Source organism: Pseudophryne corroboree, chromosome 6 (assembly GCF_028390025.1).
Source record: "Pseudophryne corroboree isolate aPseCor3 chromosome 6, aPseCor3.hap2, whole genome shotgun sequence".
Lineage (NCBI taxonomy): Eukaryota > Metazoa > Chordata > Amphibia > Anura > Myobatrachidae > Pseudophryne > Pseudophryne corroboree.
This window is the reverse complement of record NC_086449.1, coordinates 197,833,355-197,894,302: the sequence shown is the minus strand read 5'-3', so window position 1 is coordinate 197,894,302 and position 60,948 is coordinate 197,833,355. Positions and strand designations below refer to the sequence as shown.

The 60,948-nt window shown below is 47.8% G+C and overlaps 1 protein-coding gene and 1 non-coding gene across 2 annotated transcripts; one reads left to right on the top strand and one right to left on the bottom strand.

The window, feature by feature from the left end:
* Positions 1-7,383: 7,383 nt before the first annotated feature.
* On the bottom strand, positions 7,384-7,455 carry TRNAQ-CUG (transfer RNA glutamine (anticodon CUG)). Its single transcript has one exon. It is a non-coding gene; the product is annotated as a tRNA-Gln (tRNA).
* Positions 7,456-7,892: 437 nt separating this feature from the next.
* Positions 7,893-49,873, top strand: RAB11A (RAB11A, member RAS oncogene family). The gene is made up of 5 exons (XM_063925585.1): positions 7,893-8,071; positions 13,175-13,370; positions 13,587-13,780; positions 46,960-47,040; positions 49,081-49,873. The coding sequence occupies exons 1-5, from the start codon at positions 8,032-8,034 to the stop codon at positions 49,218-49,220; spliced, it is 651 nt and encodes a 216-aa protein (XP_063781655.1). The 5' UTR covers positions 7,893-8,031; the 3' UTR covers positions 49,221-49,873.
* Positions 49,874-60,948: the final 11,075 nt, after the last annotated feature.

Below are 60,948 nucleotides of genomic sequence, written 5' to 3'. Positions count from 1 at the left end.
GTGTCGGCGCCGTCGGCGGAGACACCACATTCATTTGCTCCCGCTGTTTCCACATAGCCTTCCTCGTCAAACATGTCGACACAAGCGTACCGACACACCACACACACAGGGAATGCTCTTTTTGAAGACAGTTCCCCCACAAGGCCCTTTGGAGAGACAGAGAGAGAGTATGCCAGCACACACCCCAGCGCTATATAACCCAGGAATAACACAGTAACTTAATGTTAACCGAGTAGCCGCTGTTATAATGATTTTTGCGCCTAATTATGTGCCCCCCCCTCTCTTTTTACCCTCTTCTACCGTGTATCTGCAGGGGAGAGCCTGGGGAGCTTCCTCTCAGCGGAGCTGTGGAGAAAAAATGGCGCTGGTGAGTGCTGAGGAAGAAGCCCCGCCCCCTCAGCGGCGGGCTTCTGTCCCGCTTTAATGTACCATATTTTGGCGGGGGCTCATACATATATACAGTGCCCAACTGTATATATGCAAAACTTTTGCCAAGAGGTCCTAATTGCTGCCCAGGGCGCCCCCCTCTGCGCCCTGCACCCTTACAGTGACCGGAGTATGTGGGTGTGTGTGGGAGCAATGGCGCACAGCTGCAGTGCTGTGCGCTACCTCAGTGAAGACTGGAGTCTTCTGCCGCCGATTTCGAAGTCTTCTTGCTTCTTATGCTCACCCGGCTTCTGTCTTCCGGCTCTGCGAGGGGGACGGCGGTGCGGCTCTGGGATCGGACGACGAGGGTGAGATCCTGTGTACGATCCCTCTGGAGCTAATGGTGTCCAGTAGCCTAAGAAGCAGGACCTATCTGCAGAGAGTAGGGCTGCTTCTCTCCCCTCAGTCCCACGATGCAGGGAGTCTGTTGCCAGCAGAGCTCCCTGAAAATAAAAAACCTAACAAACTACTTTCTTACAGCAAGCTCAGGAGAGCTCACTGAACAGCACCCAGCTCGCCTGGGCACAGATTCAAACTGAGGTCTGGAGGAGGGACATAGAAGGAGGAGCCAGAGCACACCAGAATCTAAATTCTTTCTTAAAGTGCCCATGTCTCCTGCGGAGCCCGTCTATTCTCATGGTCCTTACGGAGTCCCCAGCATCCACTAGGACGTTAGAGAAATACAGTTCAGGAGACCAACGCTGGAATCCTGAACTCCACAGGGTATTCTCACTCGGTTGAGAACCGAATGAGAATATAACCTGTGGCAAGCGAAGTGAGCCACCGGGCTCGAATCGTCGTGAGCGCACTCGAAGCCTTGCTGCGGGGATTCCAACAAACGGTATGCCGCTGTCGGTATACTGACAGCCGTCATCCTGTCTGTTAGTAAAACATACCAATTCCATTGGAAGAAATTTAGAAATCATATGTTGTTTAGCCCTGGCGTCTCGCTTCCCACACCTCTCTTTGGCAATCCTGATTTTTTTCCCCCCGGCCTCTCAACCTCCTCCCTAATTATTTCCTTCCACCCTGATCTGTAACTCTGACTTTATATTTTCTCTTTCCACACCAATAGTACCCGGTGGACCCCAACCAAATTTGAACAGCTGTGCTTGGCAGAGACCCCCACCTAGGCATCTTGTTTCTATTATATACCAATTGTGTATAGAGGCCCTAACTACTGGCTTACCCTCTTCATAAAAGCCTGACAGACGGAGTTAGCGAGTGAATTGTGCGGTGGCCATTGGTCTCAAATATTTCAATATACCTTCCGCTATCCAAGTTTTAGAAACGCAATACAAAATTCTGTCAAGGTGGCATCAGTGCCAAGTGCATATTAACCAGACGTTTCTGAACTTATCTGATCTTTGTTGGCGGTGCAACCAGTCACAGGGTTCTTCACTCCATATCTGTTGGCTCTGCACCGAATTGACTAAATACTGGCAGACAACCAGGAGGTTATCAGTGATAATTACCGGTCTTCCCCTGCCAGATACTCCATAGTTTTGGCTGCTTAATATTATGGATATGAACATTCCAAAATTCAAAAAATCATTGCTTCGACATCTGATGAATGCTGCAAGGGCAACCATACCATGCTTTTGGAGATCCTCGACTTGTCATCCTATCTCTCAGTGGTTGCAGAGAATAGACTGCTACATGCTAATGAAAGTCTTTAAGTCCTCCTTGAAATTATTCTCCTCTGACTTAACTACCACCTGGTACACTTGGCTACACTTTAAGGAGACCTCAGACTAAAGGGCCCTACACATTGACCGATCCGCCACCGAGCTGCCCGACGGCGACCCGGCGGCAGGGGGGGCTGTGACGTCCATATTGGTCTGCATGCACAGCCAATGGGGCACCAGCGATGAACAAGCGCAGGGCCGCGCATCGTTCATTGCTGGTGACTCCACACTCAAAGATGTGAACGTTATCTTGTTCAATAATGAACGAGATCGTTGATATCTTTGAGGAATATCGCCCAGTGTGTAGGGCCTATATGCTTCTTATGCTGCCGTAGCTCCTCCTCCCCCCTGCCACGACCCCTCAGGTGACACAGATGTCTTCTGCCCTCTCTTTCCTCCTCTCATGGATCTTTTGTCTCTTTACTTTTTTTTATCTCTCTCTCTTTCTATTTATTGTTATTGTTCCATGTGTTTCATTTACGCAGCAAAGTGGAATGTACCATCTTGGGACTTCTCATACTTACATAGTTATACTACACTTTGTGACTATTTCTATTTCAGGCTTCTTTTGATATCCATGTTCTCTACTATTATGTCCTGACTGAACCACTTATGGCTGTATGTATTTTTTGCTTCAATAAACACTGATTGCATAACCCCCCCCCCCCAAAAAAAAAAATTTGCTTCCATAGTAACAAAATATAAAATATCTATGATTCCAGATCAATTAAGCAAAATTTTAATTTATCTTCACTTTGCTTATATTCATGCACATTGGGTTAGAGGTCGCACATGCTATGTGAGCACGCCTCCGTTACTATGGGAACAGGACCCGATGAGACAGTGTGAACGCTCTTCTCCAAGAAGTTGCTCCGGCCTTCCTAACTCCTGACTCACCCCACTTCACTTTATTCTTATCTATGCTGAATGCCTTTTTACTTTCTCAGCACTCTACCTCTGCTACCCTACTTTGCCATTCAGTCCACTGGCTTCCTATCCCATGCAGAATCAAATCCAAGCATCTCTCCCTCACCTACAAAGCTCTCAATCACACCATTCCTCCCCATAATATCCAGTCTCATATGCTCATATAGGGCCTAATTCAGATCTGATCGCAGCAGCAAATTTGTTAGCTAATGGAAAAAAACGTGCACTGCAGGGGGGGCAGATATAATATGTGCAGAGAGCGTTAGATTTGGGTGGGTTATTTTGTTTCTGTGCAGGGTAAATACTGGCTGCTTAATTTCTACACTGCAATTTAAATTTCAGTTTGAACACACCCCACCAAAATCTAACTCTCTCTGCACTTGTTATATCTGCCCCCCCTGCAGTGCACATGGTTTTGTCCATTAGCTAACAAATTTACTGCTGCGATCAGATCTGAATTAGGCCCATACTCCCTTATGCTACGTTAATGACTGTCGCCTCCCTCGTCCCTGATAATCACTTCCCACTCTTGCATTCAGGATTTTTAACGGACTTCTCCCATCATCTGGACTGACTTCCCATAATACATTAGACTTTCACCCTGCTGCTCATCCTTCAAATGTGCCCTTAAAACTATTTTTGTCCCACTCTATCTCACCACCTTTTCTTCTAAATAGACTTTTTCCCTCGTGTCCACAAATATCACCTATCATATGAGCAGAGTCTTGTCCCCTTTGTCTTCTGCTAATTGAACTCTGTAATTATGTAGTCATGTGAAATTGTTAACTTGTTTGTAACATGCCATACTTGCCTACTCTCCCGGAAGCTGTGGGAGGCTCCCATTTTTTGGGGTAGCCCCCCGCACCCCCGGAAGAGTAGGCATGTCTCCCGCATCCTGTTCGCATCCTAGTGATGCGGGCAGGATGGAGAGATACTCTCCTGAGTTTGCGGGTCCGTGGAGTGGGGAAAGGGTTAAAATGATGCGAATCGCGTCATTTTAGCCCCGCCCCCTTCCCGCAGACCCGCGAATTGCTGTGTTTTCCGGGTGTGGGTACGGGGCTTGAAGATGTCACAGCCCGGCCCCACCCCCTGAAGTCTTCTGCAGCATCTCCTCTCTGGGCTTTTCCCGGAAAGGAGACATTAAAAGTAGGTAAGTATGTTACATACTAACCCGATGGTGAGGGACCTGTTTCATGCATGTGTAGAACAAATCCTGTGATTGCCCACAGCCCCCCCTTACACACACACAGTTGTGGTGAACAATGATTGGGACACAAGAGGGCTGTGGTTTCTAGTACAGACTCCTCAGCTGCACTGAAGCTATCAGGAAGGGGTGTCTCTGGAGTGTCTGATCACTGCTGGCCACAGTGATCAGGACACTGGGGATAATTCAGACTTAATTGTAGATGTGCTAAATTTAGAACATCTACAATCACTTTCACAATTGCGCGGGGACGCCCAGCACAGGGCTAGTCCGCTCACATGTCAGGCCATACCCCCCCCCCCCCCTCCCGCACAGGTACAAAAGCATTGCACGGCGGCGATGCTTTTGTACCTGAAGAGTAGCTCCCTATCAAAGAAGGCTAATAAGATATTAGCATGCATAAAACGGGGTATTGATGCTAGGGACGAGAGTATTATACTCCCGTTATATAAATCACTAGTGAGGCCACACCTTGAATACTGTGTACAATTCTGGGCACCGTACTACAAAAAGGATATCCTGGAGCTTGAAAAGGCACAGAGGAGGGCGACCAAACTAATTAAGGGCATGGAGACGATGGAATACAAGGAAAGGCTTGAAAGACTAGGCATGTTTACATTGGAAAAGCGGAGACTAAGAGGGGATATGATCAACATCTACAAATATATAAGGGGACAATACACAGAGCTTGCGCGGGACCTGTTTTTGGTTAGATCAACACAGAGGACTCGTGGACACTCGCTCAGGTTAGAGGAGAGGAGATTCCGCACAATACGGCGTAAAGGCTTTTTCACAGTAAGGACAATACGTGTTTGGAATTCCCTGCCCGAGGGAGTTGTAATGGCGGAATCTGTCAACACCTTTAAGAATGGGTTAGATAAATTCCTAATGAATAAGGATATCCAGGGGTATGGTGCATAGTCATGCATTATAGTTACTATAAATAGGGATAAAATGCAACGGCTGACAGCAGCATCAGTCAGAAATTTTAGTCAAATCATCATGCATAGGAGACCACAAATAGGTTGAACTCGATGGACAATTGTCTTTTTTCAACCTCAGATACTATGTTACTATGTTACCAGCGCAGCTCCTGCGCGCTGGCAGGGAGCTACCCGTTGCACTCTGGGTCGCAGCGGCTGCGTGTGACGTCACGCAGCCGCCGCTGCCCGCCCCCTGCATGGTCTGGGCACACCTGTGTTTCCCGGACCGCGCCCCCAAAACGGCAGCCCAACGCCACCTGCCCGCCCAGTGAACGCCTCTGCCTTTCAATCAGGCAGAGGCGATCGCTGGCCTTAGATGCCGATCACATCTCTGGCATGCGCCGGCGCACTGCGGCGCCTGTGCAGTTCAGACCTGATCGCCCGCTGTGCGAAAATGCACAGCAGCGATCAGGTCTGAATTAGCCCCAGAGTAAGAGTAACTGTGGCTACCATGAGCCACGGCTGCCCAGTAACCACTGCATATGGGTGCCACTGAGCTGCCCAGTCACTACAGGCTACAGTGATCGAGACACAGGGGAACAGAAGCAAAGATCTGTTCCTTTGAAGTCATGGCTGCTCTGCAGCCACCGGGCTTCCCGTCATTGTGGGCAGCATGGATCGGGGTACACTGGGGTTGGAGCTATGGATACAGAGGGACCAGGAGGTCCCCCTGATATAGGTGGCTGCTGAAGAATTATCTTCCAGCAGCCACCCAGTGAGTGTTTCTGACTGGTCGCATCACATGGGGCTATGTCAGCAAGAGCCCAGCCTGGCAGATGTGAACTTGCAGATTTACCTTTAATCAAAGGTTACAGGAAACTTAATAAAGTATCACAGAAATGTTTTGAATGTCAACCATAGCCAAGCGCTCTAATATTTAAATAACCCCACCGTGATATGATTTTAAATCCCACCAACTGTGTCACTGCTATAGATCCTGCAGGGTAAAGTACACACAGGGCTGGTTCTAGACCAAGTGGTACTTTTGTCAGCAGAATCCGAGGGAGCACTGGCAAAGAGAAATAATGGATGATTACAGGTGCACAGGTGTATCAGATTAGTATACTGGGAATCCTCACCAGTGAAGAGAGCGGCCTGTTAACGGGATTGGCATCTCCATGCCTCGTGCTGAAGGAAGTGTTCCTGGCTTTCCCTAACCTGAGCCGGCCTCTCCTGCAGGAATGCCTGGCCACATGGCTCAGAAGTGGGGGGCTGCCTGGGGTGGAGCGGTGGTGCAGGAATTGAGCCCGGGACATCTCGGGCAAAAAGGCAAAGATCTGTCCTCTGCATGGGCAGGCTGGGAGCATCTGGAAGGGTATTCCCGAGCAGCGTCTGAGCTAGATGATGAGCCCAGCACACCCATGCAGGAGGTTCAGCCGATGGCTGGGCACTGTGTCCTTCTAGGCTCCAGGTGAGGACCCTCTCAACCCTTGCCTTCAGCAGCTTCTGATCACACACTTTATATAAAGTATTTATATAATTTGACAGTATCTAAGAACGTGCACTTTTACAACATTATTCATCGGGTGCAGCATTTCATAGTTACTCAGTACTATTGTTACGTCTACATTAGCCTTTAAGCTGCCGGTAGATAAGCCATTGTAACACTCATCAGTAAAAATCTGAGTCATTCCATGATCCTTCCTGAGGACAGTAAGCTTAGCCTTGCTAAAATGCTGACCCAGCTGGAACATTTGCTCATGTTTTACTATGTCCTGCAGCCTGACATCCTGTTTTCTTCCCCATATCTCATCCCATGCCCGGGTCACAGCCTTTGGTTACTGCAGTTAGAGGGCGATGTACTAAACCTTGGAGAGTGATAAAGTGGAGAGAGATAAACTAACAACCAATCAGCTCCTTAACTGTGCTCAAACACAGCCTGTGACATGACAGGAGGTGATTAGCTGGTACTTTATCTATCTCCATGACTTTAGTACATCCCCGTTACGAATTCATATTATTCGATAAATCTGTAGTGTATACATAATATGTTAAAGCAGATATTCATATATTAGTATATATTTCAGTTATTTTATGCAGATTGTATAGTACACGAAAATGTTCCACAACTTATTGTTTTTTTTACATTTCCAGAAGCCATAGATACAATGTATGGAAATATATATTAATAACACGTGAAGTATGAAAAAAACACAGGTTCCACCGAGATTTGAACTCGGATCGCTGGATTCAGAGTCCAGAGTGCTAACCATTACACCATGGAACCGCGGATAGACAGCCCCAGCTACCAGCACCTCTATCACCGTCACCCGGCTGCCTGGGACCGGCCCCTGTGCCCCAATCGTGTCCTTATGTAGGAACATGTTCATGTTTGTGGTACTTTCCCTCTGAGCAACCCTAAATGCGCTGAGACAGACCCGGCGCACTCCCCTGCCCGCAGTGTCACACAGGACCGCACTCAGGCCGCCATCTTGCAACACCCTCTGCAGAACAAAGCGCCATCTTGCAGCCACCCCAAATGCCACTCCTACGCGCTCCACACACACCGACACGCACGGCTCGGGCAGAATACGCTGACAGACCGCCCGGCTCCCCGCAGTGTGAATCACCACAAAGGAAATGTTTAGCGTAACTAAGAAATGCCGCGTCTTGAGACCGGTGTAGCAAGATGGCGGCGGCTGACGCCGTTAAACCCGGAAGTGCTACAGCCCAGTTTCCGGGTGTGGCTGGGCGGAAGCGCTGTTCCTGTTTCAGGGAGGGGTTCGGTCACAGCCGGGCTTCCTGGGGATTTGTCGGTTGTTGCCGATAGCTGCACGTCCGGAGCACTACGCGAGCCGCCAGCATGGGAACCAGGGACGACGAGTACGACTATCTGTTCAAAGGTAGCACCGGGAGGGGCTGCGGGGTTCCGGGGCTGCCATGGCGGAGGAGACGAGACGGGGCGGGTACAGGGGGCTCTGGCCGGTGACGGTGTCGTGGGGGACTCGGTGTGGATGTATAAAGGGCTGGGGGCGCTACTGGGACCCAGGTGCGGGTAATGGTTTCCGTATGCATAGGGGCTGCGGGAGGATCGCGTTATAATGGGGGAGGAGGGGCGGTAGTGATGGGACCGGGTGTCGCGGGCTGACAGCAGAAGGGGCGGCTGAACAGTACGGGGTGGTTGAGGGCAGGATCCGCGGCCTCTGCTGAGGGTGTTGTCATAGTACAACGGCTATCCGCAGGGGATAAGCACAGTGTGTATGTATATGTGTGTGTATATATATATATTTATTTATTATACACACACGCCGGTAATGAGTTGTCGGGCCTAGCCCCCAGGGACCGCCGATGCCCCTGTACTTGCCCCCCTTACAGCAGCACTTCCCTGCATTCCCCCAGCCATCCCCTGTGCTGTACAATGCAGCAATGTTAGGCAGATCTGTGCTCGCACAGTGTAGGCCTTAGCTGGATGCGGCACTGTATCTCCTGGTAACCCAGACGCACTGGACCCTCTGCAGCCATTCGTGTTAACCCATTCTTATCTAAATGACGTGTTTTTTTTCTCACCTTGTGCATGTCAGGTATTTACTTGTATAGATTGTCATTAGCCCAACACCTGTTCTGTGAAATGGTAACACCCCCCAGTCCCTTATTCACACTGTTCTGCTTCTTTTAACACTTTTAATCCATGAAAAGCGCTTTACAGTGTAGCATCCTAGGACCCCCTATTGCTCATGTGTTAACGCGCACGGTCACTGCTATAGGCTGTGTTGCTGCAATGCATGTGTTCTAAATGCACATATTAGTTCTCATACAGTTAAATACTCATTTCCCTGCACAAAGCCTCAGAGTATAGAGCAGCCTACCTCTATCTCATACATATTTTCAGTATAAGATATTCAGATGGTGTCAAGAGAGAATATTCTAAACGCTTTGGCAGTGCTTAGATTATATACATGCACGGTTACTTAGTGTCTGCCTTTCAGCTGTTGCTGTGTGGTTGTAGTGGAGTTAAGCAGTCTGGTAAGTATGAGGAGAGCCTTTGAGCTGTGTTTGAGCTTCGGGTCAGTAGCTGGAGCAGGGTTTGGCCTCTCGGGATCGGAATGTCGGGTGGGATGTGTAGGGGGGTTACCGGCCTGTACAAGAAGCTTCATTTTTACCTCCAAATCATTGAAATCCTACAAATGTCCCAGACTGGAATGTATTCCTAGTCTAAAAGGTGTTTGCTTCCACCTGTTGTATGTACTGTCCAGATAACGGGCATTGTATGTTTTATTTATTTTAATAATGCTGATTCTTGTGTTCAATAAGATATCTCCAGTTCAACCTGGTCTGATCGTTTAAATGCTTAGATGTGGGCACGTGACTGCTCTGTGGTGTACTGGGATAGTTAAACATAAACCAAACTTGTAGCTAGCCAGTTAACCTTAGTTACTTGAAAATATAGCTGTTCTTGTTACAGAGGTCTGTACTATGTATTTCATGATCTAACTATAGATTCACTTGTAGACAGGCATGGACCTCTTATGTGATGGAAGTGTATGTTCTATGATAGTCCTATTACAGGTTGAGTATCCCATATCCAAATATTCCGAAATACGTACTTTTTTGAGTGAGACTGAAGGGGGGTACTCACGGGAGAGATGTGTGCTGAGCGATCTTAACACAGACCGCTCAGCACACATCTCTCACCCCGCTCAGCACAGCGCGATGTGCTGAGCGAGGGGGAAAGCCGACGGGGGGGCGCTCACTTCACTCAACGGTGAAGTGAGCGATCCGCTAGATTGAGCCTGCATGCAGCTCAATCTAGCATCGGCGATAGCGATGCGCGGGGCCGCGCATCGCTATCGCTGGAGGGCATACACACGGCAGATCCGTGCTTAAAATCTAAGCAATCTAGCAAGATTGCTTAGATTTTAAGCACGGATCTCTCCGTGTGTACCCCCCTTGAGATAGTGAAACCTTTGTTTTTTGATGGCTCAATGTACACAAACTTTGTTTAATACTCAAAGTTATTAAAAATATTGTATTAAATGACCTTCAGGCTGTGTGTATAAGGTGTATATGAAACATAAATGAATTGTGTGAATGTACACACACTTTGTTTAATGCACAAAGTTGTAAAAAATATTGGCTAAAATTATCTTCAGGCTGTGTGTATAAGGTGTATATGTAACATAAAGCCATTATGTGCTTAGATTTAGGTGCCATCACCATGATATCTCATTATGGTATGCGATTACTCCAAAATACGGAAAAATCCGATATCCAAAATTCCTCTGGTCCCAAGCATTTTGGATAAGGGATACTCAACCTGTACCAGGAAAACTGTACAGCTCACTCTTCTTTTTTCCAGATTACCTGGAAATTCTCACATATTGAGACACATTGCATGTGATATTATTAACCTTTTATTTATATAGCGTAAACATATTCCATTGCTCTGTATTAAATTAGCTATACATTGCTTTTACTGTATCTCTTGCGAGTTGTGCTGTCCTACAAAATGATGGCTTACGGTCAGCACCTTTTCTTCATTTGGTCTGTAGACGATCAAGTGCTGCTAAATGCGGGTGTAGTATGGCTGACCGCCGGTCAGCTTACCGACGCCGGGATCCCGGCAGCATACCGACGCCGGGATCCCGGCGGGGAGCGGCGAGTGCAGCAAGCCCCTTGCGGGCTCGCTGCGCTCGCCACGCTGCGGGCTCGGTGGCGACCTGCGGTCGCCACGGGTTCTATTCCCACTCTATGGGTGTCGTGGACACCCACGAGTGGAAATAGTCCCTGTTGGTCGGCATACCGACCATCGGGATACTGAGCCGGCGGGATGGTGGAGGAGGTCATGTGACTGTCGTCAGCAGACCGCCGGTCACATGAATACCACCTGCTAAATGCATATGTGCAAGAAAATGCCACTTATATTACCTGCAAGACTTTGGGGGAGATTTAACCAAAGTCTGGAGAGGGATAAAGTACCAGTCAGTCTGACCCTGTCATTTTGTAATTACAGTCTATATAATATTAATGTCAGAAGCGGGTTGGTTCTCTCTCTCTCAGCTTTGACAAATCTCCTTTAGTTCACTGGAATACTACCCAACTTTTTATGGGATGAACTGTCATTAGTTATGAAGTGTTGGATAATGGATCAGGTGCACAAGTATCTGATCAGGAGTTTGCCCAGCACATTTCTAAAACCAAAGGTGCTGATATTTAATGACTTGCAATGTTGCAGAGTATAAGGTCAGTGGAGCAAGTTGATTTCTTGTATGTCATCTTTGGGTTTGGGTAGAGCCTCAGGTTCACAGTCACCGCCCTGCACCTGTCTGTGTGTGGGTGTCCTGACGTTCTGACTTCAGTGATTCACACAACACGCCCTCTGAGATCACTAGTGTCCCAGGTGAATGAATAAGTACATTGCGTCACTCATTTTGCCAACAGCTAAGAGACTTGATGGGTTGCACTATGTTCAGGGAGCCCAAGTTCACTTTAAGTCTTACTCTGCACATTTATGTGAAATGGTGCAATGAAAAGGATGGTGTTGCTTGTAGGAGCCAATCAGATTGCTTATTTTTCTAAGCACAGTTTAGAGAATGGAAAGGAGCAAATGTCTGGTTGCTGTGAGCAACATTACTTTTTTTTTTTTATAGACCAGTTTTCAGAATTGTCCCGCAGTATAATTGTTCCAGTGGAGTGAGGGCTACATTCACTACTGCTAGAGATCTTACCACGCCTGACTAATCCATCTACCTGTACAGTGCTCTCCAGACGTCACATCCTCCAATCTGTGGCTGGAATGTTTGGCTCTTGGCAAAATACCTTGTTTTACTCCTCTGTTCAGAGAGTGGGCAATATAAAGCAAAATCCGAGGCCAGATGTCTCCCCTTCAGAATGTCTTCACCTGCTTGTCCCAGCCTGTCTTGAGTTTCTGTTGCTGACTTGTCAGCTTTATCTTTTTTTTTTTTTTTTTTGTCCGCCCTGCACTGTAACTGTAGCTTTGTCTTATGACCTTTAATCACTCCTCTGTACAAGAAAGAAGGATCTTATAGTCCGCAAGACTGTGCCCCTGCTCACCTTTATACTGGGCAGTGTTCCCGATCCCAAGTTGGGGGAGGTGCTGCGGAATGATAATTCCACACAAAATCTGTCCTGATAACCCAAAATATGCTGAGCTGCTAATCTTCTCCATTTGTACGGATTCTGAGCTGTAGTTCCCTGCATAAATGTGTTCCATACGCTGTCTTCTCGGGCACCTGCAGAAACATTTAATATTCATTCCCTGTTTGTTGCTGACTATAGGAGTAGAGTGGATGCAACCAGAGAGCGTGTAGAGAACCTTGTGTGCTTGTTGGCATAATATGTCTCAGTACAGGTGCGGTGACTACATTTTCCAGTGTACTGAGCAGGTGAATGTTTTTAGAGGAGTCTGCAGGTGGCCAGCCTAGGAAAGGTTAAATCTGGTGTGGGAGTGTGCATAATAAGGCAGGCTACAAACCTCTCCCTTTTACTGTGGAGCATTCACCCATTCAGCAAGGCCTCAGTCAGCTGTCACTTTTGTAACTCATTAAGAAATGTCTTTAGGGTAGGGAGACCTGTTGAGTTAGTGCACCTGGGTGTATATGGTAGTGAGCAAGGCTGAATCACGAGCTTTGGATGTTCCCCACTAGCACAAGCATAATCCCATTTCATTCTTTCTTCCAGTAATCTGTATGGCTCACAGTTCAAATATTGTGTAACAATAAAAAGATATATTAATGAGAGAGCCCAGAGGCCTCAATCTATGCCTCTCTGCATAATATACATGGTCCAATAGGTGGTGGTAATGCTGATGCTATTAGTCTATGGAGAACGGTCATGCTTATTGTGGAAGATGACAGCTCTGACTCAGTTACCTCTGTAAAATCCATGTTCAATGCTTTTTCCCGCAATTCGGCAAAGTTTGTGTAGATTCTGAAGTATAAGGTAGGCATTAGTGCAACATTAATACTATTTTTCTTTTCTCCTTGCAGTTGTGCTGATTGGAGATTCCGGAGTTGGGAAAAGTAATCTCTTGTCTCGATTCACTCGCAATGAGTTTAACCTAGAGAGTAAAAGCACCATTGGGGTGGAGTTTGCCACTAGGAGCATCCAGGTGGATGGGAAAACAATCAAAGCTCAGATATGGGACACTGCTGGACAGGAACGATACCGTGCAATCACCTCGGCGTGAGTCATCCTGAGGGGAGAGGGAGGGCGGCAGTGATGCCAAATAGGAACATGGAATTATTTTATTTGTGTATGCATATATTGGGTTTTATTTTTACTGTTAATGATTAACTGGAGAGAGCTCATTTCAGCACAATACGAGTTGCTTTCTGCGGCTCTGCTGCAGTCCTGCTAAAGTATAGATATAAGCTGACACTGGTTGTCTTCTCTGAACAGGTATTACCGAGGAGCTGTGGGTGCGTTGCTGGTGTATGATATTGCCAAGCATCTCACCTACGAGAATGTTGAAAGGTGGCTAAAAGAACTGAGGGACCACGCCGATAACAACATAGTCATTATGCTGGTGGGCAACAAGAGCGACCTGCGTCATCTGAGAGCTGTGCCCACTGATGAGGCCCGGGCATTTGCAGGTCATTATACTTTGTAATATGTCTTCCTAGGAGGTAGTTGTCTGGGTTCACTTATTCTTCCTCCCATCTGCCATAGAGGTGACAGTGTCACCTTTCTATTGTCTGGCCATTGGAATAGTCTTAACCGCAGCCATACCTTGTGGTCAGTATCACATTGGTATGGCTACAGAAAATCTGACTTGCAAGAAAATATTTTCCTTTCGCTATTCAACAATAGCCTGTTTTTATCCAAAATTTTTTTGCTCACTGCATAGTTCCGTATGGTTACCAAAATAATAAAGATAATGCCTGGCATTATGTTGGAACACTAGAACAGCCCTGGCCAACCTGGCTCTCCAGCTGTTGTGAAACAAGTCCCAGCATGCCCTGCCACTTTTTTTCATTCAGGGAATGCTAAAACTGTGTCTGGGTGTGCTGGGATGAGTAGTTTCACAACAGCTGGAGAGCCGGGCCTGCACAAGAACAAAAGTATGAGACTTACAAGAAGATCAATGTACACAGTGTTAGGTCTGGTTTTCTGCTTGGTGTGTGTGTGTGTGGTGGGTTGTTATTTTTTCAATTAATTTATTAGCAGAGACAATGAAATGGCAAACAATGCACATGAGGAAGGAAGTGTGGAGTACAAACGTGGAAGGCAGAGGATAATTTATGCTCATGTCAGACTTTGGATAAAAGTAGTAAGCTGGAATATGGAGAAGGCACAATGGATACATGAACTGTTTGCCTTAGCTGAGTATTTCTGTAGGTTATGCAGTCAGTGTGTCAGCAGTAAAATGTTGACATCATAAATGTAAGGGGTTAGGGTTAAGGATAAACTTACCTAAAAACCACACTGTTGACATGAGCATGTCAGCATGTTCAGTGTCGCTATAATAACCAATGAGTGTCGACCTAGTATACAGAACCCTTCTATAGTACCAGGGATAAAAGTACTATAAAATACTGTTTAATCTCTCACTGGTCAGACTATAGCCTATGTAATGCGTCTTGCCACAATGTTGGCGCTTACTGGCCCGAGAGAAGGGTCACCACTACAGGCTGCTCTTTAAATATGTATTGAAGAGGCTGAGGGATGAAATTTAGTTATGTGAAACTATTGATGGCTAACTTATTATATGTATTACAATGTGTAGAGATTCTGGATATGCTGGCCTACAGGATATATGTAATATCTTGTGAGTTACAGGCAGTCGTAAGATGTTGATGATTTGTGGACTCCGTACATCTGAGATATATTGGGGCAATGCCCTGATCCTCCGATGGCCAGTTCAGGGAATGGAGATTATTAAACGTGTTTATAAATCCAGATTCCCTGTTCCGAGCCGAAATGTCTGCATCATCAAATCAGACTTTTTGAAAATGGTTAATTTCCTTTATTCCCTGACAGATCGCCGATCAGGTGGTCGTCGGGTCAGTGTTTCCGGCAAAGTCTGGGGAATCGCCTCAAGTGTATAGGGGCCATAAATCCATTGATTTAAAGCATCAATAATTTAACAGGCAGAAGCAGGTTTCCTGCAGCCGGTGGCAGGCTGTTACATATACTCAAAGCATGCTCCTGGGGAGATGCTGTAGGGCCACGTTTGCATTGTTGCAAATAACCTGAAAATTTTTTTAGGGAGAGATGTCTGATTCCTGAGACTTAAAATAAGTCTGTTAACTTGTTCCAATGATCATTTATCCTGAAAGCACACCATAAATCTCATTATCCATTGATGGCACGACTATCTCCTCTAGCCCCCAAGTGCGCTGTCTTGGCATAATCCTCGACTCCTCCCTCTCCTTCAAACCACACATTCAGCACCTCTCACAAACCTGCCATTTTCATCTCAAAAACATTTCCAGGATCAGACCATTTCTCACCCAGGATGCCACCAGGATCATTATCCACTCCCTGATTATTTCCAGACTGGATTACTGTAATCTCCTCCTAACTGGCCTCCCTGACAATTACCTCTCTCCACTCCAATCTATCCTCAATGCTGCAGCCCGGCTCATCTTCCTCACCAAATGCACTACATCCACCTCCCCTCTCCTACAAGCCCTTCCTCCCCTTCCCTTTCAGAATCCAATTCAGACTTCTCACACTCACTTACAAAGCAGTCACCAACTCCTCTCCCATTTACATCTCTGATCTTATCTCCCTTTACTCTCCCACCCATCCTCTTCGCTCTGCTAATGCACGCCGACTTTCCTGTCTTCTGATTACTTAATTCCACTCCTATCTCCAAGATTTTTCATGTGCTGCTCCCTTACTCTGGAATTCTCTACCTTTCCCCTTCAGACTTTCCACCTCCCTACAGAACTTCAAACGGGCTCTTAAGACCCACTTCATAAACCCAGCCATCTCTCATCTTAAGCCCTCTGTCCCTCGCTCGGTGTACCCCATCTGTGCCACTCCTGTCTGCCCCTCCTCTTTAGAATGTAAGTTCTCACGAGTAGGGTCCTCTTCCCTCATTTATCCTTTTCTTACTTTAATAATCCACAACTGCCCAAATCCTGCAGTTCTCGGCCACCTTGATACTTGGCTCAGTGTCGTCTACTGATGTAGCTATGCTTAGTTACCCTGTACTTGTCCAATATTGTTTTCAACTGTGAGTCACTGTTTTCCAGTTTTGATTAATTGGGCGCTGCGGAACCCTTGTGGCACCATATAAATAAAGGATGATAATAAATCCTATTCATAAAAATAACCTAATGACCATCTACCAAGCTTAGAGACCAACACCCAGAGGGTTGTCATGTTTCCAGTGAATTAACTGACATATACCTGTTTCTGTTGCCGTGGAAATGTAGGTACTAGGTGAGTCTTGCCGGTTTATCTTTGAATACAAGTGTGTATTAGAGATGCCAGACTCTGTAGAAAAAGCATGGCAGCAACTGAAAGTACTCCAGCAGGACCATGACTAGGAGCCTTCTAAAACAGTGGCTCCCAAATTAGTCCTCAAGGACACCCAATAGTTCATGTTTTCTAGGTCACCTAGCAGGTGCACAGGTGCAGTCATTACTCACGGACACATTTTAAAAGATCCACAGGTCAAGCTAATTATTCATTGGGGATTCGATGAGGAGCCTGGAAAACGTGAAATGTTTGCGGTCCTTGAGGACTGAGTTTGGGAACCACTTGTCTAAAGTAAGAATTGTGCTTTGCTATGCATTTCTGCAGTCCCAGTGTGAGACTCCTATTCTAGCCGTTACTTCATATTTAGTGCCTTTGCAAGGTAAAATCTATTCTTCCATGAGCTTCTCACTTTAACAGTAAATTACAAACTGTAGGTTGATTTAATTCAGCGAGAATTGAATAGTGCAAGGAAGGAGCTCCCAGAGCTATCCAATTCAGCGCAATGTTATGTCGTAGAATGCTGCGCCAAGGGCAGAAAACAGCATCGAGACCGTAGTTTTGTTGGATATCTGCTCGCACCCCCGGGATGGGTGTGAGAAGAAATCCTCCAGTCGGGCATAACATTGCGCTGAACTGAATTGCAGCGGGGCCTCCTTCCTGGCGCTATTCAATTTGCACTGAATTGAATTGAGCCCTTTATCTACTTAATTTAATTATTAAATATTTATGTATATATTTACTGGGTTTTTAGAAGTGGAGCTGTTGCCATTTGTCGCAACCAATTCTTTTCTAGCTATTGTCTGCTAGAAGGTGCTAGATAAATGTTAAGTAGAATCTGGTTACTATGGGCAATATCTCCACTTCTTAAAACCAGCACCTTAGTAAATATACCCCTTAATGTGTAAAAATTAAATAAGCTTTGTACACACTAGTGTTAGCTGAGACCCTTTGACTGAGTCACTATTCAAATTACTGCGTAAAAAAGGTGTAGTTGTACGTAGTGCATGCCTTGTGTAGATTGGCAGCTCATTGCATGCAGCGGCATCAGACAAGTGCAGTAGACTGCCAGCTCATTGCATGCAGTAGTATCAGACAAGTGTAGCAACCTGCCGCCTCATTGCATGCAGCAGCATCAGACAAGTGCAGTAGCCTGCCAGCTCATTGCATGCAGCAGCTTCAGACAAGTGCAGCAACCTGCCAGCTCATTGCATGCAGCAGCTTCAGACAAGTGCAGTAGTCTGCCGGCTCATTGCATGCAGCATCAGACAAGTGCAGTAGTCTGCCGGCTCTTTGCATGCAGCAGCAGCATCAGACAAGTGCAGTAGCCTGCCAGCTCATTGCATGCAGCAGCATCAGACAAGTGCAGTAGCCTGCCGGCTCATTGCAAGCAGCAGCATCCGACAAGTGCAGTAGCCTGCCGGCTCATTGCAAGCAGCAGCATCAGACAAGTGCAGTAGCCTGCCGGCTCATTGCAAGCAGCAGCATCAGACAAGTGCAGTAGCCTGCCGGCTCATTGCAAGCAGCAGCATCAGACAAGTGCAGTAGCCTGCCAGCTCATTGCATACAGCAGCTTCAGACAAGTTCAGCAACCTGCCGGCTCATTGCATGCAGCATCAGACAAGTGCAGTAGCCTGCCAGCAGCAACATCAGACAAGTGCAGTAGAAGCCGGTGCAGCCAATCTAAAGTTCTTTTTCACAAGTTTGCTCCGAAATAGAACCGGCCTCTAATAAAGGTGACTGATTTTTCTGTGCCATGCAGAATACTGTTTCACTTCCCTTTTCTTTAACGAGAATTCTCTGTACTTGTCTTGTTTTATAGTATCTAATCAGAAAATGTTAAGTGATACATAAATATGCAGAAGAACCAGCGAGGTATTCTATGGTGATAATGCGGCCCCTGAACACTGGAAATCCTATTATTGGGAGTTTTTACTTCCTGTCCGCAGCTTTATGCTAAAGTCTTGATACTGAAGTTGCCCTTTCAGTATAATGTATTATTCACCAGTGTTTGGAATAAATCAACTCCCATTTGATATTTCTTTTAATCAGTCTTTCTTATGACCATGATTGTTTTCTTATTGCATGTAAGCCTAATACTGGACATTGATATGATTTAAAGTCTGTGTTTGTTAGCCATGTAGTATGTTCTGAATGAATGATGTTTGTATGTATGACTCCCTGTTCTGGCCCTTAGCATGTCTAATGTTGTACATGGATATGGAACAGCACATCCCCCTGAGACATTGAGAAGGGACAGTGCTCACGAGCAGAAACCTTTATACTGTAGATTGCAGTCATTGGCTGGCAGTCTCCTACATAACTGAATTCATCAATGTGTGGCATCCATTTCCTACACGGCAATGAGCAATGAAGTCTATACGTTTGCAAAGAGATGTTGAAGGATTGTACATCTAAACTACCAAACATTTAGTGCTACTGATGCTAATAGGTATTTCTCTATCGTCCTAGTGGATGCTGGGGTTCCTGAAAGGACCAGGGGGATAGCGGCTCCGCAGGAGACAGGGCACAAAAAGTAAAGCTTTCCGATCAGGTGGTGTGCACTGGCTCCTCCCCCTATGACCCTCCTCCAAGCCTCAGTTAGATTTTTGTGCCCGGCCGAGAAGGGTGCAATCTAGGTGGCTCTCCTAAAGAGCTGCTTAGAGAAAGTTTAGCTTAGGTTTTTTATTTTACAGTGAGTCCTGCTGGCAACAGGATCACTGCAACGAGGGACTTAGGGGAGAAGAAGTGAACTCACCTGCGTGCAGGATGGATTGGCTTCTTGGCTACTGGACATCAGCTCCAGAGGGACGATCACAGGTACAGCCTGGATGGTCACCGGAGCCTCGCCGCCGGCCCCCTTGCAGATGCTGAAACATGAAGAGGTCCAGAATCGGCGGCAGAAGACTCCTCAGTCTTCTAAAGGTAGCGCACAGCACTGCAGCTGTGCGCCATTTTCCTCTCAGCACACTTCACACGGCAGTCACTGAGGGTGCAGGGCGCTGGGAGGGGAGCGCCCTGGGAGGCAAATGAAAACCTATTTGGCTAAAAAATACCTCACATATAGCCTCCGGGGGCTATATGGAGATATTTAACCCCTGCCAGAATACACTAAAGAGCGGGAGACGAGCCCGCCGAAAAAGGGGCGGGGCCTATCTCCTCAGCACACCGCGCCATTTTCCTTACACAGCTCCGCTGGTCAGGACGGCTCCCAGGTCTCTCCCCTGCACTGCACTACAGAAACAGGGTAAAACAAGAGAGGGGGGGCAAAATAGTGGCAAAAATTATATTATAAAAGCAGCTATACAGGGAGCACTTATTATAAGGCTATCCCTGTCATATATAGCGCTTTTGGTGTGTGCTGGCAAACTCTCCCTCTGTCTCCCCAAAGGGCTAGTGGGGTCCTGTCTTCGTTAAGAGCATTCCCTGTGTGTCTGCTGTGTGTCGGTACGTGTGTGTCGACATGTATGAGGACGATATTGGTGTGGAGGCGGAGCAATTGCCAAATATGGGGATGTCACCTCCTAGGGGGTCGACACCAGAATGGATGCCTTTATTTATGGAATTACGGGATAGTGTCAACACGCTAAAGCAGTCGTTTGACGACATGAGACGGCCGGACAATCAGTTAGTGCCTGTCCAGGCGCCTCAAACACCGTCAGGGGCTGTAAAACGCCCTTTGCCTCAGTCGGTCGACACAGACCCAGACACAGGCACTGATTCCAGTGGCGACGGTGACGAATCAACCGTATTTTCCAGTAGGGCCACACGTTATATGATTTTGGCAATGAAGGAGGCGTTACATTTAGCTGATACTACAGGTACCACTAAACAGGGTATTATGTGGGGTGTGAAAAAACTGCCTATAGTTTTTCCTGAATCAGAAGAACTAAATGATGTATGTGATGAAGCGTGGGTTGCCCCCGATAAAAAGATGCTAATTTCAAAGAAGTTATTAGCTTTATACCCTTTCCCGTCAGAGGTTAGGGCGCGCTGGGAAACACCTCCTAGGGTGGACAAGGCGCTCACACGCTTATCTAAACAAGTGGCGTTACCCTCTCCTGAGACGGCCGCACTTAAAGATCCAGCAGATAGGAGGATGGAAAATATCCAAAAAAGTATATACACACATACAGGTGTTATACTACGACCAGCTATAGCGACAGCCTGGATGTGCAGTGCTGGAGTAGCTTGGTCAGAGTCCCTGATTGAAAATATTGATACCCTGGATAGGGACAATGTTTTACTGTCTTTAGAGCAAATAAAGGATGCATTTCTTTATATGCGTGATGCACAGAGGGATATCTGCACACTGGCATCACGGGTAAGTGCTATGTCCATTTCGGCCAGAAGAAGTTTATGGACGCGACAGTGGTCAGGCGATGCGGACTCAAAACGGCATATGGAAGTTTTGCCGTATAAAGGGGAGGAGTTATTTGGAGTCGGTCTATCAGATTTGGTGGCCACGGCTACAGCCGGGAAATCCACCTTTTTACCTCAAGCTACTCCCCAACAGAAAAAGACACCGACTTTTCAACCGCAGCCCTTTCGTTCCTTTAAAAACAAGAGAGCAAAGGGATATTCATATCTGCCACGAGGCAGAGGAAGGGGGAAGAGACACCAACAGGCAGCTCCTTCCCAGGAACAGAAGCCCTCCCCCGCTTCTACAAAAGCCTCAGCATGACGCTGGGGCTTCTCAAGCGGACTCGGGGGCGGTGGGCGGTCGTCTCAAGAATTTCAGCGCGCAGTGGGCTCACTCGCAGGTAGATCCCTGGATCCTGCAGATAATATCTCAGGGGTACAGGTTGGAACTAGAGACAGATCCGCCTCGCCGTTTCCTGAAGTCTGCTTTACCAACGTCCCCCTCCGAAAGGGAGACGGTTTTGGAAGCCATTCACAAGCTGTACTCTCAGCAGGTGATAGTCAAGGTACCTCTTCTACAACAGGGAAAGGGGTATTATTCCACTCTATTTGTGGTACCGAAGCCGGACGGCTCGGTAAGACCTATTCTAAATCTGAAGTCCTTGAACCTGTACATAAAGAAGTTCAAGTTCAAAATGGAGTCACTCAGAGCAGTGATAGCGAACCTGGAAGAAGGGGACTTTATGGTGTCCTTGGACATCAAGGATGCGTACCTCCACGTTCCAATTTACCCCTCACACCAGGGGTACCTCAGGTTCGTTGTACAAAACTGTCACTATCAGTTTCAGACGCTGCCGTTCGGATTGTCCACGGCACCTCGGGTCTTTACAAAGGTAATGGCCGAGATGATGATTCTTCTTCGAAGAAAAGGCGTATTAATTATCCCATACTTGGACGATCTCCTAATAAGGTCCAGAGAACAGCTAGAGAGGGGATTAGCACTGTCTCAAGAAGTGCTAAAACAGCACGGCTGGATTCTGAATATTCCAAAATCCCAGTTAATGCCGACAACTCGTCTGCTGTTCCTAGGGATGATTCTGGACACGGTTCAGAAAAAGGTTTTTCTCCCGGAGGAAAAAGCCAAGGAGTTATCCGAGCTTGTCAGGAACCTCCTAAAACCAGGAAAGGTGTCTGTACATCAATGCACAAGAGTCCTGGGAAAAATGGTGGCTTCTTACGAAGCAATTCCATTCGGCAGATTCCATGCACGAATTTTCCAGAGGGATCTGTTGGACAAATGGTCAGGGTCGCATCTTCAGATGCACCAGCGGATAACCCTGTCTCCAAGGACAAGGGTATCTCTTCTGTGGTGGTTGCAGAGTGCTCATCTATTGGAGGGCCGCAGATTCGGCATACAGGATTGGATCCTGGTGACCACGGACGCCAGCCTGAGAGGCTGGGGAGCAGTCACACAAGGAAGAAACTTCCAGGGAGTGTGGACGAGCCTGGAAACGTCTCTTCACATAAACATTCTGGAACTAAGAGCAATCTACAATGCTCTAAGCCAGGCAGAACCTCTGCTTCAAGGAAAACCGGTGTTGATCCAGTCGGACAACATCACGGCAGTCGCCCATGTAAACAGACAGGGCGGCACAAGAAGCAGGAGTGCAATGGCAGAAGCTGCAAGGATTCTTCGCTGGGCAGAGAATCATGTGATAGCACTGTCAGCAGTGTTCATCCCGGGAGTGGACAACTGGGAAGCAGACTTCCTCAGCAGACACGACCTTCACCCGGGAGAGTGGGGACTTCATCCGGAAGTCTTCCACATGCTGGTAACCCGTTGGGAAAGACCAATGGTGGACATGATGGCGTCTCGCCTCAACAAAAAACTGGACAGGTATTGCGCCAGGTCAAGAGATCCGCAGGCAATAGCTGTGGACGCGCTGGTAACGCCTTGGGTGTACCAGTCGGTGTATGTGTTTCCTCCTCTGCCTCTCATACCAAAAGTATTGAGAATTATACGGCAAAGAGGCGTAAGAACGATACTAGTGGTTCCGGATTGGCCAAGAAGGACTTGGTACCCGGAACTTCAAGAGATGATCACGGAAGATCCGTGGCCTCTACCTCTAAGGAGGGACTTGCTTCAGCAGGGTCCCTGTCTGTTTCAAGACTTACCGCGGCTGCGTTTGACGGCATGGCGGTTGAACGCCGGATCCTAAAGGAAAAAGGCATGCCGGAAGAAGTCATTCCTACTTTGATTAAAGCAAGGAAGGAAGTAACCGTGCAACACTATCACCGCATTTGGCGAAGATATGTTGCGTGGTGCGAGGATCGGAGTGCTCCAACGGAGGAATTTCAACTGGGTCGATTCCTACATTTCCTGCAATCAGGATTGTCTATGGGTCTCAAATTGGGATCTATTAAGGTTCAAATTTCGGCCCTGTCGATTTTCTTTCAAAAAGAATTGGCTTCAGTTCCTGAAGTCCAGACTTTTGTTAAGGGAGTGCTGCATATACAGCCTCCTGTGGTGCCTCCAGTGGCACCGTGGGATCTCAATGTGGTTTTGGAATTTCTAAAATCTCATTGGTTTGAACCACTAAAAAAGGTGGATTTAAAATATCTCACATGGAAAGTGACCATGTTACTAGCCCTGGCTTCGGCCAGGAGAGTGTCAGAACTGGCAGCTTTATCTTACAAAAGCCCATATCTGATTTTCCATTCGGACAGGGCAGAACTGCGGACTCGTCCGCATTTTCTCCCTAAGGTGGTGTCAGCATTTCATCTGAACCAGCCTATTGTAGTGCCTGCGGCTACAAGTGACTTGGAGGACTCCAAGTTACTGGACGTTGTCAGAGCATTAAAAATATATATTACAAGGACAGCTGGAGTCAGAAAATCTGACTCGTTGTTTATATTGTATGCACCCAACAAGATGGGTGCTCCTGCGTCTAAGCAGACGATTGCTCGTTGGATCTGTAGCACAATCCAACTTGCACATTCTGTGGCAGGCCTGCCACAGCCTAAATCTGTAAAGGCCCACTCCACAAGGAAGGTGGGCTCATCTTGGGCGGCTGCCCGAGGGGTCTCGGCATTACAACTTTGCCGAGCAGCTACGTGGTCAGGGGAGAACACGTTTGTAAAATTTTACAAATTTGATACTCTGGCTAAGGAGGACCTGGAGTTCTCTCATTCGGTGCTGCAGAGTCATCCGCACTCTCCCGCCCGTTTGGGAGCTTTGGTATAATCCCCATGGTCCTTTCAGGAACCCCAGCATCCACTAGGACGATAGAGAAAATAAGAATTTACTTACCGATAATTCTATTTCTCGGAGTCCGTAGTGGATGCTGGGCGCCCATCCCAAGTGCGGATTGTCTGCAATAATTGTACATAGTTATTGTTAACTAATTCGGGTTATTGTTTAGGAAGCCATCTTTCAGAGGCTCCTCTGTTATCATACTGTTAACTGGGTTTGATCACAAGTTGTACGGTGTGATTGGTGTGGCTGGTATGAGTCTTACCCGGGATTCAAAATTCCTCCCTTATTGTGTACGCTCGTCCGGGCACAGTACCTAACTGAGGCTTGGAGGAGGGTCATAGGGGGAGGAGCCAGTGCACACCACCTGATCGGAAAGCTTTACTTTTTGTGCCCTGTCTCCTGCGGAGCCGCTATCCCCCTGGTCCTTTCAGGAACCCCAGCATCCACTACGGACTCCGAGAAATAGAATTATCGGTAAGTAAATTCTTATTATTTACTAAAGGTCCATTTTTCCCATTTAAAATCAGTCTAAACGGATGATGTTCAGGTGCTAAAACACACATTTACTGCCAGAAATTTTTTGGTGTTGAATTTTAATGTTAGTAAATGTGTATTTTAGCTCCTGAAGTACAACATCGATTTACATTGGTTTGAAATGGATGAAAATCGATCTTTAGTGGATATATCCTTAATTGTCCTTCCAGAGTCTGTATCTCACAGTAAAACACCCTTTAGATGCAAGAAACATGCCTTGCATGTGTGTCTGTACACGTGTAGCTGTTACTGCATAGTGCCAGGGAATGATATTACCACCATGGTGGCATAAGCAAAGAGGTCACCGTGTGTACTTGGCTGTCCTTTAATGTGTTCATTCATCTTCAAGTTACAGCAATGCCTCTTTTTCTGTTTCATTATGAAGAGGAAGTGCTTATTTTAAGCCTGGGTTTAGGCCACTTCCTCCTGATAAATGCGTATGTGGGTTATAGGTACTTGTACTCATGTGTTTTGAAAAATGGGAATCCCTATAGTGGGAACTTTACATTTGCAAAGTAGGAATTGCCGTTTTGATCGGTCATTTATAGCTGGTAAGTAGCCAGCCAATGCTAAAGCAGATGTTGACGATTAAGTATGAGTGCTGCAATGTATGGACAAGGACTATGGTGGGCGGCTGGTCTAGATAAGGTGCAGGTGGTTGAAATCACTGCTTGCGCTGATGTTTGTTGCCATGTGAAGCTATCTTCACATAGGGTGCTGGTACTGCATACATCAGCAGGTTAGGGTGTGTTAGTCAGCGATGCTCCTTCCAACACTCCAAAGGATCCTTCTACCTGACAGAATGCTGATCTGCCCCCTTTCACACAACACTACATCGCTTAATTTAAAGATGTCTCATTAACCTCACATTAGCCGATTATATGCATGCCGTCTAGTTTCTACTAAGTTCAACATTTACATGTCTGCATGCAGTATGTGACAATCTCATCTGGAGGCAGACACGTGCTCCATGACCAGACTGCAGGCCGTCTGTACGTGTTCAGGTCAAGCTCCTGACTTGTCTGTCCTGAAGGGAAGCATTCAGGTTGCCGGCTGCTGGGATCCCGGTGGTCAGATTACCGATGCCATTATCCCGACACACGGTGAAATACCGGCTGTCGCATTCTGAATGTTCACTGGAGCTTCAGCCCACAACAACAGTTGACTTGATGGGCGACTACATACTTATTTGTAGTAACTCCCATAGTTGGAGAGGCTTCATGTTCTACTTTCATGTACTTAGTCCGTGCTGTCCTGTTATCGCACAACATATGGGTTAAGGAAGCTGTCTGGGATTACTGGTAGAGAGTATCCTACATGTCAGGACATTCTTTCCCATGACCACAACAATGTCTCAGATATTGTTAGTGTTAAACTTCTGAGCCATTTACATTTGTATATGTGTGTTCTCTTTAATATGAGGCAGACTGAGTTTCATATTGTCTGGTGGCTTTAATCTTGAGAAAGGGATGTTATCCATGGAGCAGTAACCACTTTCAGTATTGTCTACAACTATATAGTGCCGGTGGGTTTGTAATGTGCTATTACTAGATTTCTATATGTTGCATGACCTATACACATTAACATGTTTGTCTTTGTGGCTGTTAAAAACGCAAAACAATTTTTTCTCTGACGTCCTAGTGGATGCTGGGTACTCCGTAAGGACCATGGGGAATAGACGGGCTCCGCAGGAGACTGGGCACTCTTAAAAGAAAGATTAGGTACTATATCTGGTGTGCACTGGCTCCTCCCTCTATGCCCCTCCTCCAGACCTCAGTTAGAATCTGTGCCCGGCCAGAGCTGGATGCACCTAGTGGGCTCTCCTGAGCTTACTAGAAAAGAAAGTATTTGTTAGGTTTTTTATTTTCAGTGAGATCTGCTGGCAACAGACTCACTGCTACGAGGGACTGAGGGGAGAGAAGCAAACCTACCTGCTTGCAGCTAGCTTGTGCTTCTAAGGCTACTGGACACCATTAGCTCCAGAGGGATCGAACACAGGGCCCGACCTCGATCGTCCGTTCCCGGAGCCGCGCCGCCGTCCCCCTTGCAGAGCCAGAAGACGGAAGAACCAGGAGAAAATCGGCGGCTGAAGACTCCGGTCTTCAATAAGGTAGCGCACAGCACTGCAGCTGTGCGCCATTGCTCCCACAGCACACCACATGCTCCGGTCACTGGTGGGTGCAGGGCGCTGGGGGGGGGACGCCCTGGGCTGCAATATGTATACCTTTTTGGCAAAGTGCACATAATACAGTTATAAACTGTATATGTGCCTAATCCCCCGCCATTAATATTATTAAAGCGGGAGAAGCCCGCCGCGGAGGGGGCGGGGCTATCTCCCTTAGCACACCGGCGCCATTTTCTCTTCACAGCTCCGCTGGAAGGACGCTCCCCAGGCTCTCCCCTGCAGTATACACTACGAGAAGGGTAAAAAAGAGAGGGGGGGCACATAAATTTAGGCGCAAAAAGGTGATATAAGCAGCTATTGGGGGAAAATTCACTTTGTGTTAGTGTAAATCCCTCTGTTATATAGCGCTCTGGTGTGTGCTGGCATACTCTCTCTCTGTCTCCCCAAAGGACTTTGTGGGGTCCTGTCCTCAGTCAGAACATTCCGTGTGTGTGTGTGTCGGTACGGCTGTGTCGACATGTTTGATGAGGACGCTTACGTGGAGGCGGAGCAGGAGCCGATAAGTGTGATGTCGCCCCCTGCGGGGCCGACACCAGAGTGGATGGATATGTGGAAGGTATTAACCGACAGTGTCAACTCCTTGCATAAAAGGTTCGATGACGTAACAGCTTTGGGACAGCCGGTATCTCAGCCCGCGCCTGCCCATTCGTCTCAGAGGCCATCAGGGGCTCAAAAACGCCCGCTACCTCAGATGGCAGACACAGATGTCGACACGGAGTCTGACTCCAGTGTAGACGAGGATGAGACAAATGTACAGTCCACAAGGGCCATCCGATGCATGATTACGGCAATGAAAAATGTGTTGCACATTTCTGACATTAACCCGGTTACCACTAAAAAGGGTATTATGTTTGGGGAGAAAAAGCAGCCAGTGACTTTTCCCCCATCTGATGAGTTAAATGAATTGTGTGAAGAAGCGTGGGGTTCCCCAGATAAGAAATTAGTGATTTCTAAGAGCTTACTAATGGCGTACCCTTTCCCGCCAACGGACAGGTTGCGTTGGGAAACATCCCCTAGGGTGGACAAGGCGCTCACACGCTTATCAAAAAAGGTGGCACTGCCGTCTCAGGATACGGCCGCCTTAAAGGAGCCTGCAGATAGAAAGCAGGAGGCTATCCTGAAGTCTGTGTATACACACTCAGGTACTATACTGAGACCTGCTATTGCTTCAGCATGGATGTGTAGTGCTGCAGCAGCATGGTCTGATACCCTGTCAGATAACATTGATTCCCTTGACAGGGATACTATTTTGCTAACCATAGAGCATATTAAAGACGTAGTCTTATATATGAGGGATGCACAGAGGGACATTTGCCGGCTGGCATCTAGAATGAATGCAATGTCGATTTCTGCCAGGAGAGTATTATGTACTCGGCAGTGGACAGGTGATGCTGATTCTAAAAGGCACATGGAGGTTTTGCCTTATAAAAGTGAGGAATTGTTTGGGGACGGTCTCTCGGACCTCGTATCCACAGCAACAGCTGGGAAGTCGACTTTTTTACCTCAGGTTCCCTCACAGCCTAAGAAAGCACCGTATTATCAAGTACAGTCCTTTCGGCCTCAGAAAGGCAAGCGGGTCAGAGGCGCGTCCTTTCTGCCCAGAGGCAGGGGTAGAGGGAAAAAGCTGCACCAGACAGCCAGTTCCCAGGAACAAAAATCCTCCCCTGCTTCCACTAAGTCCACCGCATGACGCTGGGGCTCCACAGGTGGAACCAGGTGCGGTGGGGGCGCGTCTCCGGAACTTCAGCGACCAGTGGGTTCGCTCACAGGTGGATCTCTGGGTTCTACAAGTGGTATCTCAGGGATACAAGCTGGAGTTCGAGGCGTCTCCCCCTCGCCGTTACCTCAAATCAGCCTTGCCAGCTGCTCCCAAGGAAAGGGAGGGTAGTACTGGCGGCAATTCACAAGCTGTACCTCCAGCAGGTGATAATCAAAGTTCCCCTCCTTCAACAGGGACGGGGTTACTATTCCACAATGTTTGTGGTACCGAAACCAGACGGTTCGATGAGACCCATTCTAAATTTGAAATCCTTGAACACTTATATAAGGAAGTTCAAGTTCAAAATGGAATCGCTCAGGGCGGTTATTGCAAGCCTGGAAGAGGGGGATTTTATGGTGTCACTGGACATCAAGGATGCTTACCTACATGTCCCCATTTACCCACCTCACCAGGAGTACCTCAGGTTTGTGGTACAGGACTGTCATTACCAATTCCAGACGTTGCCGTTTGGTCTGTCCACGGCACCGAGGGTATTTACCAAGGTAATGGCCGAAATAATGATATTCCTTCGAAAGAAGGGAGTTATAATTATCCCGTACTTGGACGATCTCCTTATAAAGGCAAGGTCCAAGCAGCAGTTGTTAGTCGGAGTAGCACTATCTCGGGAAGTGCTACAACAGCACGGCTGGATTCTGAATATCCCAAAGTCGCAACTGATTCCTACGACGCGTCTGCTGTTCTCGGGCATGATTCTGGACACAGAACAGAAGAAGGTGTTTCTCCCGGAGGAGAAGGCCCAGGAATTGTAATCTCTGGTCAGAGACCTCCTGAAACCAAAACAGGTGTCGGTGCATCACTGCACGCGAGTCCTGGGAAAGACTGTAGCTTCTTACGAAGCAATTCCCTTCGGCAGGTTCCATGCAAGGATCTTTCAGTGGGATCTGTTAGACAAGTGGTCCGGATCGCATCTTCAGATGCATCGGTTGATCACCCTGTCCCCGAGGGCCAGGGTGTCTCTGCTGTGGTGGCTGCAGAGTGCTCATCTTCTCGAGGGCCGCAGATTCGGCATTCAGGACTGGGTCCTGGTGACCACGGATGCAAGCCTCCGAGGTTGGGGGGCAGTCACTCGGGGAAGAAACTTCCAAGGACAGTGGTAGAGTCAGGAGACTTCCCTACACATAAATATTCTGGAACTAAGGGCCATTTACAATGCCCTAAGTCAAGCAGAACCCCTGCTTCAAAACCAACCGGTGCTGATTCAGTCAGACAACATCACGGCGGTCGCCCATGTAAACCGACAGGGCAGCACAAGAAGCAAGATGGCGATGGCAGAAGCCACAAGGATTCTCCGATGGGCGGAGAATCACATGCTAGCACTGTCAGCGGTGTTCATTCCGGGAGTGGACAACTGGGAAGAAGACTTTCTCAGCAGGCACGACCTCCACCCGGGAGAGTGGGGACTTCATCCAGAAGTCTTCCAGCTGATTGTAAATCGTTGGGAAAGGCCACAGGTGAACATGATGGCGTCCCGCCTCAACAAAAAGCTAAAAAGATATTGCGCCAGATCAAGGGATCCTCAGCCGATAGCTGTGGACGCTCTAGTGACACCGTGGGTGTACCAGTCGGTTTATGTGTTCCCTCCTCTTCCTCTCATACCAAAGGTACTGAGGATAATAAGAAAGAGAGGAGTAAGAACTATACTCATCGTTCCGGATTGGCCAAGAACAACTTGGTACCCGGAACTACAAGAAATGATCTCAGAGGACCCTTGGCCTCTGCCGCTCCGACAGGACCTGCTACAGCAGGGGCCCTGTCTGTTCCAAGACTTACCGCGGCTGCGTTTGACGGCATGGCGGTTGAACGCCGGATCCTAATGGAAAAGGGCATTCCAGTTGAAGTCATTCCTACGCTGATAAAAGCTAGGAAGGATGTGACCGCAAAACATTATCACCGCATATGGCGAAAATATGTTGCTTGGTGTGAGGCCAGGAAGTCCCCAACAGAGGAATTTCAGCTGGGTCGATTTCTGCACTTCCTACAGTCAGGAGTGACTATGGGCCTAAAATTGGGATCCATTGAAGTCCAGATTTCGGCCCTGTCTATTTTCTTTCAAAAAGAACTGGCTTCACTGCCTGAAGTTCAGACGTTTGTTAAGGGAGTGCTGCATATTCAGCCCCCTTTTGTGCCTCCAGTGGCACCTTGGGATCTCAACGTAGTGTTGGATTTCCTAAAATCACATTGGTTTGAGCCACTTCAGACCGTGGAGTTGAAGTATCTCACGTGGAAGGTCGTCATGCTGTTGGCCTTGGCCTCAGCTAGGGGTGTGTCAGAATTGGCGGCTTTGTCCTGTAAAAGCCCATATCTGATTTTCCATATGGACAGGGCAGAATTGAGGACTCGTCCCCAATTTCTCCCAAAGGTGGTATCAGCGTTTCATTTGAACCAACCTATTGTGGTGCCTGCGGCTACTCGGGACTTGGAGGATTCCAAGTTGCTGGACGTAGTCCGGGCCCTGAAAATCTATGTTTCCAGGACGGCTAGAGTCAGAAAAACTGACTCGCTATTTATCCTACATGCACCCAACAAGCTGGGTGCTCCTGCTTTAAAGCAGACTATTGCTCGCTGGATCTGTAGCACGATTCAACTTGCACATTCTGCGGCTGGACTGCCGCATCCTAAATCAGTAAAAGCCCATTCCACGAGGAAGGTGGGCTCTTCTTGGGCGGCTGCCCGAGGGGTCTCGGCTTTACAACTTTGCCGAGCTGCTACTTGGTTGGGATCAAACACTTTTGCAAAATTCTACAAGTTTGATACCCTGGCTTAGGAGGACCTTGAGTTTGCTCATTCGGTGCTGCAGAGTCATCCGCACTCTCCCGCCCGTTTGGGAGCTTTGGTATAATCCCCATGGTCCTTACGGAGTACCCAGCATCCACTAGGACGTCAGAAAATAAGAATTTACTCACCGGTAATTCTGTTTCTCGTAGTCCGTAGTGGATGCTGAGAGCCCGTCCCAAGTGCGGACTTTCTGCAATACATGTATATAGTTATTGCTTAACTATAGGGTTATTGTTATGAGCCATCTGTTGAATGAGGCTCAGTTGTTGTTCATACTGTTAACTGGGTATAGTTATCACAAGTTGTACGGTGTGATTGGTGTGGCTGGTATGAGTCTTACCCTGGATTCCAAATCCTTTCCTAGTAATGTCAGCTCTTCCGGGCACAGTTTCCCTAACTGAGGTCTGGAGGAGGGGCATAGAGGGAGGAGCCAGTGCACACCAGATATAGTACCTAATCTTTCTTTTAGAGTGCCCAGTCTCCTGCGGAGCCCGTCTATTCCCCATGGTCCTTACGGAGTACCCAGCATCCACTACGGACTACGAGAAATAGAATTACCGGTGAGTAAATTCTTATTTTTTCATGATATGTGACATTGTCACCCCTGAGCTGTGGTGGCGGCCATCTTTCTGCTGTGGAATGCACTTCCTCATGCTTTACATACGGATCAGTGTCATTAGACAGGAAATACAGTGCTGCCAGGGAAAGGAGGAGGCAGCTTATAAATGCCCAAGAGGAAGTGTTTCTGGAACAGACTAGTACAGATGCACTGTAACCTGTTAGTCTTGGCTGTGCTGTTATGCACCACTAAGTGCCTTTCTCCTGTGTACATCTGGGTAATACACAGCTTTACGTAGACTCCATCTGCAGGGATGTTTCTGTGCATCAGCCAGTCCCCTGCACAGCACACTGCATGCAATCTCTGGGAGCCTTGGTGATGTCTCCTTCGGGTTTCCTCTGGCGGTGAGACAGGCCCTGGATATAATCTCCACACACTGATCCCAGTGTTACAGCATGTCTGTTCTGCTCTGACATCTAAGACCGCTTATGTTGCATGTGAACACATTCTTTCTCTTACGTCCTAGGGGATACTGGGGTCCATTTAGTACCATGGCGTATAGACGGGGCACTTTAAGAATTTGATAGTGGGGGCTGGCTCCTCCCTCTATGCTCCTCCTTCCAGACTCCGTTTAGAAAATGTGCCTGGAGGAGCCGGGCACGCTGATGGAAGCTCCTGAAGAGTTTTCTGCATTTATTTTATATGTTTATTTTCAGGCAGGGCTGGATGGCACCAGCCTGCCTGCTTCGTGGAACTTAGGTGGCGAACGGCCCAACATCTTGAAGGGTTAATGGTCCCGTTCCCCGCTGACAGGAAACTGATCTCCTGATGGACCTATTCGCAAGCCCATCACGGCGAGCGTACAGTCCCACAGCACGTCGCCACCCCTAACAGAGCCAGAAGAATGAAGAGTGGTGAGTACTGAACTGGCGTCCCGGCTAGCAGGGCGCCGGCCATTATGGCGGCATGAGGGAACGGAGACGCACGGCTTCTAAACGCGGCGGAATGCGGCTTCAGACACAGTACACGACTGCGTCCCAGTATACTGTACACAGTACCCATACTGGCACAACAGCCTTAAAACGGTTCTCTCCCATTTTAAGCACAAGAATTACCTCAGACAGTATAAAAAAAAAAGCGGGAAGACCGCGTTCTATTGAAGGGGCGGAGCTTCACTATGAGAGGATCCCGCAGCTCACCAGCGCCATTTTCCCTCTGCAGTGGACACAGACGCTGACAGGACAGGGACGCGCAGATCCTCCAGTGTGACTCCAGATTACCTCAGCGGTACCAGGGGGTCATAGCAGTGGCGGAGCGATTATTAGTGTACTAAGTTCCCTACCAGGGTACTTAGTCTGCGACCCGGCTAAGCTTGGCATTAGCAATAAGGGCGTGGTGGGGGCTGAATCCAAACATCTGTCTCTCCCTGATGGACTCTTTGTGGTTTAATTGTGCTTAACCTTTCCTCTGTCTATGTGTGTGTGCTGTCACATTATATTATATCAGGCAAAGAGTGTGTGTCTTGTACCGCAGAGTGTTCCTCTTCACCAGGAAACTCTCACTACTGGGTAGTCAGGGTTCACAGACTAGTGGGGCTGAACGGGAATGGGTTAATTCTCTTAAGGGAATGATCTCAACTCTTTCTACAAAATTGTCCCGCAATGAGAAAGAGACGCAATACTTAAAACAGACCGTGGATGAGTTTATGAACAGAGACTGTCCCCAGGACAGCATCTCAATCCCCTCCCATTTGACCGCAAAAGCGATCCCTGGCCCATGTCCTGCAGTCTGACTCTGACAGGTCAGACATGGAGGAGGGGGAGGTGGACTCAGAGGGGGGTAATGCAGCTCTGTCACAGGGAATACAGACTCTTGTAGAGGGTGGCCTTCACTTTGCCGGCGGTCGGGCTCCCGGCGACCAGCATACCAGCGCCGGAATCCAGAATGCCGGCATACTGATAGTTCTCCCTTTTGGGGGTCCACTACACCCCTGGAGGGAGAATAGATGCCACCATGCCCGCAGCGTGGCGAGCGCAACAAGCCCGCAAGGGGCTCCTTTGCGCTCGCCAAGCTGTCTATGCCGGCGGTTGAGATTCCGGCGCCGGTATGCTGGTCGACAGGAGCCCGACCGCCGGCATCACATACTACACCCCTTATAGAGGCTATCAGAGATGTTCTGCATATTCCTGATAAGGTGTCAGGAGTGTGAGGAATCTTATTTTAATGTAAAAAAGTAGTTCTCAGTCACTTTTCTTGCGTCAAAGGAATTGAATACCCTGTTTGAAGAACCATGGGTTAATCCTGATAAGAAATTTCAGATCCCTAAAAGGTTGCTCTCATCTTTTCCTTTTCCTCTGGAGGATAGGAAAAAATGGGAAATTCCACCGATAGTGGAAACATCAGTCTCTAGGCTGTCACATAAAATTGTATTGCCTGTTCCTGGTGCAGCCTCCCTGAAAGACATGGGTGATCGTAAAATTGAGACTACACTCAAATCATTGTACACAGCTGCTGGGGTGGCCCAAAGACCCACTATTGCATGTGCGTGAATCACGAAAGCCATTGCAAAATGGTCAGGTAACCTAATTGAGGGGCTAGATTCCTTATCTAGGTGGGATGTTGTCTTACTCCTGCAGCATATACAGGACTCTGCAAACTTTGTGGTGGAAGCCATAAAGGAAATAGGCGTGCACGCACCACCGCTATGGCAGTGTCGGCACGCAGAGGCTGTGGCTACGCCAGTGGGCTGCTGACGCGGATTCCAGGAAAGGCGTGGAAGGCCTACCCTTCACAAGAGAGGCCTTGTTCGGAGATGAATTAGACAACTGGATCTCCACAGCTACTGCAGGTAAGTCTTCGTATCTTCCTTCCGCAGTCCCCCCAACCAAGAAGATTTATTCAGCTTCTAAGTTACAGTTCTTTCGGACGGCCAAGTTCAAGGGCAAATCCAGAGGTGCCTCTACATCCTCCAACGGCGCAAGAGGTAAACCAGCAACAGCAGGTGCTCTGGAACAGAGCTCAGGCTCTGTTTCCTCAAAGCCTTCAGCATGACTGTGGACCGTTATGCCTGGAAAGCTGTCAGGTGGGAGCTCGCCTACAATTCTTCAGTCAAATTCGTGCCAGGATCCCTGGGTCATAAATCTTATTTCCCAGGGCTACAGACTGGAGTTCCAAGAGCTCCTACCCCACAGATTCTTCAAATCAGGCTTTGCCGGTTTCACAAGAGGCAAGTATAACTTTACAACATGCCATCCAAAAACTGGTACAGACTCGGGTCATTGTTCCAGTTCCACCTCATCAGCAAAACAAGGGGTACTATTCCAACTTGTTTGTAGTACCGAAACCGATCGGTTCGGTAAGACCAATTTTGAACCTCAAGTCGTTGAACCCATGCTTACGAGTGTTCAAATTCAAGATGGAGCCTCTGAGAGCAGTGATCTCCGGTCTGGAGGAGGGGGAATTCCTAGTGTTTCTGGATATCAAGGATGCGTACCTTCACATTCCGATCTGGCCGCCTCATCAGGCTTACCTACGGTTTGCACTGCAGCACTGTCACTACCAGTTCCAGGCCTTGCCATTTGGTCTCTCCACGGCACCGAGGGTGTTCACCAAGGTGATGGCAGAGATGATGTTTCTACTCCGCAAACAGGGAGAGAACATAATTCCGTACCTGGACAATCTCCTGATAAAAGCACCGTCCAGGGAAAGGTTGCTGGACTGCATTGCTCTCTCAACCAAACTTCTCCAGGTCCATGGGTGGATTTTGAACCTTCCGAAATCTCACCTAGAGCCAACACGGAGGCTCCCATTCCTGGGAATGATACTGGATACAGAGTCGCAGAAGGTGTTCCTTCCGTTGGAAAAGGCTTTAGTGATTCAGTCGACGGTTCGGGATGTCCTGAAGCCAACCCGGATATCTGTGCATCTATGTATTCGCCTACTGGGGAAAATGGTGGCCTCTTGTGAGGCTCTTCAATACGGAAGGTTTCACGCAAGACCCTCCCAGCTCGATTTGTTGGACAAATGGTCCATATCGCATCTTCACATGCACCAGAGGATCCGTCTGTCGCCAAAAGCCAGTATCTCCCTTCTGTGGTGGTTACAGACTTCTCACCTCGTCGAAGGTCGGAGGTTCTGAGTTCAGGATTGGATTCTGTTAACCACAGACGCAAGCCTCAGAGGTTGGGGAGCAGTCAATCAGGGGGTGCAGTTTCAAGGAAGATGGTCCAGTCAGGAAGTTGTCCTTCCAATCAACATTCTGGAACTCAGTGCCATATCCAACGCCCTTCTGCAGGCCTCACATCTTCTTCAAGATCAGGCCATTCAGGTCCATTCGGACAATGTGACAGCAGTAACTTGCATAAACCGACAGGGCGGAACGAAAAGCAGAGCAGCAATGTCAGAGGTGTCAAGAATTCTCCTCTGGGCAGAGAGAAACGCTGTGGCGTTGTTAGTGGTCTTCATTCCGGGAGTAGACAACTGGGAAGCAGACTTCCTCAGCAGACACAACCTGCAACCGGGGGAGTGGGGCCGTCACCCGGAAGTGTTCAGATGCTTGACAAGTCGATGGGGGTATCCACAGATGGACATGATGGCCTCTCGTCTCAACAAGAAGCTCAATCGGTATTGTTCCAGGCGGTGGCGGTAGACGCCCTGACGACTCCATGGGTCTGTCAGATGGTGTACGTGTTTCCTCCACTTCCTCTGATCCCAAGAATTCTAAAGAGAATGAAAAGGGAAAGGGTACAAGCAATTCTAGTTGCTCCGGACTGGCCAAGAAGGGCCTGGTACACAGACCTTCTGGAGATGCTCCTCAAAGATCCGTGGCCTCTTCGTGATGATCTTCTGCAACAGGGCCTGTTCGTCTATCAGGACATACCGCGGCTACGTTTGACGGCATGGAAGTTGAACGGTTTGATTCTAGCCAGGAGAGGGATCCCTAACAAGGTTATCCTGACTATGATCCAAGCCAGAAAGGGGGTAACGTCTAAGCATTACCATTGTATTTGGAAGAAATACGTCTCTTGGTGTGAGAGCAGAATATTTTCTGCGGTGGAATTCCATCTAGAACGTTTCCTGCTTTTTCTACAAGCTGGAGTGGATGTGGCCCTATGTCTGGGCTCCATAGAAGTCCAGATTTCGGCATCGTCCATTTTCTTTCAGAAACTATTGGCTTCTCTCCCTGAGGTCCAGACGTTCTTGAAAGGTGTTCTGCACATCCAACCTCTCTTTGTGCCTCCCACGGCACCTTGGGATTTCGATGTGGTGCTGCATTTCCTCCAATCGGACTGGTTTGAGCCTTTACAGGAGGTGGGCGTAAAATATCTTGCGTGGAAGATCGTCACACTGTTGGCCTTGGCTTCAGCAAGGGGTGTGTCAGAGCTGGGGGCTTTGTCTCACAAAAGTCCCTATTTAATTTTCCATGAAGACAGAGCTGAACTCAGAACTCCTCAGCAATTTCTTCCTAAGGTGGTGTCTGCGTTTCACATCAACCAACCTATTGTGGTTCAGGTTGTCACCGACACCTCTGCTACTTCAAAGTCTTTGGATGTTGTGAGGGTTTTGAAGGTGTATGTGAAAAGAACAGCTCCTCACAGAAAGTCGGACTCGCTGTTTGTTTTTTATGATCCCAATAAGATTGGGTGTCTTGCTTCAAAACAGACAATTGCACGCAGGATCAGACTTACTATCCAGCATAAAGGAAAGAACACCACCAAGGTGGTCTACCTGGCGCTAGATGAGGGGGTTCACCACAGCTGCTAAACAACAAGGGGTTGGTCAGACCCCAAAGATAAATACACAGAAAAGCACTGTAGCGCTATTGGTCATAAATGAGAATGGAAGGTCATAAAAACAACACTAATTTAATTAAAAGAGCAAAAATTAATATACAACATACGATTACCGTATATACTCGAGTATAAGCCGACTTTTTCAGCACTTTTTTTTGTGCTGAAAAAGCCACCTCGGCTTATACTCGAGTCAGTGCAGGCAGAGGCAGAGCAGTGTGAAGGAGGGACATGGAGCGCACAGCGCGCGGCGCTCCTGTGTCCCTCCTGCATCTCCGGCGGCAGCAGCGGCGGTTCTATTACAGGAAATACCCGTTCGTGACCTCTGATCACGAACCGGCACTTCCTATAATAGACCCGCCGCGGCCGCCGAAGATGCAGGAGGGACACAGGAGAGCCGCGCACGCTGTGTGCTTCGTGTCCCTCCAGAAGACAGCGCGGGATCGACGGAGGGGTAAGTAACAGCACTGTGGGGCATACCTGGCACTTGGGGAGGGAACGTATCTGGCAGCACTGTGGGGGCATATCTGGCAGCACTGTGGGGGCATATCTGGCAGCACTGTGGGGGCATATCTGGCAGCACTGTGGGGGCATATCTGGCAGCACTGTGGGGGCATAACTGGCAGCACTGTGGGGGCATATCTGGCAGCACTGTGGGGGCATAACTGGCAGCACTGTGGGGGCATAACTGGCAGCACTGTGGGGGCATATCTGGCAGCACTGTGGGGGCATAACTGGCAGCACTGTGGGGGCATAACTGGCAGCACTGTGGGGGCATATCTGGCAGCACTGTGGGGGCATATCTGGCAGCACTGTGGGGGCATATCTGGCAGCACTGTGGGGGCATATCTGGCAGCACTGTGGGGGCATATCTGGCAGCACTGTGGGGGCATATCTGGCACTATGAGGGCATATCTGGCACTGAGGGCTGTGTACGGCTAGAGCTGCATTTCCCACCCTAGGCTTATACTCGAGTCAATAAGTTTTCCCAGGTTTTTGTGGTAGAATTAGGTGCCTCGGCTTATATTCGGGTCGACTTATACTCGAGTATATACGGTAAATTAATTATTATATAGATCACTAATAAAAACAATGAATGTTCTTTTATCTATAGGGGTGTGAATTGCAGCTCCTCAATGTGTTTGGATTAGCAAGATACGATTTTAGACTTTGGAACATATGAGAATAACTATATGCTTCATACTCTTACTGTTTTCTATTGCTTAAATATTGTTATATTAGTTTCCACAATAATATCATTGAGCCAGTGCTATTGTTATTCTCTTTTGTATCCATGACGGCGTGCGTTGCCGCGCGTTGCCATGGTGACGGTTCGGCGTGATGAGACGCATGAACGCGCCGCCAAACCATGGCTACAGAGCTAGTATCATTTAGTGTCTCCATAGCGACGCACGTCACTGTACGTTGCTATGGTGATGGGTTGTTGGGGGGAGACGTATTGACGCACCGCGTCATTACACGCGTGCACAGATGGGGCTACGTATTATGCACGGGCCCAGACGCGACGACGTGATGCGGTGCTTATGTACTTTGCCGCGTCACTGGTCGTGTGTCCGGATGTGACGTGGCGTCCGGATATGATGTGGCGGGACTTGCCAGCTGTTCTCATATTGATTAGGCAACAGACCGCTTTTACGTTCATTAAAGTAAGATCTAAAACACGGTTCAAGTCCGTCCTGTTATTTCTTAAACTACTGTTCTATTTTCGAGATCCACTCCTTGTTTTCAGTTTGATATATTTATATACAAATACTATTGGTCATGTGACCGGAATTTACAAGCTGTTCTTTATGATATAGTATGATTTTTTGAGTTTTATTTGTATATTTAAACTTTTACAATCATAAGATTTGATATTTGATTAAGTCTGTCATTATTTGGTCATTTAAATGGGTTTGAGAAGGTCATGTGACATCACATATGCAAATGAGCTACCATATTGAAAGGTGTATAAAAAACCCTTACAGCAGGGTCAGGGGTACCTTGAAAAAGTTGCGGAAACGCAACGAAACGCGTCAGTGAGACCCGCTGCTGTTTGTTTACTCCCACTGAGCGATTGGAAGACTTCTACCTGAACCAAGTCCCACTTTGCTACCATGCCTGGAATCCATCGGATGGAGGACTGTTTATACTGTTAACCAACACAAGCTGCCACCTAACAAGGAACTGCCTTTGCGGGCGCTGTTTTCGCTTAATACCTTGCCAATTATCGGTGGTTATTATACATCTTCAAACTGTGTTGTACTACCCTCCTATGGAACTTTATTGGGACTAATTCTAATGGAACAGGTTATCTGAATCTTCCTATATTTAATACCAGTATACCTAGTGGGAGTCACGTTCATTTATATTTACAGGATATTATTCATTTTATCAAGTGCACATTATGTTGTATATTAATTTTTGCTCTTTTAATTAAATTAGTGTTTTTATGACCTTCCATTCTCATTTATGACCAATAGCGCTACAGTGCTTTTCTGTGTATTTACTATCCAGCATGCTTATTCCACGGCAAGTTTGCCATGTCCAAAATCTGTACAGGCCCACTCTACTAGGTCGGTGGGTTCTTCCTGCACGGCTGCCCGTGGTGTCTCTGCTTTACAGCTCTGCCAAGCAGCTACTTGGTCAGGTTCAAACACGTTTGCAAAGTTCTACAAGTTTGATACTTTGGCCTCTGAGGACCTTCAGTTTGGTCAATCAGTTCTGCAGGAACATCAGCACTCTCTCTCCCGGTTTGAGAGCTTTGGTGCATCCCCATGGTACTAAATGGACTTGGTACTAAATGTATCCTCTAGGACGTAAGAGAAAATAGGATTTTAGTTACCTACCTGTAAATGCTTTTATCATGATATTTATTGGGATATAGTAATCTTATTTGATATCATGTGAATGTTAGATGTACTAGAATAAACGTAACGTGTGGTGATCCGCTAACTCTATACAGTACAGCACATTGCCATTCCTCTTGCTACCAGCTTTTGCTTGCAATAGGAACAGAATGAAGTCCCAATTTGTTCTAAAAACCAGTAGAAATCGAAGCTCCTGTAAATCAGAGTATTCCTGATAGAATCATTGTATAGAAATAATAGGATTTCAATTACCTACCGGTAAATCTTTTTCTCGTAGTCCAAAGAGGATGCTGTGGTTCATATTAGTACCATGGGGTATAGACTGGTCCACCAGGAGCCATTGGCACTTTAAGAGTTTAACAGTGTGGGCTGGAGATCTGGACCTTGATGGAGCCCAATCTCAGGCCCTTATCCACACCTGCTTGCAGGAAAAAGAAAAAACGACCCAAGTTGAAACTCCACCGCAGGAAATTTCTTGAATTCACACCACACCAAGACACACATTTTTTCCAAAGTCGCTGGTAGTGTTTAGACGTTACCCCCTTCCTAGCCTGTATCAGGGTAGGAATTACCTCGCTCGGAATACACTGCCGAGCTAAGATCTGGCGCTCAACCTCCATGCCGTTAAACAAAGCCGTGGTAAGTCTTGATAAGCGAACGGCCCCTGCAGTAGAAGATCCTCTCGAAGAGGGAGGTGCCTTGGATCTTCCAGCGGTAGATCCAACAGGTCCACGTACCAAGCCCTCCTTGGCCAGTCTGGAGCAATGAGGATTGCCAGAACTTTTTGTTCTTTTTACAAGTTGAAGAACTTTTTGAATTAGAGGAAGTGGAGGGAACACATACACTGAAGTGATCTCCCACGGTATCACTAGTGCGTCCACCACCACTGCCTGTGGGTCCCTCGGCCTGGAACAGTACCTCTGCAGCTTCTTGTTGAGGCGGGAGGCCATGTCTATGTGAGAAACCCCCCACCAACCGGTTACCTCCTCGAACATCTCCGGGTGGAGGCCCCACTCTCCTGGATGGAGATTGTGTCTGTGGGAAGTCCGCTTCCCAGTTGTCTACTCCCAGAATGAAGATTGCTGACATCGCTACAGCGTACCTTTCTGCCCAGAGGAGGATTCTTGACACCTCTGACATTGCAGCCCTGCTCTTCGTTCCGCCTTGTCGGTTTAAGTAGGCCACTGTGGTCACGTTGTCCGACTGCACCTGAACAGCCCGATCCTGTAGAAAGTGTGCTGCTTGAAGTAGGCCATTGTATACGGCTTTTAGTTCCAGAATGTTTGTTTTTCGGAAGAAGGGACTCCTGACTTGACCACCTTCCTTGGAAGGCCTCCCCTTGAGCGACTGTTCCCCAACCTCTTAGACTTGCATCCGTGGTTAGAAGGATCCAGTCTTGAACTCCGAACCTTCGGCCCTCCAGAAGGTGTGGTAGTTGTAGCCAACAAATGAGCAAAAACCTGGCTTTCGGTGACAGATGTATCCTCTGGTGCATGTGTAGGTGAGATCCTGATCACTGGTCCAAGAGATCCAGCTGAAAGTATCAGGGCATGAAACCTTTCCTACTGCAGAGCCTCGTAGGAGGCAACTATCTTCCCCAGAAGGCAGATGCACTAATGAACCGATACCCGGGCAGGCTTCAAGACATCCCGGACCATAGTTTGAATCACCAACGCTTTCTCCATCGGTAGAAACACCCTCTGCACCTCCGTGTCGAGGATCATCCCCAGGAAAGACAGCCTCCTTGTCGGCTCCAGATGAGACTTTGGAAGGTTCAGGATCCAACCGTGCTCCCTGAGCAGATGGGTCGTGAGAGCAATGGATCTTAACAACTTCTCCCTTGACGATGCGATGCCTTGATCAGCAGACCGTCCAGATATGGAATTATGTTCACCCACGCTTGCGGAAGAGAACCATCATCTCTGCCATCACCTTGGCGAAGACCCTCTGTACCGTGGAGAGACCGAACGGCAGTGCCTGAAACTGATAGTGATCATCTAACAGTGCAAACCTGAGATAGGCCTGATGCAGCGACCAAATGGGAATGTGGAGGTATACATCCTTGATGTCCAGGGACACCAGGAACTCCCCCTCTCCGTCATTCCTGAGATAACTGCTCTCAGAGGCTCCATCTTGAATTTGAAGTCCCTGAGATAAGGGTTCAAAGATTTCAAGTTCAGAATTGGCCTTACCGAACCATCCGGCTTCGGTACCACAAAAAGGTTTGAATAGTAACCTTTGTTCAACTGATGAGGTGGAACTGGAACAATGACCTCGGACACTACCAATTTCCGGATAGCGTCCAGTAGAATAGCTCTGTCTGCCGGCAAAGCTGGCAAGCCTGATTTGAAGAAACGGTTAGGTGGGAGAGTTTGAAACTCCAGCCTGTACCCCCTGGACACAATATCCTGTATCCAGGGGTCCAGGACAGGCGACACCCAGACGTGGCTGAAATGTTGGAGTCTCGCTCCCACCTGACCTACCTCCAGGCTGTGCGTTCCACCGTCATGCTGAGGACTTTGAGGTACCGGAAGCAGGCTTCCGGTCATGGGAACCTGCGGGAGCAGGCCTTTTGGATTTGGCATGACCACCTCTAAAGGAGGTGTGGGAGGGCTTGTTCTTTCTAGGCTTAGCGGGCCGAAAGGACTGTGACGTGTTGGGAGTAAAAGACTTCTTCGTAGCCGGTGCAGCTGATGGGAGAAAGGGAGATTTACCCGCGATAGTCGTGGCAATCCACGCATCCAGCGCCTCCCCAAACAGAGCCTGACCTGTATATAGGGTAGGCTCTCCACACTTTTTTCCTGGATTCAGCGTTCGCAGACCATTGGCGCAGCCAGAGACCCCTGCGAGCCGAGACGGACATGGAGGAGATCCCCGCAGCCGTGGAACCCAGATCCTTCATGCATTCTACCAGGAACCCTGCAGAATCCTGTATGTTACGTAAAAACAAATCAACGTCTCCTTTATCCATCGTAGTCAAGCCCTCCTGCAGAGTGATTGACCACTTTGCTATAGCTTTAGAAATCCATGCACAGGCAATAGTAGGCCGCAGTATAGTCCCTGAAGCTGTGTATATGGATTTGAGCGTAGCATCCACCTTGCGATCAGCCGGGTCCTTCAACGCGGTACATCCCGGGACTGGTAAGACCACCTGTTTTGACAGCCTGGAGACAGAGGCGACGACTATAGGACTCCCATTTTTTTCTATCGTCTTCCTGGAAGGGAAAAGCAACCAGAACCCTTTTAGGGATCTGGAGTTTGTTCTCTGTTTTTCCCTGGCTTTTTCAAATATAGCATTTCATTCTTTAGATGCCGGGAAAGTGAGAGGGGCTTTCTTGCTGTCTTTGAATAAAGCCTCCTCCACCTGCTCAGGAGGAGTGTCAGAAATATGTAACACATCCCACATGGCCTCAATCATCAACTGCACCCCATTAGCAAGTGATGCCGTCCCCCTCGACACATCCCCATCACCGTCTGCTGCGTCAGAATCGGTATCTGTGTCATCCTACATGATTTGGGCAAGAGCACATTTGTGAGAATGCACCGCAGGGGGCCCCAAGGGAGCAGTATCTGACCATACTGCCATAGAGGATTGCAATACCTGAGTTGCATGCTCAGTCCTTGCAACCCTTTCAGAAATCTGAGAAATAGCCCCCCTAAGAGTGACTAACCACTCCGGTTCTCTAGCTGGGATCTCCGCTACAACAGTGCAATCCTGATTACATGGTACGGGATCTTCTTGAGAAGATAAGTCCTCTGCAGCATATGAGACAGAGGAGCAGATTTATTAAGCTCGGTAAAGTGGAAGGTGATAAAGGACCAGCCAATCGGATCTTAACTGCCATGTCACAGGCGGTTCCGGTATGAATGATCGACAGTCATTAGGTCGACCACTATTGGTCGACATTGACATGGTCGACATGGACACATGGTCGACACATGAAAAGGTCGACATGAGTTTTTTAACTTTTTTTGGTGTCGTTTTTTGCGTAAAGTGACTGGGAACCCCAATTAGTGCACTGCGTCCCCTCGCATGGCTCGCTCCGCTCGGCACACTTTACGATCCACATGGACTACGATTGGAACGGTAAAGTATGGAAAAGTTCCCCAAAAGAAAAAAAAGTTAAACTCATGTCGACCTTTCACGTGTCGACCATTTTCATGTGTCGACCATGTCAATGTCGACCAATAGTGGTCGACCTAATGACTGTCGACCATAACATGGTCGACCATGTGAACGGATACCGTCACAGGCTGGGTTTGAAAAATGACAGGATCTGATTGGCTGGTCCTTTATCACCTTCCACTTTATCACTTCACCGAGCTTAATAAATCTGCCCCAGAGTCTCTAGACATGTTTGTTTGTACACCCCACATACACACTGTACAGGGCAGACAGTTTTCCCCCCAAGAACGGCAGAGACATAGAGATTGGAGCCAACCCACACACAGCGCTATATAGGTATAGGGAGACCCTTAACCAGCACTGACTGTGTCCCTTAATAGGTGACAGTCTTTACACAGCCTCCCCTCCCTTCTACAACCCCCTGGTACTGTACATATAGCTGGAGGTGCTCTGCAGGGACTGCTCTTCCACTGGCAGCGTGTCTGCAGGCAGGAAAATGGCGCTGAACGCTGCTGGGTCCGCTCTGAGGAGAAGCTCCACCCCCTTAATGGTGCTGTCTTCCCGCTCTTCCAAGATTATACTGGCCTGAGGATTTTTTGCTGGCTGAGATCCGCGGACCCCGACAGGCTTTCTGGTCAGTGTAGGGTTAAGGCGCTGGCTCAGGGCGCCCCTCACAGTGCCGCACCTAAGTACCGCTGAGCCTCCCGAAGCGCAGTTAGTAGCCGCCATCTTCACACCGGCCCCCCCCACTTGCTAGGAGGGGGGGAGTCGGTGACTCACTCGCCACAAACTTCAGCTCTGCAAGGGGTTGGCGGCTTGCTGCTGGGGTGAGCGTTCCCCCTGCGGCGGGGAGCGATCTATCCCCTCTGGAGCTCAGTGTCCAGTCAGCAGAGACAGTGGCTCAGACCCGGCAGGGCGGACACTGCTCCCCCCCTCAGTCCCTCGATGCAGGGAGGCTGTTGCCAGCAGCCTCCCTGTAAATTAAAAACTCTAAAATAAACTTTTACTAAGAAAGCTCTGTAGAGCTCCCCTAGCTGTGACCGGCTCCTCTGGGCACATTTTCTATACCGAGTCTGGTAGGAGGGGCATAGAGGGAGGAGCCAGCCCACACTGTTAAACTCTTAAAGTGCCAATGGCTCCTGGTGGACCTGTCTATACCCCATGGTACTAATATGGACCCCAGGATCCTTTGGGACGTAAGAGAAAATGTGACAATCGGTCCGGTTATACAAGGTAGACACTGTGCTGTCACTTCTATTGCTTGACACCTGGGGTAGATTGTCTGCTGGATGTAAAGGCACAGTAATATTAATTGCAGTGAGGCAGCTGTATTAAGCCTGGAGAAGTGATAAAGCAATGAAAAAGCAGTGATAAGTGGAAGTTGATAAAGCACCAGCCAATCCGCTTCTGTCAATTTACATATTGGAGCTGATTGGCTGGTGCATGATCACCTTGCACTTATCACTGCTTTTATCACTGTTTCAGGCTTAATACATCTGCCCCAGTGAGTCCTAGCGTAATTCTACATTTCAGTAACAAAGCTGCCCAGTGTTTGCTCATTACATGCAAAAGCAGTAAGTATTTACCCTGCTTCCAAAGGAAAGAATGCACTTGCACCCCTCTCATTGCCACATGGTTTGCGCCTTTTCTTTCTTTTCACCCCCCAACTCTGGAATATATGCAGACGCCTACAATTCCTTCTTTACTTCCTGTAGCTCTTGGTGCTTACACACACTATTTTCAGCCTGCAGAGCTGGAGGCTCACACGTTACGTATTTTTGTAGTGTTTCCTAAATTTTTCTCTGCTGTGTTCCCCTTGCAATTTAAATATAATCTGGATCTTGCAGTTTCCAAAATGCTTTAGTTAAGTGCTGGTTCCTACTTTTCCATGCAGTGGGAAAGGACCCATCCTAATTTGAATGCACAGTTTACTTGGTGACTGCTGCCTAATGATGGGTAATGAGTTTACGAAGGATATGTTTTTTTCGGTGTGTTGTTGCTTTATGTGATTAAAGTGTTTGTACGATCAGTTTCAGAGAAATATTAGTTTTGTGTTTTTGCTGCCACCTTTGGGGTCACTTGGTTAATAGTTCTCTTTTTCTTACAGAGAAGAATGGTTTGTCCTTCATTGAGACTTCTGCCCTGGACTCTACAAATGTGGAGGCAGCTTTCCAGACCATCCTGACAGGTGAGTGACGAGCAGCCTCTCTGCTAGCGATCTGTAATTGTGTTCTTCCTTTGTGCTCCATCCATGATCACTCCTTATCTATTGCTGAGGTTGAGACTCCCTCTGTAGAATAAGGCTTTTTCCTTATTATATACTGACAATATGGCTGAAATGACTACATGTCATTAAGCCTTTGGCCAACTTTGGCTTTAGCTCCTCCCTGAGCGCCACCAATAATAATAAATAGCTTTCCTCCACAAGTGCTCAGCATATGTTACTGTATTAACAGAAATTGGAGTATCTGCCTCAGTGAATACTGACAGGAAAACATTCTAGATATGTAATAATCCGCTAAGATAAAATACCTTTATGTGTTATAGTTTTTAGGAAAATATGCATTTATATAGAAACGCTTAAAACTGTTCATTTATTACCTAGATAAGTTGTCTGAAGAGAGTGCTGCCATCTGCTATTCTATAGTTTACTTTGTGCATGGTACTTTTGTATTGTGTGCCTGTGGTAATGAACAGGTTAAGTATGTCTTGGACATGGCAGAGCTATTCCCAAGGTTACAAGATAGTAAATGTACACAGCACTCACCTCCCATACACTCTGACTGTGTATTACATATGTTCTCATGCCCTCATTCTTGAAAGTATATGACCTACTTAGATACACAGCACCTTGGGGGTCATTCTGACCTGATCGCACGCTGCTGTTCAGCGCAGCGCAGCGATCAGGTCAGAAGTGCGCCAACGCATGGCTGACGGCCAACGGCTGTCGTTGCCTAGTGATAGCCTCTGCCTGATTGACAGGCAGAGGCGGTTGCTGGGCGGCACGGTGCCATTTTGTGGACGTGGTCCGGCCAACGCAGACGTGCATGACGTCACACGCAGCCACTGCGACCCGGGTAGCGACTAGTAGCTCCCGGCCAGCATGCAAAAGCTGCGCTGGCCGGGAGCTACTCCTGAAGTGCAGAAGCATCGCCACTGTACGGTGCTATTGTACTTCTGCGGGGGGGAAAGGGGGGGGGGTTGGGCCTGACATTCGTGGTGGACTAGCCCTGTGCTGGGTGTCCCGTCCCCCCCCCCCCCCCCCCCCCCACATCCCAGTGTGCCTGATCTTAGCCCTGCAAAATTTTGCAGGGCTACGATCAGGTCTGAATTAGGCCCCTTGTCTTCAGTCCGGTTTTGAGTTCAGTAGTTTACTGAGCCATTTGTAAAATAACTTTTAGCTTTTATTTAGACCCCTACAGTTGGGGATGTTTTGTATACATCCTAATGGGCATGCATCTTCTCTGGCTCCTTTGAAGGTCCAGTTGGCCTCTGTTCTGCATTAGTTTGTAGATTAAAGCAGAAACCTGGTTTCATACCAAGGGCAATGGGTGGACCTGCAATACATTGCCAATGGGTGGACCTGCAATGCTGCATTATTATGGCCACCTCACATGTTAGAATGTCTTCACATTGTGTATATATTGTCAAATTGGGGCCGATTCAAATTTTGCGCAGGTCCACTCTGTAGTAAGAAGCTATTGAGTTGTTGCTCTGATCAGATGCCCATTACCTGCGGTGCGCACATTTTTTTTTTTTTTCTTGCACCTTTCGGAGCTGCGAGGGAAAAAAAGTCTTAAGTCCGTATTTAAGGGGTCAAACCCGGACATTAGACAGGTTTAGACGCTTTGCGCTGCTAATGGGCGTCTGATCGGAGCAACGATTGAATAGCTCCAATATACTCCCATTAGTTAATATGCCCACCTTGGGGCGCAACAATTGGATCTGCCCCATTGCTTCTAATGCAGGCTATCTGATGTTTTGGTCATACTTCAAATTGTAATGTTGGTTACTCTGCAATTAAATGACCACTTCAATGAGATGAGATTCTATATAGATAGACAGCAGGATTTTTTTATACAGTTTCTTCTTAGCTACATTAGAAATTGTTGTTTCCAATGTTGAAATGTGAATGCCGTATGACGATAACTATGACGTATCAGTGCACCGCATGTAGTGGTCAGTCTGTATTACTGCCATTCATCACTGTGCCGCTTTTATTTTTCAGAGATTTACCGCATTGTGTCTCAGAAGCAGATGTCTGACAGACGTGAGAATGACATGTCCCCCAGTAACAACGTAGTCCCCATACATGTCCCTCCCACCACTGAAAATAAACCAAAGATGCAATGCTGTCAGAACATATAATGGCTGCTGCCTGCACTGTGCCAGGCTTCCGATCCCTGTGTCCAGCTCTGGAGGTGCCAGGCTCTGTACCTGTTCAGTTCTAGAGGTGCCAGGCTCTGTATATTCCCCACGTCCTGCACTGGACTCTTTTTGGAATTCTTTTATTTTTTGTTTTTGTTTATATATTATTATTTTTTTTTGTTTTGAGTGTACGTGTGTAAGAACTTTAATTTTACTATTCCATCTGGATTTTTACATGTCTTAAATTCTTATGATTTTCAGTTTTCTGTATTAAAGAAATGATCTAATTCTTCTTTCTCTCTCTCTCCCCCCCCCCATGTGCCCTGCCTTTTCCTCCTTACCTCTTCTCTAAAGATTAGATGATTCCAAGTCTGCCCTACCCCCCTCTTGTCTCCACTCAGAGATGTCTGTATAATATATGAAATAAAAGCATGTTGCCTGCTGGAGGCATACTCTCCTAATAACTTGTGACTCAACAGCTGGTTTTTCTTTTGTTTTTGTTTTTTGTTTTTTTCTTTTTCTTTTCACACTAATCTAGTAAGAGGTAATGTCACTTGTATGTCACTCATTGCTAGAACCGCTGTTTTGATCTATAGAAACTACATTAAAAAACAAACAGGTGTGATGTGTAATAAAGTGTTTATACTGTTAAACCTTATGTCAAGCTTCTCTCTTCATGCACTCGTCCCTGCGGCATCAGTCAGAAGACATGAACGTAGACTGCTGGTGGGACTATACCGTTGGAGTTATAAGTTTGGAAAGTTTGGTTGTTGAGGCACTGCCGCCAGCTTGTAGAGCATTCTGGGACTTTTAGCTGCTAGTTGATTTGTCCAGCCTATCAGTCCGTTAGGAAGTAAAGAGGTTATTATGGTATGATGTCATTAGTTCCGTGGGCAATGATAGGTTGAATATTGTGTTTTCCTTCAGAGAAGGCTTCCTGCGGTGTGTGCAGGTGGCAGGTAAATACAATGTTACAGGATCCAAACCCCTTGTATACATTCCAGGCTGACTTGTAAGATTTGCTTGGTCTGTAGAGGATGCTTGCATCTACGATGTGTTTAGAATTCCTGTAAGGTAGCCCCATTTTATACACCGTTCGCAGGAAGTATATGTTAAACTGATTACCTGCATGCTTGCTCCAAGTGTACAGAAAGGGAGGGGGAATGCTACAATCAGACCAACAGGGACGCCTGCTGAGTGGCAGTCAGTATGTTTTGTACATGGGAGCTGTCCTTGGTACCACTGACATGACATTTCAACTCCATGTTAAAACAAAAATAAAATCCTATGTGTATACATTTAGCACTTCTGGTTTTTCACTGTCTGGAAAGAGCAATGTGTTCAGGTGTTCCCATGGCCATCCTCTATCAGAGTATTGGTGACTCCCGCACACATTGTGCACAGTACATAACATGCTGATACCAGAGGCCCTTCTAATGGCTGGGATCTGGTATCTATAAATACCCTACCATTCCCCACAGCAGGAAAGCATCACTGTGCTCCTCAGCGGGTGTATGTATCCCCTGCTGGAGTCTTAAGTTCTGGATTGTTTACCACTTGTCTTAAACTGAAATATGCCCCAGTGACATCAGTTGTACTTACTGCATCACTCCATTCCATCACTCTTTGGTATGTAAAAGGGAATGTATCTTAACCATTGTATACATGCAATGTCTTTTTGGTTTCTTATGGTCATTTGTCTTAAATATATGGTGAAGTGTTCTATACGACATGATGCACTCCCTGTTGTAAATGATTGGGGTATTAGTCACTGCGAGTCTGTGACCACAGGAAATCACAAGGCTGTAGAAAACGCTTTCATACTGAGGTGACATCTGTAATTTACCATAGTGGCTGCCTTATTTCTTATAGTACACAATTTGAAGTGATCAGAACTAAACGGTGTATAGATATTGATTACAGAAGTGTATACATATTGATATCACTTGTGTATTAGACGTATGTCATTTTCCACATGGTATGATTTGTTTTGTCATCCAGCTGTTTTTCATACACTAATGATTGTTTTATTGTTGTAAACAAAATGTTTATGCTCTATGCTTTTAAATACAGGATGTAGTTACAAATCTCAAAATTAATGGTTGTCTTTGTTTTAATGATTCGTAATCTGTGTGCGCTGGTCATTGTGTTTACAAGAACCTTCCCCAGTCTCATTGTCTGGTCACTGCTGATAATGGGCTATAGACAACACACTGCTGGCTTGCAGAACACGAGGAAGGACCATTGAACATCAAGTACAGCTGTATCTTAAAGAAACATTTATTTAAATGTGTGATTGTACAGAATCTGAGCAAAAGTAAATGAGTAACTCCAATGCTTTTAACCTACGTGTAAAAATATATACTGTATGCATGTTTCAGGGTGGTGCTCAGTTACTGCCTGTCCAGATGCTGTGAAATAATCCTGTTCCCCCTGGGCAGTGACATGCGTGAACTACTGTGACGTTTCCGCAGAAATGCCCTCGCTGACTCTCTTACTGAACACCTGTATTGTTCATACAAATCGCAATATAATGTGTTTTCTCTGACGTCCTAGTGGATGCTGGGGACTCCGTCAGGACCATGGGGATTAGCGGCTCCGCAGGAGACAGGGCACAAAAATAAAGCTTTAGGACTAGGTGGTGTGCACTGGCTCCTCCCCCCATGACCCTCCTCCAAGCCTCAGTTAGGTTTTTGTGCCCGTCCGAGCAGGGTGCAATCTAGGTGGCTCTCCTAAAGAGCTGCTTAGAAAAAGTTATTAGGTTTTTTATTTTCAGTGAGTCCTGCTGGCAACAGGCTCACTGCAACGAGGGACTTAGGGGAGAAGAAGTGAACTCACCTGCGTGCAGGATGGATTGGCTTCTTAGGCTACTGGACACCATTAGCTCCAGAGGGATCGAACACAGGCCCAGCCATGGAGTCCGGTCCCGGAGCCGCGCCGCCGACCCCCTTGCAGATGCCGAAAAGTGAAGAGGTCCAGAAACCGGCGGCAGAAGACTTTTCAGTCTTCATGAGGTAGCGCACAGCACTGCAGCTGTGCGCCGTTGTTGTCAGCACACTTCACACCAGCGGTCACTGAGGGTGCAGGGCGCTGGGGGGGGCGCCCTGGGCAGCAATGATAATACCTTGTTCTGGCTAAAAATACATCACATATAGCCCCTGGGGCTATATGGATGTATTTAACCCCTGCCAGGTCTCACAAACACCGGGAGAAGAGCCCGCCGAAATAGGGGGCGGGGCCTATCTCCTCAGCACACAGCGCCATTTTCCTGCACAGCTCCGCTGCGAGGAAGGCTCCCAGGACTCTCCCCTGCACTGCACTACAGAAACAGGGTAAAAAAACAGAGAGGGGGGGCACTTTTTTGGCGATATTGATATATTAAGCTGCTATAAAGGAAACAACACTTCTGTAGGGTTGTTCCTATATATTTATAGCGCTTGGGTGTGTGCTGGCAAACTCTCCCTCTGTCTCCCCAAAGGGCTAGTGGGGTCCTGTCTTCGATAAGAGCATTCCCTGTGTGTCTGCTGTGTGTCGGTACGTGTGTGTCGACATGTATGAGGACAATGTTGGTGTGGAGGCGGAGCAATTGCCGGTAATGGTGATGTCACCCCCTAGGGAGTCGACACCGGAATGGATGGCTTTGTTTATGGAATTACGTGATAATGTCAGCACGTTACAAAAATCGGTTGACGACATGAGACGGCCGGCAAACCAGTTAGTACCTGTCCAGGCGTCTCAGACACCGTCAGGGGCTGTAAAACGCCCTTTACCTCAGTCGGTCGACACAGACCCAGACACGGACACCGAATCTAGTGTCGACGGTGAAGAAACAAACGTATTTTCCAGTAGGGCCACACGTTATATGATCACGGCAATGAAGGAGGCTTTGCATATCTCTGATACTGCAAGTACCACAAAAAGGGGTATTATGTGGGGTCTGAAAAAATTACCTGTAGTTTTTCCTGAATCAGAGGAATTGAATGAAGGGGTTAACCCCGATAGAAAACTGCTAATTTCAAAGAAGTTATTGGCATTATATCCTTTCCCGCCAGAGGTTAGGGCGCGCTGGGAAACACCCCCTAGGGTGGATAAGGCACTCACACGCTTATCAAAACAAGTGGCGTTACCGTCTCCTGAAACGGCCGCCCTCAAGGATCCAGCTGATAGGAGGCTGGAAACTACCCTGAAAAGTATATACACTCATACTGGTGTTATACTGCGACCAGCCATCGCCTCAGCATGGATGTGCAGTGCTGGGGTGGTTTGGTCGGATTCCCTGACTGAAAATATTGATACCCTGGATAGGGACAGTATTTTATTGACTATAGAGCAATTAAAGGATGCTTTTCTTTATATGCGAGATGCTCAGAGGGATATTTGCACTCTGGCATCGAGAGTAAGTGCGATGTCCATATCTGCCAGAAGAAGTTTATGGACGCGACAGTGGTCAGGTGATGCGGATTCCAAACGGCATATGGAAGTATTGCCGTATAAAGGGGAGGAATTATTTGGGGTCGGTCTATCGGATTTGGTGGCCACGGCAACAGCCGGGAAATCCACCTTTTTACCTCAGGTCCCCTCCCAACAGAAAAAGACAGTCTTTTCAGCCGCAGTCCTTTCGTTCCTATAAGAACAAGCGGGCAAAAGGACAGTCATATCTGCCCCGAGGCAAAGGAAAGGGTAAGAGAGTGCACCAAGCAGCTCCCTCCCAGGAGCAGAAGCCCTCCCCGGCTTCTGCAAAGCCCTCAGCATAACGTTGGGGCTTTACAAGCGGACTCAGGGGCGGTGGGGGGTCGACTCAAGAATTTCAGCGCACAGTGGGCTCACTCACAGGTGGACCCCTGGATCCTGCAGGTAGTATCTCAGGGTTACAGGTTGGAATTCGAGAAGTCTCCCCCTCGCCGGTTCCTAAAGTCTGCTCTGCCAACGTCTCCCTCAGACAGGGCGACGGTATTGGAAGCCATTCACAAGCTGTATTCTCAGCAGGTGATAGTCAAGGTACCCCTCCTACAACAGGGAAAGGGGTATTATTCCACACTATTTGTGGTACCGAAGCCGGACGGCTCGGTAAGACCTATTCTAAATCTGAAATCTTTGAACATACAAAAATTCAAGTTCAAGATGGAGTCACTCAGAGCAGTGATAGCGAATCTGGAAGAAGGGGACTTTATGGTGTCCCTGGACATCAAGGATGCTTACCTGCATGTCCCAATTTGCCCTTCACATCAAGGGTACCTCAGGTTCGTGGTGCAAAACTGTCATTATCAGTTTCAGAGGCTGCCGTTTGGATTGTCCACGGCACCTCGGGTCTTTACCAAGGTAATGGCCGAAATGATGTTTCTTCTGCGAAGAAAAGGCGTATTAATTATCCCTTACTTGGACGATCTCCTGATAAGGGCAAGGTCCAGAGAACAGCTGGAGGACGTAGTAGCACTAACCCAAGTAGTGCTGCAACAGCACGGGTGGATTCTGAATTTTCCAAAATCTCAATTGACCCCGACGACACGTCTGCTGTTCCTGGGAATGATTCTGGACACGGTTCAGAAAAAGGTGTTTCTTCCGGAGGAGAAAGCCAGGGAGTTATCCGAACTTGTCAGGAACCTCCTAAAACCAGGAAAAGTGTCTGTGCATCAATGCACAAGAGTCCTGGGAAAAATGGTGGCTTCTTACGAAGCGATTCCATTCGGCAGATTCCATGCACGAACTTTTCAGTGGGATCTGCTGGACAAATGGTCCGGATCGCATCTGCAGATGCATCAGCGGATAACTTTGTCTCCACGGACAAGGGTGTCTCTTCTGTGGTGGTTGCAGAGTGCTCATCTGTTAGAGGGCCGCAGATTCGGCATACAGGACTGGGTCCTGGTGACCACGGATGCCAGTCTGAGAGGCTGGGGAGCGGTCACACAGGGAAGAAACTTCCAGGGAGTGTGGTCAAACCTGGAGATGTCTCTTCACATAAATATACTGGAGCTAAGAGCGATTTACAATGCTCTAAGCCTGGCAAAACCCCTGCTTCAGGGTCAGCCGGTGTTGATCCAGTCGGACAACATCACGGCAGTCGCCCACGTAAACAGACAGGGCGGCACAAGAAGCAGGAGGGCAATGGCAGAAGCTGCAAGGATTCTTCGCTGGGCGGAAGATCATGTGATAGCACTGTCAGCAGTGTTCATTCCGGGAGTGGACAACTGGGAAGCGGACTTCCTCAGCAGACACGATCTACACCCGGGAGAGTGGGGACTTCATCCAGAAGTCTTCCACATGATTGTGAACCGTTGGGAAAAACCAAAGGTGGATATGATGGCGTCCCGCCTCAACAAAAAAATGGACAGGTATTGCGCCAGGTCAAGAGACCCTCAGGCAATAGCTGTGGACGCTCTGGTAACAACGTGGGTGTTCCAGTCAGTGTATGTGTTTCCTCCTCTGCCTCTCATACCAAAAGTACTGAGAATTATACGGCAAAGGGGAGTAAGAACGATACTCGTGGCTCCGGATTGGCCAAGAAGAACTTGGTACCCGGAACTTCAGGAGATGCTCACGGAAGATCCGTGGCCTCTACCTCTAAGACGGGACCTGCTTCAGCAGGGACCGTGTCTATTCCAAGACTTACCGCGGCTGCGTTTGACGGCATGGCGGTTGAACGCCGAATTCTAAGGGAAAAAGGCATTCCGGAAGAGGTCATCCCTACCCTGGTAAAAGCCAGGAAGGAGGTGACTGCACAACATTATCACCGCATTTGGAGAAAATATGTTGCGTGGTGTGAGGCCAGGAAGGCCCCGACGGAGGAATTTCAACTGGGTCGATTCCTACATTTCCTGCAAACAGGATTGTCTATGGGCCTCAAATTAGGGTCCATTAAGGTTCAAATTTCGGCCCTGTCGATTTTCTTCCAGAAAGAATTGGCTTCAGTTCCTGAAGTCCAGACTTTTGTAAAAGGAGTACTACATATACAGCCCCCGGTTGTGCCCCCAGTCGCTCCGTGGGATCTTAATGTAGTTTTGGATTTTCTCAAATCCCATTAGTTTGAGCCACTCAAATCGGTGGATTTGAAATATCTTACATGGAAAGTAACCATGCTACTGGCCCTGGCTTCAGCCAGGAGAGTGTCAGAATTGGCGGCTTTATCGTATAAAAGCCCATATCTGATTTTCCATTCGGACAGGGCAGAACTGCGGACGCGTCCTCAGTTTCTGCCTAAGGTGGTTTCAGCGTTTCACCTGAACCAGCCTATTGTGGTGCCTGCGGCTACTAGCGATTTGGAGGATTCCAAGTTGCTGGACGTTGTCAGGGCAATGAAAATATATATTTCAAGGACGGCTGGAGTCAGAAAATCTGACTCGCTGTTTATACTGTATGCACCCAACAAGCTGGGTGCTCCTGCTTCTAAGCAGACGATTGCTCGTTGGATTTGTAGCACAATTCAACTTGCACATTCTGTGGCAGGCCTGCCACAGCCTAAATCTATCAAGGCCCATTCCACAAGGAAGGTGGGCTCATCTTGGGCGGCTGCCCGAGGGGTCTCGGCATTACAACTCTGCCGAGCAGCTACGTGGTCGGGGGAGAACACGTTTGTAAAATTCTACAAATTTGATACCCTGGCTAAAGAGGACCTGGAGTTCTCTCATTCGGTGCTGCAGAGTCATCCGCACTCTCCCGCCCGTTTGGGAGCTTTGGTATAATCCCCATGGTCCTTACGGAGTCCCAGCATCCACTAGGACGTCAGAGAAAATAAGATTTTACTTACCGATAAATCTATTTCTCGTAGTCCGTAGTGGATGCTGGGCGCCCGTCCCAAGTGCGGATTGTCTGCAATACTTGTACATAGTTATTGTTACAAAAAAAATCGGGTTGTTATTGTTGTGAGCCGTCTGTTCAGAGGCTCCTACGTTTGTCATACTGTTAACTGGGTTCAGATCACAGGTTGTACGGTGTGATTGGTGTGGCTGGTATGAGTCTTACCCGGGATTCAAAATCCTTCCTTATTGTGTACGCTCGTCCGGGCACAGTATCCTAACTGAGGCTTGGAGGAGGGTCATGGGGGGAGGAGCCAGTGCACACCACCTAGTCCTAAAGCTTTTATTTTTGTGCCCTGTCTCCTGCGGAGCCGCTAATCCCCATGGTCCTGACGGAGTCCCAGCATCCACTACGGACTACGAGAAATAGATTTATCGGTAAGTAAAATCTTATTTTTTGGCTTATGACGTCAGCAGCAGTGATCCCAGTGTTGTAGAATTGATAGAGCAGTTGGATCATAGCAGTTTTCTTTGGAAGGTTGCACAGGCAAATACTATTGAACAGTGTTTCTCAGACTTGGCCCTAGTAGTACCCTTATACCATTTTCGGACAGAAACGTCTGCCAGGTTGCTTAGCCGGACCCAGCCTGACGGGTGTAGTATGTGATGCCGGCGGCCTGGCTCCCGGCGGACAGCATACCAGCGCCCAATCCCGACCGCCGGCATACAGACAGCTGGGCGAGCGCAAATGAGCCCCTTGCGGTCTCGCTGCGCTTGCCACGCTGCGGGCACGGTGGCGGGCTACGCGCGCCACGCTATCTATTCTTCCAGGGGGGGGGGGGGAGAAAATCTGTCGGTATGCCGGCGCCGGTATGGTGGTCGTTGGCAGCCCGGCTGCCGGCAACCTGAAGACTACCCAGCCTGACGCCCCTTTCACACAGGGAAGCAAAATACTGGGTGAAGCAGTTCTGCCCGGTAATTTGCAGATCAACACTGGCATTTCTTCTGTGTGAAAGGGTCAACCCGCGTCGAAATTCCTGGGTCAAAGTCCCGGGTTGACCCTTTCACACATTACCAGGTAGAACTTCTTAACCCAGTAGTTTGACATTCTGTGTGAAAGGGATATAATGCTGGGTACACGCTAGTAGATATATCTGCGGATCAATCTATGTACGGACTGGGCAGTGTGTTGTGCATACACACTGCCCGATGTGTTGGGACTGACTGCAGGAACTGGGCGGGCGTTTACATGCAGTTCAGCAGGCAATCACCGCTGGCTGCTGCAGCATGTGTACGTACCCACACATTGATGCACCAATGTATCAGTAGATATATTGGTCATCGGCTGTGCTGCAGGGCCGACGCGATATGTCTGAACGACGGCGTTCAGAAATACTGTTCGTACACACTGGCCGACGGACTCTCGATATATCGGCCTTTCAATAGAACGGCAGATATATTGGCCAGTGTGTTCGCACCATAAGAGTCATGAAGGTGTCCTCAGAAGTAATTAGTGCCACCTGTAGATCTGAAGTGAATTGCCACAAGTGTGCTCCAGTCAGATGTTCTGGGAAATACGCACCGTTCAGTTCCATGAGGACCAGGTTTGAGAAACACTGATACAGAAATGCATCTGCACAAGCATGATCATGATTTTGCAATTTCAGTACCTTAAGCAGGCCCACTATGTACACACTGGCCCCAGCTCTAGGCTACATACCCACTGGCATCTGATTTGTTTTTAACATAATTGGTAAAAACACACAAACATGTTTGCTAGTAATTAAGAGAGTATGGTTTCAAATGCATTACAACACTGAAATAAAACCAATAGTGTCCCCAAAATTACTAGCACAGTAGGTGACAAATGCGGATAGTTGTGGGCTCACTAGCAACAATGGTTTTAGAGTGATACCTGTCAAAAATACATTACTGAAATGTCACGCAGTCTGTACCCACCAGCGACGTGCGGTTAGGTAAATGGCCAGGGAGGCACTGGCTAGTACCCGAGTCAGATTTACACACAATATATGAGCCCAAGTGTACATGTGGGCATTATACACAGGTGCAGCAGTATACTGTATGTGGTGAGTGTTGATCAGAGATGTGTGGAAAAGATAGGCGGGAGAGACACTGCCTCACCTGTCATACTTCTTGCTCCAGAGTTTTTACTATAAAAATGATTAGAATAATCTAAAAACCACTACTAATATAGATATTTTTATATAGTCAAAACTCTGGCATATACGTAAGTATTACAGTATGAAAGAGTGCCTCACCTCACTGCATGCCACTGGTACCCGCCTGAGCCGCAACCAAACAGTTCAATTCGTAAAATACTTCTTGTAGGAATTATAATCTCAGCAACATGGGAGTCCTCAATATAATCCTTATGAACAGCCCCACTATGCATAAATATTCCTACAAACAATTTATTTAAAGACTACGGGCGGTATCCAATTAACCACGGCCATGCAGAAGGGGGGTTTGTAATTTTAAAAATTTTAAGTTCATGTTTAACACACTGATTTTTATTTTTTATTTTTATTTTTATTTTTTTAAATCAGACCTATTCAATTCATTTGTGAGGAAAAACACCCAGTTTCTGCAGCGGGGTACACTGGAGTTCCACAGGGATAACATTGTGGCGTAGAGTTGGATCTTGATCCGAGGCGCCAACAGGCTATAAAAGCTTTGACTGTTCCCAGGATGCATCACGCCGCTATATAGCTGCTGCTGTAGCGCTGCTCTCCCCGTCTGCCCGCGGCTCTCCCCTGCCCCTCCTGTCTCACAGCTGCGGCTCCGTCCCCCGTCACAGCCGCCGCCGCTCCCCCTCTCTCACAGCTGCCGCTCACGACGAGGTCTCGCTTGCTGGAGCCGAGTGGACGCTGCTGTGAGTGGCGGCTGTCCTCCAGCGCTGCTCACCCCGTCCCTGGCGCTGCAGTCCCCATCTCAGTTCGCTTTTTTTTTTTAAAGTCGAACGGAGATGGTCGAAAAGCGATACAAGCACGTGGATCGGCAGCTATTCCGCCGATCCACGTGCTTTTCGACAAGTCGAATTCCACGACTTGTCGAATAGGACTGAATAGGTCGAATCACGATTCGACCTTAAAAAGTCTAAAAATTCTGCTGTCTTTTCGATAGACGGCAGTTTTCGACACCAATTGAATATACCCCATAGTATTGCTAGTCCAGTGCAGTTTTATTGTTGCTTGTGATAATTTCTGCATTGCAGATGTGACTGTGTGCCAATAGCTGCTGTGTGGTCTCTATTCCGTGTATCTCGCACACATTACTATCCCTATATTCTATACCCTGAAGGGGGGGGGGGGGGCTAAGTGCATCAGGGTTCTCATATGATATAGTGTCTCACAGGATATACTACTTTGGTATTTTTCTCTGTGTGTTTCAGTCACCATATACCTCTTAAATTCTCTGTTTGTGCTCTGCTTTGCAGTCACACTATACAGGGGTTTTTTTGTCAGGTACTTTTCTTATATTGTATTAATTTGCCCTAAAGTTACGCTTTCATATAATGTCATCTCAACAGGGTGATAATTTTATGGCTGATCCTGATTCATTCGGTGCTACTGCCATGGATGTCTGAGGAGAATATTGCAGCTGAGGGTTCAGTTGCTGGGGGTTTTATACCCCTCGGTCAGTCTACAGTAATGGGGGCAACTCATGACCCGCCGTGGGCTACTTTTTCTAAATTACTGACTACGCTGGTAAGTAGACTTGCGCCCCCTATGGGACCTCCTGTGCCATTACAGCCACATATTGTCCCTGCAGTTAATCCGCTATGGGCAGACACTCTGTACTCTCAGTTACAGCAATTAAATCAGTCTTTGGCTAAGCAAAATCCTAACCCTCGCCCGCCTAAGACCAAGGGGTCTTCTAAGCGGGCCATTATTTCCTCGCAATCCACACGTTTCTGATGAAGATGGTGCGTATACCGACCCCTCAGACACTGATGCAGAGGCTTCTGATGGGGAATC

Excerpts from the sequence above, each read along its gene's own strand:
- RAB11A (XM_063925585.1), top strand. The coding sequence starts at position 8,032 with ATGGGAACCAGGGACGACGAGTACGACTATCTGTTCAAAG. Across the intron at positions 8,072-13,174 it reads GTACGACTATCTGTTCAAAG|TTGTGCTGATTGGAGATTCC; the intron begins GTAGCACCGGGA and ends TTCTCCTTGCAG. Across the intron at positions 47,041-49,080 it reads TTTCCAGACCATCCTGACAG|AGATTTACCGCATTGTGTCT; the intron begins GTGAGTGACGAG and ends TTTATTTTTCAG.